Genomic DNA, 72089 nt, shown 5'->3' on the forward strand with positions numbered 1-72089 from the left:
AAGGCATGGACATCAGCACTTTTTCAGCACATTCCAGTGTTACAGGAGTTTTTTCATGGAAAGAAAAGCAGAGGGACGCGCCACGGAGCAGTTCATTATGCGGCACAAAACCACCTGCGTGTTGGTCTCACAGGATGGCTTTCAGGTGGATTTCAGATGGCTGTCGGTGGGTTTTCAGTCGTGTGACTAACCGAGAAATTGTGCATGAGCTGGACATGCCAGAACATGTCCTGTGAGGCTTCATCATGGCGTTGCTTTGCATCATGCGGCTCCACCGCGATGCGCGGAACTCCTCCGCACGTCTGTCTCAATGTGCCGAAAAAGTGCTGATGTCCACGTCTTTTCACAATTCCTGTGCTAGTCAGACGACATACCGGATCAAGACAGCGTCCAGTTTAGAAATGAACAGCACATTCCACTGTTACAGGAGTTTTTGTCATGGAAAGAGGAGTGGAAAGCCGCGCGGAGGCTTTGTGCGTCACGACCGATTCGCTGTTCGAGCGAGACAAAGAACGCCTCCGTTTCGGCGTGTCAGAGGACAAGTTCGGACATGCCCAGCTCTCCACAATTTCTCTTATAACTCACTCGACTGGTAAGCATTGAAAGCCGAGATAGGCATGTCCGAACTTGTCCTCTGACGCCGAAACAGAGGCGTTCTTTGTCTCGCTCGAACAGCGAATCGGTCGTGACGCACAAAGCCTCCGCGTGGCTTTCCACGACAAAATCTCTTGTTAAAAGTGAAATCTGCTGGAAAATGGTTAATGTCCAGCTCTTGTGATACCAGAGAAAGTGCACACGACGGTCCCAGCTCCACACAGCCATCCGTTTAGAAATAATCCGGTGGTTCGTGCCTGTCGTCGCGGCTCGGAGCACGGCACGCTGAGCGCCATTGTGGGCCATCCTTAAAGCTGTAGTAACAGTCCTTATTCTCTGTGAAGCCCGTAAAATTTTCACCGAAAGCCAGATACATTTTTCGAATGGTTTCCAGGTGCCAGTCTCTAACAGCTTCTGAAAAAATTCTGATGGAAAAAAAACCCCAAATCATTCCGCCATTTCCAGACAATGAAAATCCGACGACGGGGCAGGACCACTCCTTCCATAAGGTGTGCTCACAGGCGAATGACGTCACCGACAAGCGTGGAAAAACTCACGCATGCGCACGAGGGTTCAAGCTTGTCTGACGTGAAAACACATGAATCAAATCCATATAGTTAAAAAAAGGTACGATACTTTAGATACTTTATGGACAGACCTCGTATCTCGATATATATGTTACAGGCCTCAGGTTGAGTGACCTGATCACAGAAAATAAAAACGTCCTATATTGACAGGGAAGAAGAGACAGGAGTCACTTGTGTGTTTCTTCATGGCAGGCTCGTAGCTGTCTCTTTTATTAAACAGAATCTCACAATTCCCTTTACTCTATTCAGTTCTTCACAAAACTGTTTTACTTGTTAAACATACTTTATAAATTCTCAAACTCAAATTACTCTCATATTCTTAATATGGCTTGAAACAAAATACAAATAAAGAAAACATACTTGTGTACTCAATTACATTTCCACTGCTTTAACCAAAACAATCATGTTTTTCTTATGTTTTTAACATCTTGAATCATGTTTTTCTTATGTTTTTAACATCTTGAATAGACTTGACTACGCTGTAACTGCCCGGTCAAACACACACTCATACTGTACACATTAACCACAGTACTAGTATCGTGTTTATGTGTTCTTTTAACTGGACCCAAAACGGTAAGCTTACATTCACATAAGCAAATTAATTCACACTGCAACTTTAAAATACCGTCACTCACAAAAGCAAACGAAAATAAATGTACAGGAGCACTACAAGGCCTAATAAAACCATCGGCAGACCGCCATTTTGTGCCATTGTTCCTAATGGGGGAGAGCGGAGCTATTTCTCTTTAAGCTTATCACACTGTTTACATCACTATTTCTACATCTAAAACTTCATCTATACACTCCTCGGGTTTTTAATAATCATTTAACTCGAATTGTGGTTGTTTGACACACTATACTAACCTGTATTGACAGGGAAGAAGAGACAGGAGTCACTTGTGTGTTTCTTCATGGTGGGCTCGTAGCTGTCTGGGGAACGTCAGCCTGACAACCGCGCTTACGCAAGGGGATACTCCCTCTTGTGGTAGAATTAGAGACCTACACTCTGACACTCTCCTTAGGAAACACATTCAGTGGGCTAGTCTTTTCATACAAAAAAAAACAAATAAAATATAATAATTCAAAATTTGTGACCATACATATTTGTAGGCGTCACATATACAACAAAAACTGTCCTTGTGCTGATACCTTTATTCAAATCTGGTGACAAACATCTTTTTACTAACTACACGCCTGTGTCTTTATTGTCACAATTTTCTAAGATATTGGAAAAACTTTACAATAACAGATTGGATAAATTTATTGAAAGACACAACTTGCTTGATGACAGTCAATACAGGTTCACAGCAAAAAGGTCCACTGCACTAGCTTTGTTCGATGCAATAGAAGAGATCAATAAACATGTGGACCAAAGGGAGTTAGTAATTGGTTTATTTATTGATCTAAGGGCCCTGTCCCACTGCCGTTTAGGAGGATTTGCGCATGGAATGCGCATAAAAGTGGCCCACATCTGCCAAACAACCGCGATAACCGTGTAACATTTCTGTATGAGTCAGCCGCCATCTGAACACGTCCGGGATCATCCGCAGAGGCACACATATCCGCAGCCAGGATGTTTGAGCAGCTCAAAAATCCTGCCACGGATGAGATCTGCATCAGGGCCCTGTCCCACTGCCGTTTAGGAGGATTCGCGCATGACACGAGGAGACAAAAGCTGAGCGTCCGCAACAAAGGTGGGTGGAAATGACAGATGTCCCGGGGTCGATCAGCGAATACATGAGGAGGACAAGCGGATATAACAGGGAACAGAAGCGAAGGCGCCCCCATGAGGGGCACAGCGGCCGTGATGCACTCCCATTCACTCTCAGCTCCCGAGTCCCGTTCACGCGCGTGCATGTAAGCAATAATAATAATAAAAAAAAAAGAACCTCAGCTGCCCGCTGTGGTACTGCTCCTCGCTCTTCCCCCCAAAACTCTGTCATAATTGTGTTTATAAACCAGTCACCATTTGTTTTATTATACATCTGTGTAGTTAATTAATAAAATATTCTCCACAGACTCGCTCGCGCGCACACGTAGAAGGAAACCTCCTCTCCCCCTGCTGTGGTGCTGCTGCTCGCTCCAAAAACTCTCTCACAATTTTGAAATAAAGGACAAAAGAGACATACGTTTGCATGCGCGACATACCATTTGCGACCATGATGTGGCCGTGCTGGGCACGCGTCATATCTGTTTTGCACGCTGTCCTGGCCCGCCGCCAAGCCGCGCTAACCCGTCGGTTGCGGATATCAGCGGATGACAGGAGATATGCTGCGCGTTGGTTCTGTATGTCCTGCGTATGTCTTCAGTATGTGTTCAGGCACTGATGCGGATCTCATCCGCAGCAGGATTTTTGAGCTGCTCAAAAATCCTGCTGCGGACATGCGTGCCTCTGCGGATGATCACGGATGTGTTTAGATGGCGGCCGACTCATACAGGAATGTTACACGGTTATCGCAGTTGTTTGGCAGATGTGGGCCAATTTTGTGCGCATTCCATCCACAAATCCTCCTAAACGCCAGTGGGACAGGGCCCTATGTCTCTTTTGTCCTTTTTTTCACAATTATGAGAGAGTTTTGGAGCGAGTGGCAGCACCACAGCAGGGGGAGAGGAGTTTTTTTTTTACGTGCGCGCGAGAGCGAGTTTGTCCGTGGAGAATATTTTAGTAATTAACTACACAGATGTATAACAACACAAATGGTGACTGGTTTATAAACACAATTATGACAGAGTTTTGGGGGGAAGAGCGAGGAGCAGTACCACAGCAGGCAGCAGAGTTTCATTTTTTATTGTTATTATTGCTTACAATCGCGCGCGTGAACGGGACTCGGGAGCCGAGAGTGAATGGGAGTGCATCACGGCCGCTGTGCCCCTCATGTGGGCGCCTCCACGGTCGCCTTCCCTTCTGTTCCCTGTTATATCCGCTTTTCTTCCTCATGTAGTCGCTGACCCACCCCGGGACATCTGTCATTTCCGCCCACCTTTGTTGCGGACGCTCAGCTTTTGTCTCCTCATTTAATGCGCAAATCCTCCTACACGGCAGTGGGACAGGGCCCTAAGAAAGGCTTTCGACACAGTTGATCACAACATATTATTTCAACAGATGGAACTTTATGGGATCAGAGGAGTGGCTCTGAATTGGATTAAAAGCTATTTACAAAACGGGAAGCAGTTTGTTGAATTCGGGGACTGCTCTTCTTCGTATCTGGACATCATTTGTGGGGTTCCCCAGGGCTTTGTGTTGGGACCAAAATTATTTATTTTATATATCACCAATTTATGTAAAGTTTTGGATGTGTTTAAAGCAGTTCTCTTTGCTGTTGACACAAACTTGTTTTGTTCAGGAGAGAATTTGCAACAATTATTTTTGTATTTAAGAACTGAAATGATAAAGTTGAAGAGCTGGTTTGATATTAACAAACTGTCATTAAATCGGTCTAAAACTAAAATGATGTTATTTGGAAATTATAAAAAGGATGTACATATACAGTTAAATATACTTGGGAAAAACATAGCATGTGTCAAAGAGAATAAGTTGTTAGGTGTGATTATTGATGATAGAATTACTTGTAAAGCTCATGTTCAACATATTCAAAAGAAAGCATCCAAAAGTATTGCAGTATTAAATAAGACAAAGCACATTCTTGATGGCAAATCAGTACACACTCTGTATTGTGCATTGATTGCACCTTACTTGACGAACTGTGCTGAAGTCTGGGGCAATAACTATAAAACTACAGTGAAACCATTATTCATCCTTCAAAAAAGAGCATTAAGAGTAATTCACTATGCAGGGTATCGGGATCACACCAATCCACTGTTCATTAAATCATAGATATTAAAACTTGATAAGATTTCATTCAAGACTCTTCAAGTGATGTATAAAGTGAAAAATAAGCAATTACCATTTAGAATTCAACAATATTTTACGCAAAGAGAAGGAATGTATAATTTAAGGGGTTCGTATCATTTTAAAATTGCTGGCGCAAGGACAACCAGGAAATGCTTCTGTGTCTCCATTTGTGGTCCTAAAATGTTATAATCAACCAGAGAATCTGAAGCGATGTCCAGATATCAACCGGTTCAAATATTTATACAACCTCAATTCCAATAAAGTTGGGTCATTGTGTGAAATGTAAATAAAACCAGAATACGATTTGTAAATCCTCTTCAACCTATATTCAATTGAATACACCACAAAGACAAGATATTTAATGTTCAAACTGATAAACTTTATTGTTTATGATTATATTATGGACTGTAGATGATGGAATGAACAATGTGCACAATTACCACATCTGAAGAAACCTTTTGGTGGGCTGGAAAGCCAGACAGTTGAGATGGGAATAATCATATCTGAATGAAAAAGTCTATCACGAATATTTCGGGCATGTCTAAATATAAATTTAGGCGGTTCAGCACAGATGTCTTTAAGTGTGGGATCACTCTTAAGAATGTGCCAATGTTTATAAATTATGTTTTTTATTCTTCCCGCAAATGGAGTATAGCAGGTAGAAAAAAACAATTTAGATGTTGAAGAAGATTTAGATTTTTTTCTTAAGTAAAGAGGCACGATCAGTATTTAGAGCTCTGTCCCATGCTTTACCAATATCAATTTTTACTATAACCACATTGTTCAAACAGAGTTGCTAGATGAGCTGCTTTTGACATGAAGTCAGTGATAGAACTAAAATTTCTTCTGACTCGCAAAAACTGACCCACGGATATGTTACGAACTAAATGGGGCGGATGATTACTATCAGCTCTCAATAAAGTATTTCTACTAAGAGGTTTACGGTAAATAGTTGACTGCAAAAAATTATTAACATCCTTAGAAATAGTGAGCTCTAGGAAATCTATGGAATGAGGATTATAGTTCATAATAAAAGATAAATAATCTGTGGTGAAATTAATATAATTCAAAATTTGATATAACTCATCATATGTGCCCCTCGAAATTAAGTATGTATCTACGCCATAATGATATTTTGAGTGAAAAGGGTTGTTTTCAATACTAAAGATATGTTTCTCTTCCCAAAAGCCCATCACTAAACAGGCGTATGATGGAGCAAAAGCGCTCCCCATCACAGTCCCCTGTAGTTGTAGATAATATTTATCTGAGTATTTAAAAAAAATATTCGATAAGACAATCTCAACCAATTTAATCAAAAAGTCTGAAGGTGGCAGCACATCAGTAGGACGTTCAGCAAGATAGAAAGAAATGGCTTCTAAGCCTGTGTGGTGAGGTATGCATGCATATAGGCTTTGTACATCCAAAGATGCACAATTCACTTGCACAATACCAATTATTGATTAGATTTAGAACATCAGTGGTATCCTCAAGATACAAAGGTAATTTATGAACAAACTTTACCAGAAAAAAGTCAACAAATTGTGAAAGGGGCTCAGTAAGACTCCCTATTCCAGAAACGATAGGCCGTAACGAAGGGTCATCCAATTGTTTATGAATTTTGGGTAAACCATATAATACTGGACAACGAGGATATTCACTTAAAAGGAAGGCCGTCTCTTTTTCTGTTATCCAGCCCTTCTTATAAGATGAATCAATAAATTCATGAATCATACTATTAATATTAGAAGTGGGATTGGAAGGTAAGAGTTGATAGTGTTTAGCATTATTCAACACTTTCAATATACCATATTCATACTTCTCCAACCCCATGACAACAACAGCACCCCCCTTATCGGCGGGGTGAATGATGATATCCCATCTGGATTCCAAACATAGCAATACATCCAATTCACTCTTTGTCATATTCTTATCTTTAGATGGACATAAAGCTTCTAATTATCAAATTCCCGATCAACTATCTGGCTAACAGTCACTATAGTAGGATTTAAATTTGAAGACGGCAAAAAACTTTCTTGAAACATGATTAAATATCTTGTCTTTGTGGTGTATTCAATTGAATATAGGTTGAAGAGGATTTGCAAATCGTATTCTGATTTTATTTACATTTCACACAACATCCCAACTTCATTGGAATTGAGGTTGTACAAATAAATGGAATGCTCCAGAAATGTATTAGGTGAAAGTGGTTGACTTGTGTTGTATGAAGGTGTTGTTATACTTGAACCTTTTTTACTGAAATATGTAGGTGGTAACTAGCTTGTATTGGGAGCTGTTTGGGAAATATTTGTTTTCTTTTAATTATAATTATGAGCTGCTGTTGTTCAGATTTTGTTTAGAAATGAACATTTATGAACAGGCACATACTCGTATGCCTGGTTTAATTTGACTTCATGGAGGAGTGTAGGCGTTGATAAGCTTCGGTTCTGCCTACGCCTTTAGGCAGCATGTACATTGTTTATTTTTTTCTTATTGTCTTTTTTTTCTTTGACGACTATGTTTATGAGTTTTGTTGTTGTACAACCCCTGGCAAAAATGATGGAATCACCGGCCTTGGAGGATGTTCATTCAGTTGTTTAATTTTGTAGGAAAAAAAGCAGATCACAGACATGACACAAAACTAAAGTCATTTCAAATGGCAACTTTCTGGCTTTAAGAAACACTATAAGAAATCAGGAAAAAAAAATTGTGGCAGTCAGTAATGGTTACTTTTTTAGACCAAGCAGAGGGCCATTTTAAAGGACTTTAGTTTTGTGTCATGTCTGTGATCTGCTTTTTTCTACAATATTAAACAACTGAATGAACATCCTCTGAGGCTGGTGATTCCATCATTTTTGCCAGGGGTTGTATATGAGTGAAATTTTGTTGCATGGGTGTCTAATAAATTCAATTCAATTCAAGATTCAAACAACTTTATTGATCCCTAAAAGGGCAATTCATATCACACCCAATTACCTCAGACAAAAATACAGCAATTATTTCCCAATTATTACTAGTTGAACGTAATAATGGCACCCATCAGAATTAAAACACTGCACATATACATTTGATTGTTTATGTACACTAAACTTTAAGATAGTCCGTTATCCGAATTGAGGCAATATGAGTGAGTGCGTGCGTGTGTGTGTGTGTGTGTGTGTGTGTGTGTGGGGGGGGGGGGGGGGGGGGTAGGGAATGCAACAGTCTCCAGTTTTTGCACCATGTGTTCCTTGATTTTGACGTTTGACCAAACTACTCCAAGATCTAATCATCTGCTCTGTATCCAAGTAATATTCCCACCGTCTGAAGAAAATTTGCCAAGCCAATATTCATTTCTCTCTCTCTCTCTCTCTCTCTCTCTCTCTCTCTCTCTCTCTCTCTCTCTCTCTCTCTCTCTCTCTCTCACACACACACACACACACAAACACACACTGAAAACAATACCCTGCTTTCATTGTTTCAACAAAGCAGAGTTTAACTCTGTGGCTACTGCTGGAAAAGTCAAGCATTGATCCACAGCTAGCAAAAGAGCTGCCACTAGCGCGAAGCATTCTGCTGCACTACTGCAAGATGCACCGTGCACTGCACTGTGGGATTTGTAATTGTTAAGGTTTTAGCAGGTTTGAACTCAAAAATGCAGAGACCACCAGTAAAGAGTTTATTTACAAAATTTGAAGTTGAGGATGAGAGTCCAAAACCAAGGAACAGTGCAAATGAACAGTAACAAAGGAGGAGAGTAGAGCACCAGAACAAGGAGAGTTGAGCAAACACAGAATGAACTATTACCAGAAAGGAACAGAATGAACCAGAATAACCCAGCAAGATGAGGCCAGAACAGTGACAAACTTAAATAGTGACCTGTAATGAGAAGGCAAGAGACAGGTGTGGTGATTGTGATGAGACACACCTGTAAAGGAACACCAAGTGATAGGGCCGACCACACCTACAAACACACACAGCAACTGACAGGGGTAATGTGAAACATCAAACCACAAAGAACCGTGGGCAGAATAGCACCTAAACAAACTGTAAAGAATACCAAATTAAAGGGGAACTCCAGAAAGGCTAAAGTGTGACATACAGGAAAACAAAACAACTAGTGGACAAGACATAAGGCTAGGGCAGGGGACAGACCCCAACAGTAATGCTATTTTAGAAAATGGCAGTAAGCAACCTAAAAAGTATTGGCTCATGTATTATTTATTTCAGATTTGGATTCACTTTAATCCTTCATTAGTTTCTATATAACTGTGTGTGCGTGTGTCAGTGTGTGTGTGAAGTACACATAGAAAGAACCTGAGTTCTCACTGCTGGGGAGTTCGAAAGTTGGCAGTCAAAGTGAATGTAAACTTATGTCCATGATTGTATTTTGTATTTTCTTTGTATGTATTTGTATTTTCCAATTTGGATGTTGTAATTCATGCTTGTTATTTGTAATGAGCGAGACTCCACATCATGTTTATTGTGTAATATGTATGTAAATTCTGACTCCACCATTGACTGACAGTCATAACAGGAGTCTGCAATAATTTTGACATAACAACTGTATGGGAATCCTTACATCTTCATCAGCTGCCACTCACCTTCACATTTTTAAGTAGAAGTGTCACTTTTGTGGCATAATTCGTATGGATGAGTAGCCCTTTACGTTTGTCTCGTGGCTGGAACGAACGGATGAATCTTACACACGGATGCCACGCACAGTCTCACCTCTAATTTCACATTATCATCCTGAAACGTTGCTGAATTATTCATAGAACACCCACACTGTGGGCAGTCGACAAAGTAAAAAGAATGAAATGAAGTGGGAGGGTAAGATGAAGAGAGACAATAAGAATTAACAACTAAAGGATGGAAAAACATCAGAGGAAGAAGAAAGGCATTTTTTGAAGACACCAAAGAGATCAATAGGAAGAGGAGAAAACAAGAAAACTGGTTTCTGTACATAACACGGTGAACGGTTCCACTCCCCGGGAGTGTAGAGATAAAGCAGATGTGTGTGTAAGCTTGTAAATTGTTCCAAATTAACAGAGCCTTCATTTAGCATATGCCCACTTAAAGTGAAAGAGAAAGGATAGGGAGGTGGAGTGCTGAGGTATGAAGAACTGCCGCTTTTTTCCTCATTTTTTTCCGCTTTTTTTTTTCTTCATTCTCTCCACCAACTGCAAGAAAGCCTGAGGATTTGTGCATCTACGCCGGGTCCTGTCTGAATATTCATCGACTTCATTTGCATAACCCGCAGATGGTGAAAACAGATGCTCGTTACGGCAAGTGTCAATTTTCCAAAATTTGCTTTCATGACAAAACAAATAAAGCTATACAGGAGGATGGAGCGACTCAAAGCCTCCTGGCACAGTTGTGTGTGTGTGTTTTGGTAAAAGACAGTTTGTGCATCAAAATCTTTGAAGCATTTATGTGTGTTTATACCGTGTTCCTGGTTGCACCTTTTTTTTCCCCAACACTTGTGATATCTGACATGTTGGAGGTGTGTTGACAGACAGTCTGGATGTTCACAGATCAGGACAGATTCACACTGATTTCTGATCTGCCAAATCACTGAAGCTCAGACACAAGACGACTTCTCCAAACTCATCTGATGGAAAAACATTTAGCTGCAGAGGCACGAAAAAGTGTGTGAACCCTTGAGCTATTACATGTCTGAATGTTGAAATGACAAAATTCTAAAACAATTAATGAATAAATTAATTTAAAAAAGTCTCTGTGTAAAAAATGTAAAAAGTGATGTCCTTCAAACTCAGTGAAAACTAATTTCTACATGACATATATGAAATGATGATGGTTGCATAAGTAATTGCACCATTTATCATCACTTTTACAACTGTTATCATCAGACAGCCAGGACACATGAGCATGTCCAAGTTGTTGAATATGTCTTGGACTTCATTTATAACAATTACATACAGTACAGTGCTTTGTGGTAAATCTGTCTGGAGGAGGCACTTCTCAAAAACTGAATGCAAGAAGGAGACAAATGAGGAAAGCCAACCCAGGCAACCCTGAAGACATTATGATGGTTGAAGATGAGTGTGAGTGTATGCCCGAATGCCAGTGTATTTTCCCTGGTTTTGTTGTTGTTGTCCTTTTGGCTGCTCCTGTTTTTTTTATTTAGCACCAAATCACAACAAAGTTGCCTCAAGGTGCTTCACACAAGTAAGGTCTAACCTTACCAACCACTAGAGCAAGCACACAGGCGACAGTGGTCAAGAGAAACTCCCCATGATGACTTGAGGAAGAAACCCCAAGCAGATCAGACTCAAAGGGGTGACCATCTGCTTGGGCCATGCTACTGACACAAATGACAAAAACGAACATACAGGAAATTTTGGGCATCCGTGCCGTTGCACAGGACGGGAGGCTTGCTGAAAAACACACCACACCTCTGGATGGAGCTGCACCTCAAACAGAGAGAAAGACACAGAATCAGGCACCAGAAAGACAACAAATACAGTATAATCTGTCAGCATTAAGCAACAAGAAAAACAGAAGAAATACTAAGGTGATCACCGGCCACTAGCCCTAAACTTCACTAAAAGACCCAGAATTTAGATAAAGTTGAAGTCGCAGCACGCTCTGTTTCCTAATAAAATGAATTGAAAAGAGTAAAAAGCATAGTAACATACTATGCCAGTATGCTAGCCATATGAAAGGGAAAATAAGTGCATCTTAAGTCTGGACTTGAAAGTCTCTACAGAATCTGACTGTTTTATTGATGCAGAAAGATCATTCCACAGAACAGGGGCACGATAAGAGAAATCTCTGTGAATTAGGTCAGCTTAGTAAGGAGGGGCTAGTCTGTGAATAATATTATAGGTTCATAACAGAACCTTAAAATCTGATCTCACAGGGACAGTCTTGACAAATTGACCCAATCTAACTTCCATGCACATACCCTCTGAAAGTGAGTACTGTTGAAAAATGACAAAATGCTGCATATGGTGCTTAAAATATGACTTTTTTGTTCTTTTACAGATATTTCCAGCACAGGAGACAATTTAAAATGATGGTTATGTGTGCCATATGTCACTATGGACTCTCAGCAAAAAGTGACAGAATTGAATAAAGGGCATAAATAGTGAAAACTAACGGTATATCATTGCTATATTTCAGATGTTGCCCATTTGTATGCTTGTTGCAGGTGAAAATAGCTGTTAATAAATCCTTTACAAGATCACAGGCCAAAAAGACACTTTGTGGTGTAGACTGCAGGGTGTCCCAAAAAAAGGTGCCACAAAAATAAAACCACAGAAAATTGATACACTTTTGGATGCTGATATCTGTCATATGTCATATTGAAGCATATCTCTGGGAATTTTATCTCTGGTGTTCATTTGTAATTTCACCACAGTTTCTAAGAGTTTTGGCATTCACAAGATGTGCTGAATATGTGCACCGCTCCTCTGGTTCGGCCAGATCTCCCTTTGTTAACATTGTGACAGTTCTATCAGTTTGAAACGTCTTTACACTCCTCCATATTGTCTTGCTGTCTGGAGCTTTTCTAAAAATTATATTTTTAGAAAATGATATATTGATATGATATGAAAATGATATTGATATTGTCGTTAGGTTTGCAAGATGGACTCACTGGATCAGTGTCAAACTACATCAGAAGAAATTCTTCACATATGTCTTGATGTCTGGAAAAAACAAAAAAAGAAAAAAAAAAACAGAATTCAGATTAGCCATTGCAGAATTAGTCAAATGACTTTGTGGCACTTTTTTGGGACACCTTGTACATAGAGAAGGCTGAGTTTCCAAGTGGGAAATTTGTGCAGAAGCAGTAGATGGTCTCCAGCACAATTACCACCCATCTCTAGATGGAGCTGCACCTTAAACAGAGAGAAAAACAAAATCAGGCATCAGAAAGACAACTCAGCCACATGGGGTTTGCAGCCAGTACATTCTGAGTGCTGGTCCCAAGCCCGGATAAATGAGGAGGGTTGTGTCAGGAAGGGCATCCGGTGTAAAACAAGCCAACCCAACTATGCAGACTCAGAATCGAATTCCCATACTGGATCGGTCGCGGCCCGGGTTAACAACGTCCGCTACCGGTGCTATTGCCCAACAGGGTGCCAGTGGAAATTGGGCTACTGCTGGGTGAAGACGACGAAGAAGAGGACGAAAAACGTTGCCACAAACAGCGGGAGAAGAAGAAAACTAGAAGGGTGGAAATGAGATTGGGGACTTTGAATGTTGGTAGTATGACTGGTAAAGGGAGAGAGCTGGCTGATATGATGGAGAGGAGAAAGGTAGACCAAGTGGAAGGGAAGTAAGAGCAGGAGCATCGGCAGTGGGTACAAGTTGTTGTGCCATGGTGAGGACAGGAAGAGAAATGGTGTTGGGGTCATTTTAAAGGAAGAGTATGTTAAAAGTGTGTTGGAGGTTAAGCGAGTGTCTGACAGGGTGATGAGTGTGAAGTTGGAAATTGAAGGGGTGATGATGAATATCATCGGTGCATATGCCCCACAGGTAGGTTGTGAGATGAAGGAGAAAGAAGATTTCTGGAGTCTCTTAGATGAGGTGGTGGAGAGTGTGCCCAAGCATGAAAGAGTGGTGATAGGAGCGGACTTCAATGGGCATGTTGGTGAAGGGAACAGAGGTGGTGAGGAAGTAATGGGTAGATATGGTATCAAGGATAGGAATGGGGAAGGACAGATGGTAGTTGATTTTGCAAAAAGGATGGAAATGGCTGTGGTGAATACCTAATTTAAGAAAAGGGAGGAGCACAGGGTAACATATAAGAGTGGAGGAAGGTGCACACAGGTGGACTAAATTCTTTATAGGAGATGCAAGGTGATAGAAATCGGAGGCTGTAAGGTGGTGGCAGGAGAGAGTGTCATTAGACAGCATAGGATGGTTGTTTGTAGGATGACTTTAGAGGTAAAGAAGAAGAAGAGAGTGAGAGCAACAAAGGATCAGATGGTGGAAGCTGAAGGAGGAAGACTGTTGTGTGAAATTTAGCAAGCAGGTGAGAGAAGCACTGGCTGGAGAGGAAGCAATTTTGGACAACTGGAAAAGTACTGCAGATGTGGTGAGGAAGACAGCTAGGAAGGTACTAGGTATGACATCTGGACAGTGGAAGGAAGACAAGGAGACTTGGTGGTGGAATGAAGAGGTCCAGGAAAGCATAAGGAGAAAGAGGTTGGCAAAAACGTTTTGGGATAGTCGGAGAGATGAAGAAAGTAGGCAGGAATACAAGGAGATGCGGCGTAAGGCAAAAAGAGAAGTTGCAAAAGCAAAGGAAAAGGCATATTGCGAGCTGTACAAGAAGTTGAATAGTAAGGAAGGAGAAAAGGACTTGTACCGATTGGCCAGACAAAGGGACAGAGCTGGAAAGGATGTGCAGCAGGTTAGGGTGGTAAAAGATGCACATGGTAATGTGCTGACAAGTGAGGAGTGTGTGCTGAGAAGGTGGAGGGAATATTTTGAAGAGTTGATGAATAAAGAAAATGAGCGAGAGAAAAGGCTGGATGACGTGACGAGAGTAAATCAGGAAGTACAAGAGATTAGTAAGGAAGAAGTGAGGACTGCTATGAAGAGGATGAAGAGTGGAAAGGCAGTTGGTCCAGATGACATTCCAGTGGAGGCATGGAAATGTCTAGGAGAGATGGCAGTACAGTTTCTAACCAGATTGTTTAATAAAATCTTGGAAAGTGAGAGGATGCCTGAGGAGTGGAGACAAAGTGTGCTGGTTCCTATTTTCCAGAACAAAGGTGATGTGCAGAGCTGCAGTAACTACAGAGGCATGAAGTTGATCAGCCACAGCATGAAGTTATGGGAAAGAGTAGTAGAAGCTAGGCTTAGAAAACAGGTGAAGATCTGTGAGCAGCAATATGATTTCATGCCGAGAAAGAGCACTACAGATGCAATGTTTGCTCTGAGAATACTGTTGGAGAAGTACAGAGAAGGACAGAAAGAGTTACATTGTGTGTTTGTGGACTTAGAAAAAGCTTATGATAGGGTGCCAAGAGAAGAGCTGTGGTATTGTATGAGGAAGCCTGGAGTGGCAGAGAAGTATGTTAGGGTAGTGCAGGACATGTACACGAATAGTGTGACAGCGGTGAGCTGCGCAGTCAGAATGACAGACTCATTCAAGGTGGAGGTGGGATTACACCAAGGATCAGCTCTGAGTCCTTTCTTGTTTGCAGTGGTGATGGACAGGTTGACGGATGAGATCAGACAGGAGTCCCCATGGACTATGATTTTTGCAATGACATTGTGATCTGTAGTGAGAGTTGGGAGCAAGTTGAGTCTTGTCTGGAGAGGTGGAGATATGCTTTGGAGAGAAGGGGAATGAAAGTCAGCAGAAGCAAGACTGAGTACATGTGCGTGAATGGGAGGGAACCCAGTGGAATAGTGCAGTTACAAGGAGTAGAAGTGGTGAAAGTAGATGAGTTTAAATATTTGGGGTCAACTGTTCAAAGTAATGGAGAGTGTGGTAGAGAGGTGAAGAAGAGAGTGCAGGCAGGGTGGAGTGGATGGAGAAAGGTGGCAGGAGTGATTTGTGACTGAAGAATATCAGCAAGAGTGAAGGGGAAAGTTTAAGACAGTAGTGAGACCAGCTATGTTGTACGGCTTACAGACGGTGGCACTAACAAAAAGACAGGAGGCAGAGCTGGAGGTGGCAGAGCTGAAGATGTGAGATTCTCTTTGGGAGTGACGAGAATGGACAAGATTAGGAATGAACATATCAGAGGGACAGCTCAGGTGGGACAGTTTTGAGACAAAGTCAGATAGGCGAGATTGAGATGGTTTGGACATGTGCAGAGGAGGGACCCAGGGTATATAGGGAGAAGGATGCTGAGGATGGAGCCACCAGGCAGGAGGAGAAGAGGGAGGCCAAAGAGGAGGTTTATGGATGTGGTGAGGGAGGACATGCAGGTGGTTGGTGTGACTGAGAAAGATACAGAGGACAGGGTGAGATGGAAATGATTGATCTGCTGTGGCGACCCCTAACGGGAACAGCCGAAAGACAAAGAAGAAGAAGAAGTCAATATGCTGTTATACACAACTGGTGTACTTTGATTTCATTCATTAAGTCATTTGCTATAACTGCTTATTCCAATTAAGGGTCACGAGGGAGCTTGAGCCTATTTCAGCAGCCTGTATTTTAGATTCAAATGTCAAATTAGAGTACAGCACTTTTAAGAAACTCATTCAAAATGATGCTTTTAGTTGTATTTTCATTGACTCGTGTCGTCGAAAACAAAATCACCTTCCAGAGAAAAAGCTGAGTTTCTGCTTTTCGTGGGGAGAATCAGCAGATAACTGACTCCACTGTTGTTTTTAGAGAGGGTTGATGGATTTAAAATATTGGATTGTGCCTTCATCTCGAGTAGTGTGCAGCCACAATAGTCTCACACACACACACACACACACACACACACACACACACACACACACACACACACACACACACACACACACACACACACACACACACACACACACACACACACACACACACACACACACACACACACACACACATCCTGTCCTGGAGCTTTGTGCTGTGTGTGTAAATGAAAATACTTCCTGCAGAACAATTCATTTGCCACGCCACAATTTCCTCTCCTGCACTGCTGGCCATTTACACTCATTCACTTTTTCTCAATTTCTATATTATTCAGTTTCTCAGCTGCCTTGATTCCCTTTAAAGTTCTTGGTCTTCAGGTCTTTTTCCTGACTTTTAGGTTTTATGTCTGAGATTGCTGGAACACTGAAAAACCCCTACAATGAAAGGCATCAGAGAAGTGACACATACCCTGTGCACACAAGCCTGTGAGCCCTTCTTTATTCATTTATACCCAATGGTTGCAGATTTAGGTGGAAAATCTAAATCTCAAATAATACCTACTCACTTGGGGGTCTGAAATCCTAATCCTCTTTGAAGTTTTCTTCTTGGGACTGCACACACTTCACCCAGCAGTTCTGCCATTGTTGGAAACATTTCTGAAACATTTCTTTCAGAATAGTGTCCAGCTGGGCCATAATGTCCTCATGATGTCTTCTCACAACTCAAATTGAGTCCCTTTTAGTATTATTTTGATCTTGGGAACAGCCAAAAATCAGAGGGGGCCATGTTAGGATAGTAGAGAGCCTGACAAGTCACAGGAGTGTTGTGTTTGGCCAAAAAAAAAAAAAAAAGCACGAATCAGTTGAGCTTAATATGCAGGTGCATTGTCATGATGGAGCTGCCAACTTTATGTTGTTTGTGGTGTACAGCATCATGAATGCGACATAGGACCTCTCAGTTCTACTCTTTATTAATATTTTAGGCTTCTGGTGCGTACTTATGGTGCTCCACCTTATGGGAGTCAAAGAAAATGGTCAACGTGACCTTCACGTTGCTATGCTCCTGCTATGCTTTCTTTAGCCTCTGTGATATTTGATGTTTCCATTGCGATGACTGAAATTTGGTTTTAGGGTCGTACCTATAACTCCATGTTTCATCATCAGTGATGACGGTGTTCAGGAAGTCAGGTTGCTGTTTGCACATTCCAACATGTCCTCAGAGACTTCCCATCACAGTTGCATCTGCTACACCGTTCACAACTTCTGCACAAATTTTGCCGACACTCTCCACATGTCCAAATCCTTCATCAAAATTGCTTGTGGATGACCTACCAGAACGTGCTTCTCTCTACACTGATATGCGCCCATTTTTGAAGCGGTTATACCACTTTGCGTTATGCTCATGGCATCATCGCCAAAAGTCTGCTGAATAGTTTCATCTTGAGTATCACAAAACTTTTGGTAAAATTTGATGAAATGCCTTTGCTGAAGTTGTTCCGTCATGTTATAGTAAATGAGAATCCAACGGGTCGTCAGTACATGTGTTCACTTCAAGGCTGATTGCTAGTGACTGATGCACTATGTGGGTGGGAAAAAAATTACGTACATGCAAGATTGTTCCATACACCTCCCCACCAAACAACAACTCCCATGCATCTTTTATTTCCATGGGATTAAATAAGGTAGGATACTTTTTGAATGCACCTCGTGTATGTGTGTGCCCCCGTGTTAAACAAAACTCCTGCCAAAACATGTCTGCATGCATGTTTCTGCGTACGTGTGCATCTGTGTATGTGTGTGTAAACATCTCTGTGTGTGTGTCATTGTGTATGTCCACATGTGTTTTTGTTTGTATGTGTGCATCTGTGTGTGTGTGTGTGTGTGTGTGTGTGTGTGTGTGTGTGTGTGTGTGTGTGTGTGTGTGTGTGTGTGTGTGTGTGTGTGTGTACATCTGTGATTTTGTGCACGGGTGCATGTTTGCACCAGCTGAAGGAGGGTCTCCAAGAAAACAAAGTTGGGAACCACTGTTTTTGCTGATAATGTGTCCATACATCAGTTTGTTGAGTTGTCATAACCCCGTGATTCATTCATGTAGCTTTCAAGTTACTCTGTTCATCATAAAATTTTAAATATTTAATTTTAACATTGACGGTTATAACCTGCAATCATCATCATCTTCTTCTTTTTCTTCTTTTGGCTGCTTCCATTAGGTGTTGCCACAGCGGATCATTGGTTATAATTTGTAATAACTAACTAAATGTTGTTACACATCACATATTTCCAACACTGACCGCCGGAAAATTCTGTTTGTCTTTAATTGGACACAGCCCCAATTTCTCTCCTCCTTTTGTCTGTCGATTTGTCTCTTGAGTGCCTCTCCTTTACACTCCTCTTTCTCTGTCTTTCGTCTCACCGCCCTGTTTCTCAGGCAGCCCGCCCCATCCCGTAATGATGCAGCTACAGTGTGTAGCCGCTTTCAAATATTAATTAAACACCCTCATGTTCTATCAGCCTCTCTGGTGAGCAGCTCACTCTTTAATTAGACCTGATGAATGCCGGGGAGAACGATGCACATATCACGCTGCATTTTGTACAAATACACATGTGCGTGCGTACCTGAGAGAGACTGGGGAGGTGCACTTTGGGGAAAAAGTCAATGTCTCACTTTGTCTGGGCTTTGGCGTGCATTTTTAGGAATCATGTTTCATGTGCGTTGTTGGGATAGGAGGCACTCGGCTCAGAATATTTATAAATTACCCACTTCAGTAAAACAGCAGCTGTGAAACTTTAATTTTAGCGTTGATTGTTATTGTTCACTTCGCTAACTGAAAAACCTGTCGAGTTTCCTCAAGAAAATCTGGCTACAGGAGACAAGTACACTGGGGAGCAATGTTCCTGCAAGCAACACATCTGAAAGGAAGCTTCAGCTGTTTTATGTCGATCACCTGTCACATTAACATGGTTAAGTTTCATAACTGTGCAAAACTCAAAGTGTTAAAAAAAAGTTTGAGGCAATCCATTAATCCAGTTGGAGTTCTATTCTGTCAGTCATGTGTCCCATCTGTTCAGTTCAATCAGTGATATTGTGAAAAATGTTTCACATTCAGCAGTAATTTGGAACATGATAGGCCTGAGGGTGAAATCTCATGGTAAATACAGCCTCTTAAAATAGCAGCCAACAGAAACTTACTGCAAAGACTCGAGCTGATCAAAACATTTTGAAAGCTACTTTTGAACATCAGCGATAAATGGAATTATTTTTGACATTTGGGAAATTTTCAGTAACCTTAAGTATCCCTTCACACAGTGCAAATTTGGTCGATTTGCGCAGAAAGTGCGCATGAAGCAGGAATCGTGTGCTAAACGTGGAATTTCGTAGCTGCCTCTAACACCTCGTACACCTGTTGCTACAACTATTTGCACACAGCTGTGGCTGAAAGACAGAGTGTGCGCTGTGCGAGCCCATCACACCCTCTCGCAGCAGGTGTCAGCCAAATTCCAGCTGACACCCACGAACATCTAGCACCACTCGTTTGGTACTTAGAAAATGTGTGGTCATTCGCACTATCAGCACGAAAACAGTCTGCAGACAATCACTGTCGAGCTGGACATGAAATTTGTCTAAATGCCCCATGATTGTGAAATTGCAGAGTGTACATGTGACGTGCCAGAGTGTCAGCTCCCCCCACAACATGTGTGAGTGTGTTTTGCGTGCTCCCCCCCGCGGGAGAGGCATCTCTCATCTGATCACAGAGTGACATCTTGGTCTGAGCACTGACAGGACAGGGGGCGTGGCCGGCTGCCCACAGCTGTTGAGACATCTCCAGTTCTGGACATCACAACTGCAGCACATGTCCTGTGTTTTGACAGACACGCGCATGTGTGTGCTTGTGTGGAAATACTTAAAAACATATATCGCTTTTGCGATGGGAGGAGAAACAGGCTGTCAGTCCGTTTGGACACGCAGCAGGTGATCTGAATGTCATGTCTGACAGGACATGTGTGTCAGGCCGTGAGGGCTGTGAGCAGCATGCCACACGACCAGGACAAGCAAACAGTATGACAAATACACCACTTACAGTCACGTATTAGCAGAAATACACCGTACCAAACAATGTTTGGTCAGTTATCACAGCGTTTTTTGGTTTTTTTTTTTTAGAAAATATGTTTATCTGCTTGTTGATTTTACCCATTTCATGCTCCTATTACAAGACAGTGATTGTAGCGCAGTGGTAAAGTTTCTGTTTGGTAATCAGGCCTGTGGGTTTGAATCCCATGGCTTTTTTTTCTTTTTATTTAACCAGGGTTATTTAACGGCCCCTTCATGACTGTATGTCTGTGACCATGGGTCATCTACAGAGGAACAGACGCATCATATTTGTATTGCCCGCTTGATAAATGTGGTGTTTTTATATGGTGTGTGGGTTTATTTCATTTTAAATATGTCCATCTCCTTCCTCATATCAGGCAGGTTCCAGCTATGTCGTATGACTACAAAAGTTTAAGGTAAAGTTTCTGACTGGCAGTCAGAGCTTTTGGAAGGCACAGTTTTGAGTCATGTGGGTGGCATGTAATTTTTGTTTTTTTATTTTCAGCAGCTGCGCAATATGGTTACACATCCCGCGGCTGCTGTGCTGCTGTGAAAAGCCATTGTTTCCGCGTGCACAAAACTGTTGCAGCATGTATTTTTTATTTTTTCTTCACAGCAGCTGCACAATGTGTAACAACATCGTGCAGTTGCTGGCAGTGTCTTCCCGTGTGCACGAACCATCGCACCAGCATCGTGCACGCCTGCCCGTCAGCGCGAAGTTTCGTGCTTCAATCATATGTGCTGTTTCACCATGAGTTGTTCTGGAGTTGTACGTATTTGCACTATGTGTGAGGGGGCCTTAATCTATGTCTGTCTTTAATTCATGAAGTGAAGAAGTCTTTATGGATACAGTGGACATACAGGGCCCTCTGAAGGTACTGTAGCAACAATGATTATTCACTGAGTGTGAGACATTTGAGAACAAAAACGAATATAGAGAATGTGAAACTTACACTGTAAAAAAAAATACTGTTGTGTTTATGGTAAAAAACAAAACAAAAACAAAAACTGGGAGAATTCTCATAATTACAAGATCAGGATTAAAATTATGACATCAAGATCTCATAATAATAAGATAATAATAATTATAAGATCAGGAAAGGTGCCACATTGACCACTGTTTCTCTCAGAACCACATACTGCACATAGGATTTTTAGCAGGTGCTGCACGGTTCTAGGACTACCAAACCAGCTTGGATGCATTTCAAATCCATGAATTTGTATCCATGAAGCATCCCGTATTGGTTCAACTGCTACTGCAGAAAGACAGTGACATCCGACACGTCAGACTGGGCTTTCTGTTTGAACAAACACACGACTTGAGAAGCCTGTGCAGTGTTGACATACTAATATTAATCCCATCCTCATTTTTAAGAAACATCAGTATTTCCCAGTGTGTCAAACTGATAAGGTAGGAATAGCAGATTAACTGTGATAGTGACATCATTGCCCACTGATTAGCAAGGACTTACATGCGATAAGAACTTTTTCTTCATCTTCATTTTATCCCATAATTATGAAATCCTGATCTCGTAATTATGAGATCTTTTGTCATAATTACGAGATCTCTGCTGGCGAGATCTCTCGTAATTATGGGGAGGTGATGGTCAAGTGGTTAAGCGTTGAGCTTGAGACCAGAGGATCCTTGGTTGAAATCTCAGCCTGACTGGAAAATCACTAAGGGCCCTTGGGCAAGGTCCTTAATCCCCTAGTTGCTCCCGGTGTGCAGTGAGAGCCTTATATGACAGCACCCTGACACTGGGGTGAATGTGAGGCATTATTGTAAAGTATTGGTATGTTATAATGTATATATGCATATAATCATGGACGCTATGGTGACAAACGATGAATTTTCTACATTTAATAATTTGCTGGAAATATAGTTCAAAATGTTACTTAGTATTTATAAGCTACAATACAGAGGCTTTAGTGTCATCTTGTGGAGAGGTTGTAGATTGCATTATGCCATTGCCTAACAAGATTGTATTTCGCTCTTCCAGTACCAATGCAAAATGTGAAAAGCGGAGTAAGTATGTTCCTTTTTGGCTACTGTAACAACATGGCAGCCTCCATGAGGCTCACATGTAGATATGAAGAGCTCATTCTAAAACCATCAAAACACATTGATTCCTTGTTGCAGGGAATTTATACACAAATTAACAGATGGTGATGAATGCTACATTCTATTTCTGCTGGTAAACACCCCAAATAACCACATACTGTAGCTTTAAAGACAAGTGCCATATTTTCTAGTGTATAAGTTATTATTATTATTATTATTGAATTTGTTTCTAGTTTGGAAAGCCCTGCAAGTTATACTCTGGTGTGACTTATATATCTTTCAAAAAAATCACATGTTGGTTTTGAATAATAACAATTGGAATAACTATTTATATAAGACTTTCTCAAAGCAGTAAACAAAATAAATAATAACAAATAATAAAGCAATAAATGCCAATAATAAAAAGTAGACCACAGTAATGTTCAACAATCCCAAATTAAAGAACTGATAATATAGAAAAAAAATGGTGCTACTTATACTCTGGAAAATAAAGGCATTTAAAAGGTTGGTTTTGTTGTTGTTGCTGTTGGTTCCCAAAAAGGACTTGTACAGACTTCACCAAGAACATTCCTTTTTCTATTCTATCACCGACAGACTTATTGTAGAACTCGGCTGAGATCTATGGATATGTTATTTCATAAGTTTGTTGAGCCCTGTGATAGACTGGCATTCTGTCCAGGGTGTACTCTGCCTCACACCCTATGACTGCTGGGAAAGGCTCCAGCCCTCCCTGACCCTCAATTGGAGTAGGCGGGTATAGAAAATGGATGGATGGATAAGTTTGTTGAATTTGTTTTCTTTTGAAATCAATATTCCTCTGAAGTCTGATAAAATATTTAATTTCTTTATTTCATTCATATTGTCCTTTTTCATTTCTCATTCAGGTTTGAACAGAGTTAAAAAAGTGTTTGTGTGACATCTGGTGGAGCTGGAGACAGTGCGCCTCCTCCGCTCGCCCTGGCAGTCGGGGGCTAATGACCTGGAAGAATGTGCTGTCCCACTACATATGGACGTGTCTGCTTGCTTGCGTCTGTGATGAGTGTGTGTGCATGTAAGTGTGTGTTTTTGTATATTTACATTTGACCTTGTGTGTCTTATGTATGCTAGCGTGCCTGGATGTGTCTATACATGTGGAACTATGCTCAGGTTGTTGAGTGTTGGGGTTTGTGTATTTAATGAATGTAACCTGGGACCTTTTCTCCAGTGCGCGGGAGAGTCCCCGTGCAGCTGGGCCTGTGGTCCTACCTGCTAGCGAAATAATTAGGACAGTGACCACTAACCACCTCAGCTGGGACCACTGACAGAACAGGGGCGGTGGAAATTATGCACCTGGATGTTTCATTGGTATGGTATTTGTAATTTTGGACCTAATGACGGTGTCTGACCCATTTAAAAGGACACAATTAATGCCATAGAAAGTCAAAACTTCTGTGACATTTCCTTTTGTTTTACTTTCACTAAGAAAATCACTCTTCTTCAATTGTCAGAACAGCATTCAATGATTGAATATTATCATCCTATTAGGAACGCAGTAGACAAAAGTGACAGTGACGTGTGAAAGTACATTTATTTGGTAAAGCACTCTATGTACGAGTTGGTCTTCTATGCAGATGTGACTTGGAGGCTGGACAGCCCTGCTTTAAAGGACTTCAGGCTGGTGACTGCTGTCAGTTCTCAGGGTACGGCATTCCATAGTCGGATGGCATTCTTCCATATTAGAGTAAATTCTCAAAATTGACAACTAGTTTATGAACCCTGGTGGAAATATTTTTTTTTAAATTTTTGTCAACACTGTATAAAGTAATGTTTCTAGAGTGATTAAGAAATTTGTAGGTGCCGTTTGACTGTTGAAACATCTGGATTCAAAGCTCGTATTGCATGGTATCTTATAATTAATAGTCATGAATATGGATTCATGCTGAGTGACACATTTCAGAAAAAAAGGCTCCCCAGCTCAAACAACATGACTTCAAATTTTTTGCAAAGTTTACACAACCTGCTGTGTTACGATGCATGTGATTACTAAGAAATCAATGTGTTATCACTCTGGCGTTGCCCACAATACAGTTGTATGTAAATGTTTGGGCACCCCTGATGATTTCCATGATTTTCCTTTATAAATCATTGGTTGTTTGGGTCAGCAGTTTCAGTTAAATATATCATATAGCAGACAAACACAGTGATATTTGAGAAGTGAAATTAAGTTTATAGAATTTACAGAAAGTGTGCAATAATGCTTTAAACAAAATTAGGCAGCTGCATAAATTTGGGCACCCCAACAGAAAAAAATATTTAGTAGATTTAGTAGAGACACTGTCTGCAGCAAGATCATGTTGTAGGTCTTTGTTGCAGGTCTGCGGGTTGACTATGACTGTTTTCGCCATCCTTCGCTTCAGCTTATCTGAAAATTTTCTTGGCCTGCCTCTTCGAGCCTTAACTAGTACTGTGCCTGCGGTCTTCCATTTCCTCACTATGTTCCTAAGGAGGTCAAGGGTCAATGAGTTTACCAAACCAATTCTGTGTTCTAGTAATTAGTGCTACATGTATTCAAATCAATAAAATGACACGGGTGCCCAAATTTATGCACCTGCCTAATTTTGTTTAAATAATAATTGCACACTTTCTGTTAATACTAGAAACTTCATTTTACTTCTCAAATATCAGTGTGTACTTCTGCTATATGACATATTTAACTGAAATTTCTGATCCAGACAACCAATGATTTATAAAGGAAAATCATGAAAATGATCAGGGGTGCCCAAACTTTTGCATACAACTGTATGGCGCCTGAAATTGCCTACATCGCCACTTTCAGGATGTAGGCACTACTTTTTCCAGGCACTGTCTATAGTTTACCAAAGATACGGTATACATTTCTGTATGTCACACACCTGGAATTACTTGAAACCAGAAAAAAGTAAAGACACTTTTGTTTTTTATGGGGAAGTGATGACCAGTTTTTAGGGTTTCTGCCTGAGTGAGAGAAAAAAAAACAAAAAAAAAAACGGAATTTGGATCTCGCATTTTGTCATCGAGTCCATGAATAATCCTGCTCCTGTTAGACAGCAAACCCTGCCTCTTGATTTAAAGCCAATTACACGATGATTGTCTGGAGGAGGCTGTGGGTGTGGTGGGTAAGATTCACTATAATGGTGGGAAGAGAATAAATCATATGGTGTCACAGAAAGGACTGTATGCAGTTGATATATTCTCTGTTTTCCTTTCCGACATTACCGTCCTTTTGGCATTAACATTCTTCATGTTATGTTATGGCTCTTGAATTGTGCCATAATCTTTCTGCCAATGTTATCTTTTTATATTTTACAAAAACAGACTGAAAAAGGCCACTTTAACTTAAATTCAACAGCAACAACATCTTGCTTGAGGATCCATGCAACACCTACATAATCCACCATACTTGAGTCGCATGTCGTTGCAGCAAAATTTGAGTATTTTACACACACCCTGTGTAAAATACACCGTCTTGATTTATTATTCATGAGAATTTTGATTAATATAAAGCAGTTTTATTGCTGAACGGTCATACATGAAAATGAGTAATTGCACAACTCAGAATATCCCAACATGGAAAAAAAACCCAGACTTTGCTTTATTGAACAGGCATAATACACAATTTAGTGCCACTGGGTGTCACACTAGCATCATCTTATCAGACCCAAACATCAGCTACCATTTGGCTCCCCTACATTATTTACCTCTACCATTTGATTCCTCCACAACCCTCCCCCTTCTCTACTGAGCACAAAGAACAAGAGTTGGAGCCCGTTTTGCAGCTTGAAGGGATCTCTATTTGGAAAAACCCAGTCTGTGTTGATTCTCATCCTACCATTTTCTTGATCCGAGGCTTTTGTTGTTGTTGTTGTTTTTGCCTTTGAACGTGTTGTCTTCAGAGTGGGGCAGCAGGAGAACTGGAATGTTTCTGCTGTGCCCCATCTTGAATAGACAGTACTATATCAGTGGTCAGTCGTTGTGGGTCTTGACAAGCAGGACATGACTCGAATCCACCAAAAGTGCATTAACATGACTCACATTCCCTGAACGTGATTATATAAACAAAAAATACAAAAAGCTTAAATTACAATAAGGTGCTTCATTCTCTATGAGACATTACAACCACTGTTTTCACATAGAAAATAGTTGTTGGCGGCTACTGTGCATTAATGTTTAAAATTGCAGTTAAAACACCTTGAATTAAGGCTGATAGCATTGAAATTAGTATATTTTTTGGACACTATTTCACACCAGAGTATTAGTCTCATCAGTTGTAAAATGCATCCTGAAAAGGGGGGAACCCCATTGCATTGGTGTATAAGTTGCATCTCTTTTTGAAACATGGTGCTACTGCTTCATGCGACAAGAAGCAAAATGAATTTTATTGGAGGCTTATTTATCTGTAACTCAAACACAGATGGCCATTTTTTGCCGCGTCAGCCTGGTTCCTGTGCATTCTTACTATGTGTGATGGGGATCTTTGGGATCAGAAGCTAACATGCTAATTAATGTTACTGAAAAGCCTCAAAGAACTCACGGGTTAATTGCATCTTGTCACCACTCAACTGGTGAAGATGTAAAAGCGAAGCTATATATACATGTCTACTTCACAAAATGCAAATATCTTTTTATAAACAACTTTGTGTTGTAAAAACATTATAGCTAGCCTTACTTAAATGTAGCCCTTCAGCTGTTCCACAAAGTGCAAATAAGTCAAGTGGCAAGTATTATGAACATTATTCCCTCTCTTTATTCAAGAGCATGGTGTTTCAGTTTTAGAGCATGATTTATTAATTTAGACCCAGCACATCTTCCTTTTTTTTTTTCTTTTTTCTTTTTTTTTTACACTGGTTGACATCCAGTTTAACGGTGCATTATTCCCATCTTCTGCTCTGCAGTGTGAATCAGACAGTATCTCACTTATATCAGGATACAGGAGCAGCTTGTCATGTTTGTAGACCATGCCATCTTATTGGAGTAAACACTAATGTAGTCATTGTTAACATATAAGCCGCTTTAAAATATAAATCATAGGACCAGTCAAACAAGTTAATAAATTGCCTGACTTATAGTCTAGAACATACGATGCATCCGTATTTTATTCCAGCCTTATTACAAAATCTAGTAAATTCAGTTTTCCCTCAAAATTCTACTCACAACACCCCATAATGACAACACAAAATTTTTGCGAATTTATTAAAAACTAGAGCACCGCACTCATACAGCACTAGTTTCCAATTCCACAAATTTTTACCTTGGAAAAAAATTTCAAGGTCGAAGTCCTGTTAGAAGTGGCTTTTCATAAGTTAAAACATAAAACAAAATATAGAACAAAAGGGCTTTTCAATGTTAAAAAGAATCAAATATCCACTAAATCCACAATACGGATGAGATGCAGATCAATCTTAGGGCCCTGTCACACCTGTCAAATTCTGGTTTCATCTGAACCGACAGTAACAACATTAAGAGTCGTATCCAAAAACATTGAATTGTCAGGGATCTTCCACACAGACAGTGAGACAGTCTGCTGCAAGTCTGTACCATTTGACCACTCTGCTCCACTGTCTAGGTGGACAGCTGGACGCCCCGCTGTCCAAAGGTGATTATTCACTTAATTTACATTGTAATGCCTTGGTAAAACAGTTGCATCATCAGTCCTTCTAATGAGTTAGATGGTGTACCTATCATAATATGTTTATTACAGCTGTGACACCCCTAGCAGATGCTGTGCTGCGCTGATCCACTGCAAAGCATTGACTCGCTGTGGCGCAGCTGCGCATGGAGTTACATCTATGATGAACATAATATCACTGATACTTTGTCTAACCCATAAGAGGGAATGACAATGTATCTGTAATATTATGGTTATTATTTATGTGACACCCCGTTCAGATGTGTGCACTGCTCTGCGGCTCTGAGGTGCATTGACTCTCAGCAACACATGGTGTTGTCGGTTTGATTGCCCAATGTTCACATCTGATTCATAAAATGAATGTGTGCCACAGACCCTGCTCATTACAACATGTCCTTTGCACACCCCGAACGGGATGCACTGGGGGTGCAATCCAGCTCATCCATTGGCACATTCGAGACATGCCGACAGAAGTTGCAGTGCCTGACCATGGCAAATATCCCTCGAACACGATCAAACTGTTCCAAATGCTGTTATGACACCGTGAGATTATTTAGAATACAGTCAGACTGTTGTGTGTTGGGGGGGGGGGGGTTGGCTGGCCAAGATACTGTTTGTGTGTTTTGTGTATACTTCGGGTGGTTTGTGGGGGGCGTGTCTGAGGCTGTGTTGATGGATGAAGCATCTCTCACCCTCCACTGTCATCATGCCAACCCCATGCACCTGATGAGCAGTTCATGTGGAGATCTAGAGGACTACCAGCTGAAGAGGATGCACCTGATGAGCAGTTCACGTGTAGAGCTAAAGGACTACCAGCTGAAGTGGATGCACCTGATGAGCAGTTCACGTGCAGAGTTAAAGGACTACCAGCTGAAGTGGATATCCTGATCAGCAGTTCACGTGCAGTTCCAAAGGACTTCCAGCTGAAGTAGATATCCTAATGATGTACTACATTTAAGCCATGACTGCTCTGTGTAAGGTGCTGGGGACTCAACCTTGTTGCTGCTGTGTGACGATCGTTTGTCTAACATTATGACGCTGAGGATCGCTCCAGGTTTGACGCACCGTGCCTGTTAAGGAGATGGGTGAGGGACATGCTCCATCAGCACACTTCAGAGGTAACTAAAGCTGTGAATGACTTTGAGTAATTAACAATAGTAATTTGGCGTATTGTACGCAGCTATATTTGAGCTACTCTGATAATTGTGTAAATTCGCTCTTCACAGCCGTGGCATGCGGATTGATGGTCCTCCATGGGCTGTGAGAGCTGTTTCTGTAATTTCAGTCTGAATTAGAACCTGAATGTGTTTGCTGATGGTGTGAACCCTAAACAGTATTTGTGTGAACAGTGTTGACTTATCTCGCCTCTCATCCTTAACAGGCGCTGTCCGATTCATTAACCACCTGGGGGGTGCCGGCGGGAATTTCTGGGTCCAGAACTGTCGGGCTCCAATCCCTTGGGCGCTAGGAAGAGCGCGTCGTCCTCCACCCCGCCAGGCTGTTAATTCACTTTTTGTTTATATTTGCACTTGCAATAAATCTGTTATGTTCTTTGGAACCGCTCTCTGTTTCTTTAGCGCTGGGTCCTTGTCAGACGCTGGTTCGCTCCTCTAACCTGTGTCCCAACATAACAGAAGTCCCCAGCCAAACCAGCATGGACCCAGCGGCAGAGGAGCTGGTTTAGCCCGGGAAAGCGGCAGCGAATGTTGGAACCAATCCGGGATCTGTTGCGGGTGCTCTCCGCCCAGGTTGTGTGCGTGGGCGCGCACATGGCGGAGTCACGGCGTCGTTTTGCAGCACAGGTCACTTTGCGTCCCGCTATTGAAGCTGTAGCCCCGTCTCCTCTGGTGGTAATTGGTTCCAACATCTGTTGTGTCAGCTCCGGACCACTTTAGTAAGGTGTCACGTTTGCTGCACTCAGCTGCTCACAGAAAAGCAGTATGTTGATTTTTCTCTTTGGCCACAGGGCTTTTTATTTGTTGCACTTTGGCTCCCCCTGCTGGCACCAGAGTCACATTGCCGTCAAGAGCTCAGAGTGGGAAAAGACATATTTCCTGCTCTCTGACCTTGACGGAGCAAAACACTTATCGGTTAGTTAGTGGTTAACATTTGTGTGGTTTTATTAAGGGATTTTCACAAAATGTATTTGTGATTATTATAGCACATTTTAACATTCCTGGTGGAGTGGACAGACCGGCTGATTGGAGCTCTTCTTGACCCAGGTAACGGTATTTTTTACTTATTTGTAGTTTTTTATTTTTTGTTAGTGGGTTGGGTCGTTTTTTCTTTGTTGTTTTTTATTTCCCTGTCCCCTAGCCCTGACCTCACACACTTCTGTACCGTTCGTCTTTAGTGTGTGGGACTGGGCGTCTCCTAGGAAACCTCTGCACCTGGGGGGGGGGGGGGGGGTTTCAGGGCCGTTATTTCTATTTAGTTGATTCCCGGTTCCACTCCAGCCTCAGCGAGCCTTTGACCGTTAGTCATCGGCGTCGCTGGTGTGTAGTGCAGTGGGAATGTGCTTCGGTCGGAGCGGTGGCGCCGATTCGTGCCGTTTGCCTTTTCCGCTGTCCACCCCTCCCGGTAGGCTGAAGCACAGTCTGAGTTATGACACCGGACGTACTTCCGGTTTTCCTCAGCGCTTGGGGTGGGACTGGGTTAGTTTTTTCCTGTTTTCTCCCCCGGCTCAGTAGTCCTGTGCCGTTCGCCATGATGTATCTGTCGATTGGCTCTGGGGATGTTCCGGGGTCTTTCGGGGTGCTGGTGGGGGCAACGGGATTTCCCATTTGTTTTGTTTGCCCCTGGGGTTGTTATTGGTGTCCGCTGGGGGTGTGGGGTGTTTGTGTTATTTGTGTTTCCTCCCGGGTTCCACCTCCAGGGTTGATGGGACGGTCCTCTGGGGGGGGAAGGACCGTGGGGCCGACTAGCCGGATGTGGCCGGGCCTGGGGTTTCTGGGTCATGGGGGTGTCTCCTGGGGTTTGATGGAACGGTCCTCTGGGGGGCGCTGTAGCTCCCGTGTATACCTGGGGATCTCAGGTGGACCCGGTCTCGGTTATTACTCCTAGAGCTGGCGGCAATGTCCTCTAGGGGGTGTTGTGCTCCACTTGTCGTCTGGGGGGGGTGTTTGTTATTTTCTTTGTGCATGTTGTGTTATATTGTGTTATATGGGGCTCTGTTGGGTTTTTTGGGTTGGGATTTGGTCCCTGGGGTTTGATGGGACGGTCCCCTGGGGGGGGGTTTTGGGGTGGTCATGTGTTTTTATTTTGTGTTATTCCCCAGCTTGCTTCCCTGGGGTTGTAGTTGTGCTGCACTCTGGGGGGGTATGTTGGGGTTTTACTGTGTGCTTTGTGTTTTATGTCGTACTGTGTTGTGGGACTTTTTTGGGGTGTTTGGGATTGTTTTTGTTTTCTTGCCAGCTGGCCTCCCTGCCACATTGTCTTGCCCTCGCTGCCATATCCTGTTCCTGCTGTGGACCCTGGGGTTTCGCACCGCCTGTTCCTGCCATGGACCCCGGGGGGGGGGAGCTGTTTTCTGGCCAGGTGTATGTGGTCGCCGGGAGGCTTCCCGTTGAGGGGGGGGGGGGGTACTGTTGTGTGTTGGGGGGGGGGGTTGGCTGGCCAAGATACTGTTTGTGTGTTTTGTGTATACTTCGGGTGGTTTGTGGGGGCCGTGTCTGGGGCTGTGTTGATGGATGAAGCATCTCTCACCCTCCACTGTCATCATGCCAACCCCATGCACCTGATGAGCAGTTCATGTGCAGATCTAGAGGACTACCAGCTGAAGAGGATGCACCTGATGAGCAGTTCACGTGTAGAGCTAAAGGACTACCAGCTGAAGTGGATGCACCTGATGAGCAGTTCACGTGCAGAGTTAAAGGACTACCAGCTGAAGTGGATATCCTGATCAGCAGTTCACGTGCAGTTCCAAAGGACTTCCAGCTGAAGTAGATATCCTAATGATGTACTACATTTAAGCCATGACTGCTCTGTGTAAGGTGCTGGGGACTCAACCTTGTTGCTGCTGTGTGATGATCGTTTGTCTAACATTGTGACGCTGAGGATCGCTCCAGGTTTGACGCACCGTGCCTGTTAAGGAGATGGGTGAGGGACATGCTCCATCAGCACACTTCAGAGGTAACTAAAGCTGTGAATGACTTTGAGTAATTAACAATAGTAATTTGGCGTTTTGTACGCAGCTATATTTGAGCTACTCTGATAATTGTGTAAATTCGCTCTTCACAGCCGTGGCGTGCGGATTGATGGTCCTCCATGGGCTGTGAGAGCTGTTTCTGTAATTTCAGTCTGAATTAGAACCTGAATGTGTTTGCTGATGGTGTGAACCCTAAACAGTATTTGTGTGAACAGTGTTGACTTATCTCGCCTCTCATCCTTAACAGGCGCTGTCCGATTCATTAACCACCTGGGGGGTGCCGGCGGGAATTTCTGGGTCCAGAACTGTCGGGCTCCAATCCCTTGGGCGCTAGGAAGAACGCGTCGTCCTCCACCCCGCCAGGCTGTTAATTCACTTTTTGTTTATATTTGCACTTGCAATAAATCTGTTATGTTCTTTGGAACCGCTCTCTGTTTCTTTAGCGCTGGGTCCTTGTCAGACACTGGTTCGCTCCTCTAACCTGCGTCCCAACATAACACAGATATCGAACTGCCGTTTGATATTTTTCCACCTCGAACACACTTCAGCAGTAGAGGGCATGTGCTCTACATTTGGGGTGACCACCTGTGCCCGACTGTTTGGAATGCACTCCAACAGCTGTCGGAGGTTTTTGAATGTGCCTCGATGTTATTGGTGTGTAGCTCGAATTTTCATTTGGATGGCATTTGGGCTCATTCGGCCTTTAGTGTGACGGGGCATTAAGGATGCACAAGTTGAATTCCGTACACGTACTTTTCTGCTTTATTTTGCAGTTTGTGAAGGGCAGCACATGACACAGGTCCTCTTCTGCATGATGGCTGAATTTATGCCAAGATTGCTTTGAGCACAAGCAGAGTTTTTCTTGTTCTGTGAGACTTGCCACTCAGTCAAAAAAAAAAAAAAAAAATCTGTGCATGAATAATTGTGCAACTCTAAAAATATTGGATTAAGGATTAGGCGTACCATTTCCTTCAGTGGGGATCGATGTTTTTCCTCTAAGGATTAACTTTAATCTACATCCAAATCCATCATAGCGCTCGCTGAACCTACAGACCTGTTTCATGCTCACTTTAATATGTTCAAAATTATACCACTTTGGGTTCCTGCCTGAACTTCAAATTCTTGATTGTAATTCCCACAGGAGTCAACTGGTAGCATTAAAAAAATGAATATGTGACAGCAGGATGAAATATATTCAGACTTGTGACTTACATGACTCAAGAGTCAACACCAATCTGCATGCCACGGAACAGAATGGATGTTTCCTGAGATTCAACACACGACCAAACCCTTGCTAATTTGAGTTTTAAAAATGAAACCGCAAAGATGAATAATTTATCATTATAAATGAAATTAAATGGAACTTAATTTTATTTTATTGCTAAACCCAAGGAGAACTGAAAAACACTTCAATTCACTGAGTAAGTGTTTAATAGACTAACCATCTAAATCATACATGTGGCTAAATGGCACATTGCTGTTATTTATATTTGATGGGGACACTTTAAATCCCCAAAGTCAATGCCCAGTCCAATGTGGCATTTAAATGAAGGACTCTCTACTCTCTGTGCAATTTCAGGGGAATTATTAAATTGTAATCACTGATGCTGCAAAGTGTTCTTTTTCATCTGATAGCAAAAATAGTCCAAGATAGCTGGCATAGCTTGTCAGTTTGATGAGGAAAACAGAGTGGTGGTTGTGTGTGTGTGTTTCTGTGTGGGTGTGGCAGTTTTCATGTGGGTTGTTGCCAAGTTATTTTCCTTGTATCTCTTCTAATAGACTCATATTTAAAATGTGCTGTGTTTTAATGCCAGCATTGGCAAGAAACATCCTGTCAATGTGCACTGGAGCCAGGCAACTGCTTTGCTGAATGGTTCAGATCTATAGATACTATATGCAAGCTTTAGTTGCTGAGGGTTGATTGAACAAGACTCTCTGGATTTAAGTTGGACACTCCGATGAGTGTCTGTATTTAAAGAATTTAGGATGTGGGGTAAACCCATGGGTATCTCATGTACAAGTAGATGTGAACTACTTAGTTCACATCTAGTTAGTTCCCCCCTGGCAGATCCCGAGCAGCCGGGAAAGCAGGCCGACTGGGTGACTGTGAGGAGGAAGCGTAGCCCTAAACAGAAGCCCCGTGTACACCGCCAACCCGTTCACATCTCTAACCGTTTTTCCCCACTCGACGACACACCCGCCGAGGATCAAACTCTGGTTATTGGCGACTCTGTTTTGAGAAATGTGAAGTTAGCGACACCAGCAACCATAGTCAGTTGTCTTCCGGGGGCCAGAGCAGGCGACATTGAAGGAAATTTGAAACTGCTGGCTAAGGCTAAGCGTAAATTTGGTAAGATTGTAATTCACGTCGGCAGTAATGACACCCGGTTACGCCAATCGGAGGTCACTAAAATTAACATTAAATCGGTGTGTAACTTTGCAAAAACAATGTCGGACTCTGTAGTTTTCTCTGGGCCCCTCCCCAATCGGACCGGGAGTGACATGTTTAGCCGCATGTTCTCCTTGAATTGCTGGCTGTCTGAGTGGTGTCCAAAAAATGAGGTGGGCTTCATAGATAATTGGCAAAGCTTCTGGGGAAAACCTGGTCTTGTTAGGAGAGACGGCATCCATCCCACTTTGGATGGAGCAGCTCTCATTTCTAGAAATCTGGCCAATTTTCTTAAATCCTCCAAACCGTGACTATCCAGGGTTGGGACCAGGAAGCAGAGTTGTAGTCTTACACACCTCTCTGCAGCTTCTCTCCCCCTGCCATCCCCTCATTACCCCATCCCCGTAGAGACGGTGCCTGCTCCCAGACTACCAATAACCAGCAAAAATCTATTTAAGCATAAAAATTCAAAAAGAAAAAATAATATAGCACCTTAAACTGCACCACAGACTAAAACAGTTAAATGTGGTCTATTAAACATTAGGTCTCTCTCTTCTAAGTCCCTGTTGGTAAATGATATAATAATTGATCAACATATTGATTTATTCTGCCTAACAGAAACCTGGTTACAGCAGGATGAATATGTTAGTTTAAATGAGTCAACACCCCCGAGTCACACTAACTGTCAGAATGCTCGTAGCACGGGCCGGGGTGGAGGATTAGCAGCAATCTTCCATTCCAGCTTATTAATTAATCAAAAACCCAGACAGAGCTTTAATTCATTTGAAAGCTTGTCTCTTAGTCTTGTCCATCCAAATTGGAAGTCCCAAAAACCAGTTTTATTTGTTATTATCTATCGTCCACCTGGTCGTTACTGTGAGTTTCTCTGTGAATTTTCAGACCTTTTGTCTGACTTAGTGCTTAGCTCAGATAAGATAATTATAGTGGGCGATTTTAACATCCACACAGATGCTGAGAATGACAGCCTCAACACTGCATTTAATCTATTATTAGACTCTATTGGCTTTGCTCAAAAAGTAAATGAGTCCACCCACCACTTTAATCATATCTTAGATCTTGTTTTGACTTATGGTATGGAAATAGAAGACTTAACAGTATTCCCTGAAAACTCCCTTCTGTCTGATCATTTCTTAATAACATTTACATTTACTCTGATGGACTACCCAGCTGTGGGGAATAAGTTTCATTACACTAGAAGTCTTTCAGAAAGCGCTGTAACTAGGTTTAAGGATATGATTCCTTCTTTATGTTCTCTAATGCCATATACCAACACAGTGCAGAGTAGCTACCTAAACTCTGTAAGGGAGATAGAGTATCTCGTCAATAGTTTTACATCCTCATTGAAGACAACTTTGGATGCTGTAGCTCCTCTGAAAAAGAGAGCTTTAAATCAGAAGTGTCTGACTCCGTGGTATAACTCACAAACTCGTAGCTTAAAGCAGATAACCCGTAAGTTGGAGAGGAAATGGCGTCTCACTAATTTAGAAGATCTTCACTTAGCCTGGAAAAAGAGTCTGTTGCTCTATAAAAAAGCCCTCCGTAAAGCTAGGACATCTTTCTACTCATCACTAATTGAACAAAATAAGAACAACTCCAGGTTTCTTTTCAGCACTGTAGCCAGGCTGACAAAGAGTCAGAGCTCTATTGAGCTGAGTATTCCATTAACTTTAACTAGTAATGACTTCATGACTTTCTTGGCTAACAAAATTTTAACTATTAGAGAAAAAATTACTCATAACCATCCCAAAGACGTATCGTTATCTTTGGCTGCTTTCAGTGATGCCGGTATTTGGTTAGACTCTTTCTCTCCGATTGTTCTGTCTGAGTTATTTTCATTAGTTACTTCATCCAAACCATCAACATGTTTATTAGACCCCATTCCTACCAGGCTGCTCAAGGAAGCCCTACCATTATTTAATGCTTCGATCTTAAATATGATCAATCTATCTTTGTTAGTTGGCTATGTACCACAGGCTTTTAAGGTGGCAGTAATTAAACCATTACTTAAAAAGCCATCACTTGACCCAGCTATCTTAGCTAATTATAGGCCAATCTCCAACCTTCCTTTTCTCTCAAAAATTCTTGAAAGGGTAGTTGTAAAACAGCTAACTGATCATCTGCAGAGGAATGGTCTATTTGAAGAGTTTCAGTCAGGTTTTAGAATTCATCATAGTACAGAAACAGCATTAGTGAAGGTTACAAATGATCTTCTTATGGCCTCGGACAGTGGACTCATCTCTGTGCTTGTTCTGTTAGACCTCAGTGCTGCTTTTGATACTGTTGACCATAAAATTTTATTACAGAGATTAGAGCATGCCATAGGTATTAAAGGCACTGCGCTGCGGTGGTTTGAATCATATTTGTCTAATAGATTACAATTTGTTCATGTAAATGGGGAATCTTCTTCACAGACTAAAGTTAATTATGGAGTTCCACAAGGTTCTGTGCTAGGACCAATTTTATTCACTTTATACATGCTTCCCCTAGGCAGTATTATTAGACGGTATTGCTTAAATTTTCATTGTTACGCAGATGATACCCAGCTTTATCTATCCATGAAGCCAGAGGACACACACCAATTAGCTAAACTGCAGGATTGTCTTACAGACATAAAGACATGGATGACCTCTAATTTCCTGCTTTTAAACTCATAAAACTGAAGTTATTGTACTTGGCCCCACAAATCTTAGAAACATGGTGTCTAACCAGATCCTTACTCTGGATTGCATTACCCTGACCTCTAGTAATACTGTGAGAAATCTTGGAGTCATTTTTGATCAGGATATGTCATTCAAAGCGCATATTAAACAAATATGTAGGACTGCTTTTTTGCATTTACGCAATATCTCTAAAATCAGAAAGGTCTTGTCTCAGAGTGATGCTGAAAAACTAATTCATGCATTTATTTCCTCTAGGCTGGACTATTGTAATTCATTATTATCAGGTTGTCCTAAAAGTTCCCTAAAAAGCCTTCAGTTAATTCAAAATGCTGCAGCTAGAGTACTGACGGGGACTAGAAGGAGAGAGCATATCTCACCCATATTGGCCTCTCTTCATTGGCTTCCTGTTAATTCTGGAATAGAATTTAAAATTCTTCTTCTTACTTATAAGGTTTTGAATAATCAGGTCCCATCTTATCTTAGGGACCTCGTAGTACCATATCACCCCAATAGAGCGCTTCGCTCTCAGACTGCAGGCTTACTTGTAGTTCCTAGGGTTTGTAAGAGTAGAATGGGAGGCAGAGCCTTCAGCTTTCAGGCTCCTCTCCTGTGGAACCAGCTCCCAATTCAGATAAGGGAGACAGACACCCTCTCTACTTTTAAGATTAGGCTTAAAACTTTCCTTTTTGCTAAAGCTTATAGTTAGGGCTGGATCAGGTGACCCTGAACCATCCCTTAGTTATGCTGCTATAGACGTAGACTGCTGGGGGGTTCCCATGATGCACTGTTTCTTTCTCTTTTTGCTCTGTATGCACCACTCTGCATTTAATCATTAGTGATCGATCTCTGCTCCCCTCCACAGCATGTCTTTTTCCTGGTTCTCTCCCTCAGCCCCAAGCAGTCCCAGCAGAAGACTGCCCCTCCCTGAGCCTGGTTCTGCTGGAGGTTTCTTCCTGTTAAAAGGGAGTTTTTCCTTCCCACTGTAGCCAAGTGCTTGCTCACAGGGGGTCGTTTTGACTATTGGGGTTTTACATAATTATTGTATGGCCTTGCCTTACAATATAAAGCGCTTTGGGGCAACTGTTTGTTGTGATTTGGCGCTATATAAAAAAATTGATTGATTGATTGATTGAACTTGCACTGATATTCTGACAACTGTATTGGAACTTTTGAACTCTGGAACTCACCGTGCTGGATGGTGGGCATCATGGGAGACCTCTGGGTTAAGATGAGCTATGGGAATCTCTTGCCTCAGTGGCTGGTCAGCCATCAATACAGTGACTGACGTAGTAAAGCAGTGTTTTTGTCTTTAATCTTCGCCCGATGGAGCATGATGGTCATTTTGCTGAAACAGTTCTGTCGTTGCATGTTCAGTCTTTGAAATAGGTTTCAAAACGTTAATGAACATTGCTTCAAGTTATCTTTCATGGATTTGCAGTACTGGTGAAAAGTTCTGGCACCATCCCCAGCCAAACGTTCCATCCCTTATTGAATTCCTGTTTTATTTTCCCATTATGTTGTATATTTCATCCCTTATTTGCTTATGTTGTGGGTAATAATGTTTCTTTCTCCAAATGGAAGCATAGCATATTATGTGACATTCACATGAAGATGGATTTTCAGGGTTGTATCTTAAGCCTGGGTCACACAGTAATAACACAGATACTGCCAGTGAGTCTCCTAATTCGCTGACAGTCTCTGATGATGGTGCCAACACTGATGTGGGACGACTGTATGTCACACAAATTTATAAAACTGTCTTCCTTTTGACCATTACTCCCTCAGGAGCTGTCTCTGGTCCTGAACCATGGTGGGTTTTTTTTTTGGGTTTTTTTTCAAAGAAGGAGGAGCATGTGTCTGCCACAAAACATGCATGTCTGTAGCAGCACGTGTGTTACAGCTGTGCATATAAGAGGTCACAACATGCAATACACAAACACACCTTGACATAGTTTGACCATAATGCACCCTGACATATTTGCCTCATAGAGACATGTCACAGTCTGAACCATGCCGAGCATATTACGTGTGTCTGGTTTGTTCGACTAGGATGAGCACTCTGAGTCATGGCCTGACTTGCAGAGGGGTTCTAACCAGATGAAGCCAGCTTCCTGTGGCGTGAAGGCTCATTCACTGCTGATAAAAAGGAGGTCTTATATTAAGTTTCCTAATTGACAGATTTCCAAAAGACATGTTACACAGAGGTGCATAGACATGTGCGGCCACATTAAATCTGAACACAAACAACACAGGACCACCAATCAAATGTGTCAATGACGTTTGGTCAGTGGACACATGTATGTATGTAATATCATTATTACTAGTTAGATAATACAGTCTTCATTTCATTCAACATTTGGGTTAAAAAAGGCCCTGGTTTCTCACCTTATTGTTGAACATGAATCGTGGTGACCATCGCACCAAAGCTGCAAAATATTTCCTCCTCTTGTCATCCATGCAGAATGATAGATTAATAAATCCTTTATTTCATGAATTATTTGGGTGGGACAGACATTACATGGCTTTACATGGGATGCAGTAATTACCTCATTATTTTTGGCTGCTTTGGAATGTGTGATGCACGTAATGTGCGCACCCATTTAGTTTGCGCATTTTACCTTCTGTTAAATGATGAGAAATGACCTTGGGTTATATCTGTGTTGTTTGAACACAACTGTCTGTGCAGGAGGAGTTTTCCAATAGCATAAAAGTGCATAAAATGACACATTTGATCAACACAATTGTGGCTTTGTTGCACTCAAATTAGTCCACAGCTCTGAATGCAGATTACAAAAAAAAAATAAAAAAAAATGGATGATACTCTTCACAAGCAACGCTTTTCAAATTCCATGGTACCACCGGGTCTTCTTCAGACTGCTCTCATCTGGATGAAGACCTGGAATCTGTTGGTACCATTCTCCCTTTCTGTGAGTCACAGCCCTGAGAACTCCTGTCTGACATTTATTATACATAGCCGATTACCCACCTCAAGGTGGGTTTGATTCAAACACTGAAATGAAAGCTTCATTTTTACCAACAAAGCTATCACCTCCCACTTGTCCTGGATTCCAAAGAACTATGAGGGAGCAACTACAGTGACCTCAAGAAGAGACAGGTGCTATTACTACTACTACTACTACTACTACTACCACCACCACCAAAGTGTTCAATAGCCTATGTCACTCCTAATATGTCAAAGTATATGTGTGCCAAGTTTGGCTCAGTTCTGCAAGAAAAAAGTGTCTTGCAACTTATACTGTTACTACTACTAGGACTACTAAATTTCTCAGCCTATGTCACTTCCAGTATGTCAAAGTATATGAGTGCCAGGTTTGGCTCAATTCCAAGGAGCCATTTGGAAAGGGCTGGGACATACACACAGTTGTCTCTTATTACATACTGTAGATTGTGGATTCAATGCAAAATAAGTGAAAATTTCATTTAAATTTGACATAAATAATTAGTTTAAAAGCAGCACAATCGTGTTAATTCAATAGACAATGCCTGTTGGATTTACTGATTTTAATTTTTTTTTTTTCGGGGGGGGGGGGGGGGGATTATGACAGTTTTGCATTGTAAAAATTTACAGGTTGTTCGGTAAAGGTATTTACATTTTAAATGCAGAATGATTCTAGCAATCCCAGCTGCCAGTTGTGTTTTATTTATTTACAGTTTGGGACCACTGTGGGCTTTACCTACCACATATTTTCTAATTCTGCCAAAAGCTGAGTACTTCATTCAGGAGTGCCCAGCAGGTTTTGGGAGCACAAGGAAAGATGGAAAGTAACCCTACGGTGGTCCCTGAGGACCAGAGTTGAGAATAGCTACTTGATGTGATTCCAGCTACTTGTTGGTGCCTTGTCCCAGCTTGCATCTTAAAACAGGACAGAATAAAGAGGACTGTTATTAACACTGGCATTGGCCTTATTTAGTGGATTTGGATTAAAAAAAAATCCAAATCCATCGGGAGGAGGCCCCAGGGAAGACCCAGGACACGCTGGAGGGACTACGTGTCTCAGCTGGCTTGGGAACACCTCGAGGTTCCCCCGGAGTTGCTGGGGGAGGTGTGTGTGGATCGGGCGGTCTTGGCGGCTTTGCTTGAGCTGCTGCCCCCGCGACCCGACCCCAGATGGAGCGGAAGAAAATGGATGGATGGATGGTTGGATTTTAACAAACAGTTTGTCTTAAAATGTCTTAATGAAATTTTGTGTTTTCTCTCCTAATCTAATTTTCAACACCATATCAATCCCCTCTGCAAACTATTATCTACCAGTACAGTTTGCTGCACAAATATTTCCTTGAGATTAACCAAAAATCTGACCTCTTGTATTTTCACTCAATCATTTCTCAATCAGAAGAATGCATGCATACTTTTGTGTGACATTCACACACTCTCACCACATTTTCCTTTACGTCTCAGCTTCTTTGTGGAAAATTGCACGTGGATGTTTTTATTTGTACACATTGCTTATATTTTCGACTCCTGATCTTTATTATCTTTGTGTCTCTTGTTGTTTGAAGTGCACAGCTGGCTCAGGATGGCGACGTTTGGAAAATCCCTGGAAGGACATTCAAAGATGAAACAGAGGAATGGAGGGAGGAATGGAATTTGTCTTAGGGAAGAAGTTACTCTATTAATAGGATAGGTGACCGCACTGGTCAAAGCCAATCAGTGGCTGTAAATCCTAGTCACACCTCAGGTGCACAGTCTCCACCCGTCTCTTCATGTCACAGACAGATGGTCAACAAAACCAATTAACCTTTCTTCTCCTCTCATTCTCTTACCTGCACCGCACCATTCCCGACTTCATTCAGTCCTGCATCTGGGAAACAGGTTTGCCACAGAAGCACAATCTGTGCTTCTTTTTTTTCCCCTCAACAATCAACTGGACATGATGCATGATCCACAGAGACATAAAAGTTTGAAAGCGACAAGTTACAGTGTGTCCATGACTTACAGGCAACCTTGAATACTGTGATTCGTCCCATAAACATCATAAAGAAAAAGTGAAACATGCATTAAACTGTGCTTTGTAATTGAGGTGAGCACAAGAGCAAGTTCAAAGTGAGATGAAACAACGCCTCCTGCATCCGCAGAGTTATTAATGTACAGCAGACGGAGAGGTATGTGGATTAAACACGTAGGAGGGAAACAAAACCCGCACAACAGCAATGAGAGGTGAGAGCTGTAATATTCTGTACTAATGAACAACATTTCCAATAGCATGTGGGAAAATGATCAAACTGTAGGTTTATCTACAATACCAGGATATCTGCAAAGCTGTTATGAATTACTCAAATAAACTGTGCAGAATAAACAACACAAGTAATGAGAAAGCAGTTTTCTCTGCTGGATAATATTTGTTCATGCAAATGCTAATAATGCAGTTTCTGTAAATTCTTAATAATGTGGTTGACTGCACAATTAATTTACTTTGTTTCCGTTTTTGTTTAGTTTCATTTTTTGTTTTGGTTTTTTTTGCACAATTAAAAAACTTGAGAAAATGTAAAAACTGAATCAGGATGTATCGTGTATTCAACTTATCAACAACCTCAAATGGATCTTTTTAAGTTAAGACCCCCATTACACTGGAGGTCGAATGAGCCCTAATCATGTCCGATGAAAATTCACCCCACATTCAGGAGCAACCTCACAACATCTCTGTTGTGGGGTTGGTCATCAGACTATGGGGTTGATTGTCTCTATGTAGTTTTAATGTACGAAAAAAAAAAACAATCTAACACATCTCCTTTCGTGAGAGAAAATAAGAGGTAAATATATGACAACATAAGGAAAATTTAAAAGCACTTGTTTTCAGCTGCCCCTGTTTTGTTCAGGGCCAGCAGACCTGATCCAGTACAAACCCACAATGAGATTTGGCACAGGGTTTACACTGGATGCCCTTTGCATGCGCAAAGTGATGAAGAAAATTGCAGTAACAATGGCTGCATTAGCATTGTTAGGGGACCTTGCAACATCTCTGTTGTGGGGTTGGTCATCAGACTATGGGGTTGATTGTCTCTATGTAGTTTTAATGTACAAAAAAAAAAAAAAAAAATACAATCTAACACATCTCCTTTTGTGAGAGAAAATAAGAGGTAAATATATGACAATATAAGGAAAATTTAAAAGCACTTGTTTTCAGCTGCACCTGTTTTGTTCATGGCCAGCAGACCTGATCCAGTACAAACCCACAATGAGATTTGGCACAGGTTTTACACTGGATGCTCTTTGCATGCGCAAAGTGATGAAGAAAATGGCAGTAACAATGCCTGCATTAGCGTTGTTAGGGGACCTTGCAAATTGTGCAATCTGAAGTGAGCGTGTATTCAGTGAACACAAGGATTTACTTGCACATGATGATGATTGGCTTATAAGCTGATTTTGTGTACCAAGGCCACTGTTACTGGAGTTGCACACAGAACTGTGGCCAGCCCTAGAGTGCAATATGGTGAGGAGCCAGGGGTTGTCTGTGCCCAGACAGGTGCTGACCACGTTGGGCTTCCTGGCAACAGGGGCATTCCAGCAGGAGTTGGCTGATTGGTCAGGAGTGTGCCAGTCAACCTTGAGCCGAGCCATGCCAGCTGTGTGGAATGCAATCATCCGAATGTCATCCAGGTACATCACATTCCAACATTAAGTGTGAGAACTTCATCATATGATGAATTTGTTTTTGTTAACATTTTCATTCCATCAATGTTCAACTCGTATGTGATGTGCAAATGCACTGGGTTGAGTTTGGAACAGGCTACAGGCTGGCAGGGTGTGCGATGGAAGGCTGTGTGGGTAAATAGTTTATTCATGTAACTGTTCCAAATGAAAACCAGCGCGAGCACATTTTGGCATGTGCACATTCAAATACATTTTTTGTTATTATTATTAATGTCTTTTCTTTTTCTTGATGGTGAAACTAGAGCTGCAGATTCTTAACAGGCCCCCGATTGTCTCCCTGTGTTCAGTATTTGTCAATAAACACGTTTGTAAAGTTGTGAATGTCAGATGCGGCGCACCTACGTTTTTTTAACTTCAGTGTGGACGCTGCTCTGAGCTCACAGCATTTGCGGCCTCACACACACGCTCCCACTAACATTTTTCCCGTTTCATGTTTATTCTGTGCTGCTTTTGATACTGTTGACCATAAAATTTTATTACAGAGATTAGAGCATGTCATAGGTATTAAAGGCACTGCGCTGCGGTGGTTTGAATCATATTTGTCTAATAGATTACAGTTTGTTCATGTAAATGGAGAATCTTCTTCACAGACTAAAGTTAATTATGGAGTTCCACAAGGTTCTGTGCTAGGACCAATTTTATTCACTTTATACATGCTTCCCTTAGGCAGTATTATTAGACGGTATTGCTTAAATTTTCATTGTTACGCAGATGATACCCAGCTTTATCTATCCATGAAGCCAGAGGATACACACCAATTAGCTAAACTGCAGGATTGTCTTACAGACATAAAGACATGGATGACCTCTAATTTCCTGCTTTTAAACTCAGATAAAACTGAAGTTATTGTACTTGGCCCCACAAATCTTAGAAGCATGGTGTCTAACCAGATCTTTACTCTGGATGGCATTTCCCTGACCTCTAGTAATACTGTGAGAAATCTTGGAGTCATTTTTGATCAGGATATGTCATTCAAAGCGCATATTAAACAAATATGTAGGACTGCCTTTTTGCATTTACGCAATATCTCTAAAATCAGAAAGGTCTTGTCTCAGAGTGATGCTGAAAAACTAATTCATGCATTTATTTCCTCTAGGCTGGACTATTGTAATTCATTATTATCAGGTTGTCCTAAAAGTTCCCTAAAAAGCCTTCAGTTAATTCAAAATGCTGCAGCTAGAGTACTGACGGGGACTAGCAGGAGAGAGCATATCTCACCCGTGTTGGCCTCTCTTCATTGGCTTCCTGTTAATTCTAGAATAGAATTTAAAATTCTTCTTCTTACTTATAAGGTTTTGAATAATCAGGTCCCATCTTATCTTAGGGACCTCGTAGTACCATATTACCCCATTAGAGTGCTTCGCTCTCAGACTGCAGGCTTACTTGTAGTTCCTAGGGTTTGTAAGAGTAGAATGGGAGGCAGAGCCTTCAGCTTTCAGGCTCCTCTCCTGTGGAACCAGCTCCCAATTCAGATCAGGGAGACAGATACCCTCTCTACTTTTAAGATTAGGCTTAAAACTTTCCTTTTCGCTAAGGCTTATAGTTAGGGCTGGATCAGGCGACCCTGGACCATCCCTTGGTTATGCTGCTTTAGACGTAGACTGTGGGGGGGTTCCCATGATGCACTGTTTCTTTCTCTTTTTGCTCCGTATGCATCACTCTGCATTTAATCATTAGTGATCGATCTCTGCCCCCCTCCACAGCATGTCTTTTTCCTGGTTCTTTCCCTCAGCCCCAACCAGTCTCAGCAGAAGACTGCCCCTCCCTGAGCCTGGTTCTGCTGGAGGTTTCTTCCTGTTAATAGGGAGTTTTTCCTTCCCACTGTAGCCAAGTGCTTGCTCATAGGGGGTCGTTTTGACCGTTGGGGTTTTTCATAATTATTGTATGGCCTTGCCTTACAATATAGAGCGCCTTGGGGCAACTGTTTGTTGTGATTTGGCGCTATATAAAAAAAAAAGTTGATTGATTGATTGATTCTGTTTGATAGCGTACCAAATAAACTTTCCCTGTGTGTCTCCACATCATTTCCATCATCTGTAGCTCACACTCAGTATAATTTCTTTTCTGTGTTCATGTTGACTGATCTAATGGAGGGAGATTCCCAGCTCCCAGGGCCTATTTACATGCATTTGCATATTTAAAAGGGGGAGCTTATACATCTGCATGTGCGCTCAATTCCACGTTCAGTGGGATATACAAACAGAAGGTGCTTGGATCCATGCGTACGCACATACATCTGGATATTTTTGTGTTTACGCCAGTTTCTCTGTTTTAGTGTACACAGTGTTTTGGTAGGAAATCCATGCAAGTCTTTATACATGAGGCCCCAGGCCTTTGTGCACCTATTTGTTGCCCAGGATGCACTGCTGCCATATCTCCCTGGGGTGGCTGTTTGAGACGGGCACCTCACTTAATTCAGAGGCCAGCTTGGTGCAGTAACACTGCACTGATTACAATAATTTTTGTTCTGAGTGCAAATATGAACCCAGAAACAACTACAAACAGAGTGCAGGTTGAAAAATACTGGAGTTCCATTTTAACTTCATGTTTATTTTCATCCATCCATCCATCCATTTTCTTCCGCTTTATCTGGACTCGGGTCACGGGGGCAGCAGCTCAAGCAAAGCCACCCAGACCTCCCAATCCACATACACCTCCCCCAGCTCCTCCGGGGGAACCCCAAGGCGTTCCCAAGCCAGCCGAGAGATATAGTCCCTCCAGCGTGTCCTGGGTCTTCCCCGGGGCCTCCTCCCAATGGGACGTGCCTGGAACACCTCTCCAGCGAGGCGTCCAGGGGGCTCGAGCCACCTCAACTGACTCCTTTCGATGTGGAGGAGCAGCGGCTCGACTCAGAGTGTTTATTTTCATTTTCACAGAAATAAGGGAATCGTGACCTCAGAGTGTGATAGGATTCCTCATCCAGACATGTTTGGCCTGATATGTACATGTACCTCCTATTACCTGTATTCTTTTTTGTTGTTTTTCTGTGTTTTATTCTTCACACACACACACACAAAAAAAAAAATCTGCCAAACCTCTGCAGACAGCCAGCAGAAGGCAGAAAAGTGCTTCAAAAATTTTTTTTTCGGCATTTTTTGTTACAAGCAGGCATCTATGCTAGATCAAGTCCTTATATAGTAAGGTTTCACATCAGGGGCGATGCCAAAAATAAAAAATCATTTTTTGGCCATTTTTGGGCCAAAAACCCCCATTTTTGGGTCAAAATTCAAAAATGGTCCAATCCTTTTGATATGCATATCAAATTACTCGTCTTGACAAGTAGAGTTCACAAATATATAGTTTGACCTATTTTTGACCTTGCGTTACGTCACAATGACTGAAAATGTGGAAAGGTCAACTCACTTTTCGTGAAGGGTCAAATTCATAAAATCTGTTATGATGGTCCGATTATGACAATTTTGATGTCTAATTATATGTTTTCTTGCACAAGAAACCCAATAAGACAACTTACATAGACCACTGTGCCAGTCTTAGCTATGAAAATACAATTATGTCAGATAAGATGGGTCTATTGATTAACTCTATCCAACTTCAAAATGGTTATGACATCAAAATTGATCATAATTGGCCTCTTTTACATCAAGCACATTAATTAAATATAAAACTTGCATAAGTATGTTTTTTGTGAATATAAAGAAAATCAGAATACAAAAGCAAAGAAGACAGAGACATTTTAGAGTACACTATGGCTAATTTATTAAAATAATTTTTTATGATTCATTGTTTCCATTACACAACATACACTTGATACCTCAAGTATCAGAACCATTCAAAATAAGTTCAATACACCCACTGACATTATTTTTTTTGTTATTAGTACCAAATTGACAAATTTTAGTTACCTTAAAGGGGCATTCCATAAAAAATTAAACTGATTACCACCCATGTTATGGAAAAACATATATTAATATGATTTTGGTAAAACTATGATTTGATGTGATTTGACATCATTTGAAGTAAGTTGTGTTGGAAAACATAATAGAGTGCAACCTTTGAGGTCTTTGTGTGTTCTCTAGTGGACATCTTTTTCTTTGTTTTGACAGTAAGTGATGTTGACTGGCACAGGTGGGTATTGTCTGCAGAGGAAGAGTGTGTGAGGGGTGATGAAAGCATCAACTTAATGTGTTTACTTCGGGCTCAGAAACCTGTGAGGTCGACACCACTGCAGTCACACAGAAACAAGGTGTCACCGACGTCACACCTCGACAACAATGAAACACACACAGGCACGGAGGCAGAAGTGGGAATGAGGCGGAGGTGACAGGACACTAATTGTGTAACACCTATCAGCAGCTGATAAGTTGGATCAACAGATTGTCAATTGTCTTTGACAAAGATAATTCAACAGTTAGAGATTATGTGACCTGAGAAGAACGTATGGAGAATCTTTGAGTTGTTTGTGTTAAGGACAGTCTCCCATTAACAATTTTTGTTCCCAATACAGGGATCCGGTGTTTCAAGCACTTCCCAACTTTTTTGAAAGAATTGGTTTGGGACCATAGTGGATTCTGGGAAAATGGTTGACAGCCAAGGATGTGATAGTGTCACTTGACAGTTTTGTTTATCTGGTATATGTTTAAAGTAATTTACTGCTGTTAATGGTTCATAGACAGCATGGTAATAACTCTGTCTTGTTTTTGTTGCATGCATGTAGTTCTTTCCTAGATAGAATTTCTTGACGTTGGTTCCTGGTTAACTTTGATAGCAGCATTTTGGAAGCTGTGCTTGATTCTGACAAGCGGAGGAGGCGGCGGGGAGCAGCAAGGGTTGGTTGCGGTGTGTCAACTATAGTTGCCCAGATGAAACGTATTTTTACGCACGAAGTGAAAGTACGTAAAAACTCTGGCAGCCTCTATTTCCGTCCCAATTTCAAAATTGAGGATATCAGGCCAGGTTTTTTAAAATTATTTATTTATTTATTTATTTTTTTTACAAATTTTAAGCAAAACAAATGTAATTAAAACCAAACCAACAAGAACTGAATAAAAAGGTGATACCTATAGTAGCCACCAGAGAGAGAAAGAATGTTGCTGGAGCCCTGCTTTTATAATGAGCCCCATGTGAGTCCAGTTAGACATGGCCCGCCTCTGCCTGCAGGAGAAACCGCCCCTGCAGGGCAGAGGAGAGGCCATGACAGAATACAATTTGTTCACCATCTGGGTCATCTAAAATTTACATCATATTATAATGATAACTCTCAGGACAAGTTGATTCAAAATAGTTTCATTTCAATCTTCAAGTGACCAAATTTGTCTGCAGATACCGGAAATTTGTTGATCTACTTCTCGTAGACCTTTTCATACTTTTTTTTAACAGGCATTGGCCCAAAGGTGCAGCAAGGATAAAGGAAAGTTGTGTGGGGTCATATATAACCCTGGACAGATATGTGTTATCCATATGTAACATGATAGGCTGTGATTTGATTTTAATCTTCCACTTGCAATCATTCATTCACTTTCTGCTGCTTATCTTCATCCTGGTTGTGGTAGCAGCAGACTAAACAGCTCCAATCACACTTCCTTGTCCTCAGTCAAACCTTCTATCTCTTCCTGGGGAATTGAGAGGTGTCCCAAGCGTTCTCTGAGATATAATCCTTCCAGTGCATCCTCATCCATCCATCGGGATTCCTCCCAGTTGGATATGTCTGTAAGACCTTCCTCGGGTGACAACCAGGGCGAACCCTCACCAGATGCCTGTACCACCTCAGTTGGCTACTCAGACTTCCTCCCAGATATTAGAGCTTCTGGCCCTGTCCCTGAATGCAAAGCCCAGATAAACTATCCCACTTGCAACTTGGTCCTTTGGTCATTTACTCAAAGCTCATGACCATAGTGAGATAGATCCTTCTGTTGATCTTAGGCTTCATCTTACTACCACTCATGAACAAGATCTCAAGATTCATGAACTCCTCCAATTGGGGTAGCAACTGTTCCCTGTCGCAGAGGGGATAGTCCACCCTTTTCCAACAGAGGACCATGGTCTTAGATTTAGAGGTGCTGTTCCTCATCCTACTTGCTTCATACTTGGCATCAAACATGCCTACTGAACATCAGAGGTCACTGTCTGAGGAAGCTAACACAACCACATCATCCACAAAACCTGGACCAGTGTGTTGCAAAAGTTAGTCATCTGGAGAGACAAACCCAAGTAATATTCTCACCATGGTTAATGAAAATCTATATAGCTGGGTTTTTTCCACGCACACACACACACACACACACACACACACACACACACACACACACACACACACACACACACACACACACACACACACACACACACACACACACACACACACACACACAGGAGCAGTTACTGCAGTATTATAGCAATATCCACAGGGTGATAACATCTTCATGACTTGGATTTTAATGTTTCTGTCATGGTTCATATGTATGTCTGATGTCATTTTTTTATTCTTGGAAATTTTGATAACTCTGAAAATGTGTTTTACTGTCTCCTCATGCTCTCACATTTCTCTTTCATGATGCTTGATCTTTTCTGTGCAAGCTTTCCCTTGTGCCTTTATCTTGACATCTGTTCTGTGATTTTTTTCAGTGACTTTTCTTCCTTTTACCTGGTCTTCTGTGTTCACATGCGTGCTGACATTTTGGTTGATTGTCTCACACACTACATAATCATCCACAGCCCATCATTCCAGTGCCAGATTGTCTTGCTCTCAGCCCTGCTTTCCTGCATTCTTTCAACCTGTTTCTTCCATAGTTGTAGACCTACGCTGCCTCTATGTGTTTCATTAGTTCTGCCTGCCATTTATTTATCTGTTGCACTGGTATGTTTTTCAGCTAGATTCTGAACCTCTGCTTGTTAACCTGGATTGCTCACTTGGTGCTTCCCTCAAGGATACTGTTTGCTGTTGGACTGTCTTCATGTGTGCCAACCCATCGCCTGTGACCTTGACAATCCTCTCCACCCAAGCAACTTTGGGTAAATCATACATACATACATGGATATTTAATGCCTTCAGGTTTGAAAAAATAAAAATCCTACCCACAAAAGCACTGTTTAAAAAATGCCTCCATCCGAATGAAAGCGCAAAACACATTGCTGTTAAGAGGATACCAAAGCACCAGGTAGCAATATAACCCCAGCCGTATAGCCATGCTAACCCATCAGAAGACTGGAACAAACATATAAAAACTAATTCCTTGTCTACACATAAACATCAAACCAGAGTTTCTGAAAGTCTTCACCTTGTAAGGACTTTTGAAAAGTTCTGTTTTCAACGATCTAAAATACAGTTTGCATGTGGAAGAAAGGCAAAATCCATGATCAGTCTTGTTCTCTGCTCAGGGGTCTCAGGCACAGCCATTCCAGATTCCTTCAGTTCGCCCTTCCTGTTGGACCTGAATGGAGTGCGATGAGTCTTCCAGCTTTTTTTGTTGTTTTTTGCCAAGCACCCTTTGTGGGAGACATTTCCTGCTGTTTCTTCAACACTGCAAACAGAAAACTGATTAAACCTGTCAGCCTTCTGCTGTGTAAGTCTCAACCCGGGCAGAGCATTAAAAAAAACATTGTATTGCATGGTGTTTAACAGTGCATGCTCCAATAAATGAAAAAAAAAAAAAATCTCACTTAAACATTCCCTGCAATGCACAATAAATTTGTACCACTTTTCACATCTCTTACACTATTTCCATTTTCTATCAGCAAAACATTTCTGAATTGATATCTGGACGTAAACCCATTCACACCGATTATTAGCAGTGATGAGAAGGTAATTTTGTGTGAAATGTTGCAGTGCACGGTTCATTTCAGTCTGTGACAAATATTTGTGTCTGGAGGATGAGGTGTGTGTTTGTGTGTGGAGCTGTGGGTAAATGGATGCTGCACAGGAACCAATAGCGTTTGTAAGCTGCATGTACATTTCGGAAAAGGACGTGTTTCTTCATTGATCTGTGGCTGTTACGACAACTATTTGTCATCACACCATTCATACACACGCAAATCCTCTCAGACGTGTGCCAAACGAGTCAACACATCCACTGCTTCATGCAAGGTGGCAAAATGTTAAAGCTGGCCATTATCACACACTGTGTCACGGTGGCTGTGCAGACACACAAAGGAATAATTTGATAAAGTTTCAAACAATGCGCTCGGTTTACTTCTCTATTCTTTTTCCATTACCAGGCAATATGCTTGCTCAACCTTGGCATGACCCAACAGCTTTTCCTTGGCAGATGCGTGTCTGAGCAGAGCGCTACCTGCTTCCTCTCTCTCATTTTTGCCTTGCTGGAATAACGTGATTGATGTGACTGTCTGTGTGTTACGCCGATGGAGGAGAGAAAGAGCGAACAAAACTATTGTGTGGAACATCTGCCAAAAGTGCTGTTTTATTTTTGGCACCACGTATTTGTTTGTTTACCTGTTACTGAGCAGGATCTCCTAGTGAAATCTTGTCCATGAACATCATGGACAGTATTGGTGACAAGGGGCAGCCGTGGCAGAGTGCAACACCCACCGGGAACAGGTCTGATGTAATGCCGAGAATGTGGACAAAGTTCCAACTTTGGTCGTATAGAGACTGGATCATGCGTTGCAGGAGTTTAATTTTAATTTAATTTAACCTTTATTTAACCAGGTTCGTCCCATTGAGATCTTGATCTCTTTTGCAAGGGAGACCTGGGTAATAAAAAGTTTCCAATCTACCCTTAAATGAGTCTTTAAATGTGGTAGGAAACTGGAACACCCTGGGGAAACCCATGCAAACATGGGGAGAACATGCAAACTCCACACAGAAATGCCACAGGTGGGAATTGAGCCCATAACCTTCTTGCTGTGAGGCAACAATGCTAACCACGAACCCACCGTGTTGCCCAGTGCTACAAAACACACGTGGACTAGTTGAGCATACTCCCAATGCCCTTCCAACATCCTTATGAGGGTAAAGAGTGTGTCCACTGATCCATGACCAGGATGGAACCCGCATTCCTCCTCGTGAATCTCAGGTTCAGCGTCTCCTCTCTAGTACCCTGATGTAAGATTTTCCAAGGACCAGCAACAGCATTCAGAGAATTCAGCATCTAATTTTCATCTCATCTAATTTCATCAAATAAAACTGAGTGTTTGTCTGCAACCATTTTCTAAGATTAAAATGGGGAAAAAAGATAATAAAATAAAATGTTCTTAACAAACCAAAAACAAAATTTGTAACAATTTCTGTCACAGAATATAAACTAAATTAAGATGGGAATTGTGGACAAATGGGCAATGGATTTTATCCCTTCTGCAAGTATTAATATTTCATAGGAGCGCATTTCATCCCATGGTACAGGTGGATATTTTTTTTTTTTTTTTTTTTTTGCTGGATTTCCCCAGATGTAATTCAAATGTGCCTTTCACTCCAACCTGAAACTGTGTTATTATTTTCCTTTGTGCAATATGATGTGTGATGTATTCCTAAGTGTGGTTATTCTCAAAATAGAACTGAGCTAATATTCCCTGCGCTTACATAGTGGAATGTAACATTAGCACCCCCCCCCCCCCCAAAAAAAAAACCTTTTAAAATATCTCTCAACATTGCAAGTCAAAATAAGTATCTCTGAAAACAAAAAATAATAAAAACTGGGATGATGAGCTGGAAAAGCCAAGGCAAGAACAAAAAGTCATTCAGGTCAGTGTCACTTCTACTTTTACTCATACCAACCCATTGTTCATTAAATCGCAAATATTAAAACTCTATGATCTGATAACGTTCAAGACTGTTCAGTTGATGTACAAAGTGAAAAATAAGCAATTGCCATTTAGAATTTAGATTTTTTTTACACAAAGAGAAGGAATGTATACTTTAAGGGGTTTGTATCATTTTAAAATTGTGGGTGCTCGGACGACCAGGAAATGCTTCTGTGTCTCCATTTGTGGCCCCAAAAATGGAATAATCTACCTCAGGAACTCAAATGATGTCCAAACATTAACCGGTTCAAATATTTATATAAAGATATGGTGTTCTCTGGATATGTATCTGATGAAACAGGAGAATTTTTAGTGTTGTATGAAGGAACTGCTACACTTGAATCCTTACTACTGAAAATGTGTGGTGGTAAGTAGCACGTAATAGGAGATGTTTGGGAAATATGTGACATCACTTCAGATTTTGTTTGGAAATGATCGTTCAGCCTGATTTAATTTGACTGGAGGGGTGTAGACATAGATACGCGTTGCTTCTGCCTATGCCTTTTGTTTTCTTTTTTCTTTTTTTTTTCTTTTAACTACTTTGTTTATGAGTTTTGTTTGTTGTGTACGAGGTATTTTTGTTAAGCATATATGTGCCTAATAAATTCATTTCAAACTTATCAGTCTGAATACCATAAAGATTGTGATAGTGTTTCTTTGGTCACATGACAGTGACCTGCTTTCTCTAAATGATGTGATATGACTCAGCAAAAATACAGTAGTGTTCAGAATAATAGTAGTGCTATGTGACTAAAAAGATTAATCCATGTTTTGAGTATATTTCTTATTGTTACATGGGAAACAAGGTACCAGTGGATTCAGTAGATTCTCACAAATCCAACAAGACCAAGCATTCATGATATGCCCACTCTTAAGGCTATGAAATTGGGCTATTAGTAAAAAAAAGTAGAAAAGGGGGTGTTCATAATAATAGTAGCATCTGCTGTTGATGCTACAAACTCAAAAGTATTATGTTCAAACTGCTTTTTTAGCAATCTTGTGAATCACTAAACTAGTATTTAGTTGTATAACCACAGTTTTTCATGATTTCTTCACATTTGCGAGGCATTAATTTTGTTGGTTTGGAACCAAGATTTTGCTCATTTACTAGTGTGCTTGTGGTCACTGTCTTGTTGAAACACCCATTTCAAGGGCATGTCCTCTTCAGCATAAGGCAACATGACCTCTTAAAGTATTTGGACATATCCTAACTGATCCATGATACCTGGTATGTGATATATAGGCCCAACACCATAGTAGGAGAAACATGCCCATATCATGACGCTTGCACCACCATGCTTCACTGTCTTCACTGTGAACTGTGGCTTGAATTCAGAGTTTGGGGGTCGTCACACAAACTGTCTGTGGCCCTTGGACCCAAAAAGAACAGTTTTACTCTCATCAGTCCACAAAATATTCCTGTTATGTGTCGACGCGGGTTGAGGAGCGGACCTGCGTCTGACGGAACCCAGTGCCAAAACAACCAGAAAGCGGTTCCAATAACAAAACAATTTATTTTCCCCCTTTGGTGTATAACAAAGTGTACAAACGAAACATGCGTCTGTCTGGCGGAGTGAAGGACGGCGCGCTCTCCAGCGCCCAAAAGGATCGAAGCCCGGCGCTTCTGGACCCACGTTCACCACCAAACACCCCCCAGGTGGACACGACAAACCGACTCTGCGAAGGATAAAAAAGGTGAGGTAAGTCAGCAGCTACAACTAATATCCTTCAAAGGCACACACTATCAGCAACACATTCAGGTCTGAATGTAAGCTTTATGTAAATGAGCAGCTTCTCACAACAGGTGGAGGATCATCTGTCCGCACGCCACGGCAGTGAGAAGCGAGCTGCACAACTCTCATCAATATTCACATATACTGCGTAACAAAATACCAAATTACTGTTAACAATTATTCAGACAATCAAATCACCTCTGATGTGTGCTGACAGCATGTGTCCCTCACCCGTCCTCCTTCACAGGCATGATGTGTCAAACCCAGGCGCGGTCCTCAGCGTCTCACAAACGAACATCACAAGGTCGAGTTCCCGGCAATTCTGCTTGAATCACACATGGTTTAAATGCAGAACGCCATCTCATTATCTGCTTCAGCTGAAAGTCTTTAAGGTTGCACGTGAGCACCATCCACAGGTGCTGCACATTACGTTGATGAGGGTGAAGGACTCCTCTGCCAGCACCTTCTCCACAGACAATAAATCAGTTTGCATACCACCTGGAGAGCAAAGAAAAAAACACCAAAATGTTCAGCCACACCCCCCCAACACACAACAATTCCTCCATTTCTGTTTAGGCCAGTTGATATGTTCTTTGGCAAACTGTAACCTCTTCTGCACATGTCTTTTATTTAACAGAGGGACTTTGCGGGGGATTCTTGCAAATAAATTAGCTTCACACAGGCATCTTCTAACTGTCACAGCACTTACAGGTAACTCCAGACTGTCTTTGATCATCCTGGAGCTGATCAATGGGTGAGCCTTTGCCATTCTGGTTATTCTTCTGTCCATTTCGATGGTTGTTTTCCATTTTCTTCCATGCATCTCTGGTTTTTTTTGTCCATTTTAAAGCATTGGAGATCATTGTAGATGAACAGCCTATAATTTTTTTGCACCTGCGTATAAGTTTTCCCCTCTCCAATCAACTTTTTAATCAAACTACGCTGTTCTTCTGAACAATGTCTTGAACGTCGCATTTTCCTCAGGCTTTCAAAGAGAAAAGCATGTTCAACAGGTGCTGGCTTCATCCTTAAATAGGGGACACCTGATTCATGCCTGTTTGTTCCACAAAATTGACGAGCTCACTGACTGAATGCCGCGCTACTATTATTGTGAACACCCCCTTTTCTACTTTTTTTTACTAGTAGCCCAATTTCATAGCCTTAAGAGTGTGCATATCATGAATGCTTGGTCTTGTTGGATTTGTGAGAATCTACTGAATCTACTGGTACCTTGTTTCCCATGTAACAATAAGAAGTATACTCAAAACCTGGATTAATCTTTTTAGTCAAATAGCACTACTATTATTCTGAACACTACTGTATAAAGTAGATGTGTACATAGGAAAACAACAGAAGTTAAAATTTTGCAATACAAGTCCATTACAAATAAACCGCCTCCGGGGAATCTGGTGATCAAAATCAAATCAAATCAATTTTATTTATATAGCGCCAAATCACAACAAACAGTTGCCCCAAGGCGCTTTATATTGTAAGGCAAAGCCATACAATAACTACGGAAAAACCCCAACGGTCAAAACAACCCCCTGTGAGCAAGCACTTGGTGACAGTGGGAAGGAAAAACTCCCTTTTAACAGGAAGAAACCTCCAGCAGAACCAGGCTCAGGGAGGGGCAGTCTTCTGCTGGGACTGGTTGGGGCTGAGGGAGAGAATCAGGAAAAAGACATGCTGTGGAGGGGAGCAGAGATCAATCACTAATGATTAAATGCAGAGTGGTGCATACAGAACAAAAAGAGAAAGAAACACACAGTGCATCATGGGAACCCCCCAGCAGTCTAAGTCTATAGCAGCATAACTAAGGGATGGTTCAGGGTCACCTGATCCAGCCCTAACTATAAGCTTTAGCAAAAAGGAAAGTTTTAAGCCTAATCTTAAAAGTAGAGAGGGTGTCTGTCTCCCTGATCCGAATTGGGAGCTGGTTCCAGAGGAGAGGAGCCTGAAAGCTGAAGGCTCTGCCTCCCATTCTACTCTTAAAAACCCTAGGAACTACAAGTAAGCCTGCAGTCTGAGAGCGAAGCGCTCTATTGGGGTGATATGGTACTATAAGGTCCCTAAGATAAGATGGGACCTGATTATTCAAAACCTTATTAAGTAAGAAGAAGAATTTTAAATTCTATTCTAGAATTAACAGGAAGCCAATGAAGAGAAGCCAATATGGGTGAAATATGCTCTCTCCTTCTAGTCCCTGTCAGTACTCTAGCTGCAGCATTTTGAATTAACTGAAGGCTTTTCAGGGAACTTTTAGGACAACCTGATAATAATGAATTACAATAGTCCAGCCTAGAGGAAATAAATGCATGAATTAGTTTTTCAGCATCACTCTGAGACAAGACCTTTCTAATTTTAGAGATATTGCGTAAATGCAAAAAAGCAGTCCTACATATTTGTTTAATATGCGCATTGAACGACATATCCTGATCAAAAATGACTCCAAGATTTCTCACAGTATTACTAGAGGTCAGGGTAATGCCATCCAGAGTAAGGATCTGGTTAGACACCATGTTTCTAAGATTTGTGGGGCCAAGTACAATAACTTCAGTTTTATCTGAGTTTAAAAGCAGGAAATTAGAGGTCATCCATGTCTTTATGTCTGTAAGACAATCCTGCAGTTTAGCTAATTGGTATGTGTCCTCTGGCTTCATGGATAGATAAAGCTGGGTATCATCTGCGTAACAATGAAAATTTAAGCAATGCTGTCTAATAATACTGCCTAAGGGAAGCATGTATAAAGTGAATAAAATTGGTCCTAGCACAGAACCTTGTGGAACTCCATAATTAACCTTAGTCTGTGAAGAAGATTCCCCATTTACATGAACAAATTGTAATCTATTAGATAAATATGATTCAAACCACTGCAGCGCAATGCCTTTAATACCTATCATGCTCTAATCTCTGTAATAAAATTTTATGGTCAACAGTATCAACAGCACTGAGGTCTAACAGAACAAGCACAGAGATGAGTCCACTGTCTGAGGCCATAAGAAGATCATTTGTAACCTTCACTAATGCTGTTTCTGTACTATGATGAATTCTAAAACCTGACTCAAACTCTTCAAATAGACCATTCCTCTGCAGATGATCAGTTAGCTGTTTTACAACTACCCTTTCAAGAATTTTTGAGAGAAAAGGAAGGTTGGAGATTGGCCTATAATTAGCTAAGATAGCTGGGTCAAGTGATGGCTTTTTAAGTAAAAGTAAGCTGCAATGAATGTGAGATACAGCTCTGCTTGCTCAGATCCGGGGATCAGATCAGCAGTGGCATCAACAGCGGGCGACATTATTCCCCGACGCCTCACTCTCACTGCCCCCGATACTCTTACCAAGTGCATGCGCTCGTTAAATTCCGCCGCGGCACTCACAGCCCCGTGTCTGCTGTGCAGCCAGCATCACCTCTCTGTCTACTGAATGGAGTTGCAGCCAACTTGGCACAGAGACTACACTCGCTGTTTTAATGCAGTGCGCGCGGTGACACCTGTTGCTCGCAAGGACAGACTTCTTGCTGCAAAATCCGCAGCGCCGCACCTCTCGGTAATCTGAGCCGCAGAGCTCTGTGGCCGCTGAGAGAGGTTTATTTTTAATGACTTGAATTCTTTGTGGGTCTCGCCTCCGTAGCCCGCGATGGTACACCGGAGGTGAAAGACAGTAGATTTTCAATGCGACACCACTCAATCAAACGGGCGTATGAAAAACTCCACAAAAATAATTTTCAAGCACAAATAAAAGAAATGTGTACTCACCAAGCGTACCGCAAGACAATATGAAGTTTTAGAAAGTAGATCCTTCCGTATAAGACAAGAAAAAGGTGCAGATGCAAACTGACGTAAATCCACAAATTACAGTTGGCGCAATGCATGCTGGGAGAAGGTCTTGTCCCTGACGTCTCGGCAGCGTCCATGATGAGAGGGACAATTTGCGGAGGGCTAAATGTTAGCTGTAAATTTGTCATTTTCAAATGAAGATTTCTCCGTTGAATGACAGATCTGGGCTTGCAGATTTTACTTTACTACATTCAGAAGGATCTTATGTGTAAATATAAGTCATTTTTTGGTCCAAAGATCTGACTGCATTTATTTCAATGCAGGTCTACTTTAAGAATGTGTATCATATGATTTTCACCAATGAACTCTAGAAAAATACTTTTCTTTGACTAAAACTAATGCAAAAAGAGATGAAAATAAGATTAAAATATCAATACCAGCAACAAAAATCACAGAAAACTACAAGTGATTAACACTAGCATTCATCTTTTGCAAAAAAAAAATAAAAAAAAATAAAATAAAATAATAATAATAATAAAATTTCAAGAACACAATTTAATATAAAATAACTTAAATAAAAAATAACTGCAGTGGTCTGACAGAAGGCTGCTTTGCAACTGTTATAAATTCATCCTTGCTAGTGTCAAGGTGTCAAGGTCAGCGGTGTTAATGTTAAGAACTCATTTCCTTCTTTACCTGGGTCAGCTGCTATATGTAATAACAGCTTCTTTGACACAACATTCTTTCACCAAATTTCATTAGTTTTTGAGTATTTTTGCTCACAAACCAACAAACACTGCAGCCTTTGTTGAGATAAAACCTCAAAGCTTTTCTCTTGATCAAAGTATTTTGCCGTTAGTACAATATGACATTATTGCACTAACACTGAACACTTTGGAAGAAGTGAGGTTTCCCATGTGACTATGAGCCTGGTGTGCAGGTGGAGAAACTGTGCAATTATCAACAACAACCCTGTCGACAAGATTTATAGCATACAGCCTGTGGTTAACGCTAAAGATTTAAACTGGAACAAAAATGTGTACACAAACATACAAACATGGGTTGTATTGTGGCTGGTGTCACTTGTATGTGTGGAGGGGGTCAGGGTGCAACAACGGATGGAATTAAAGCCTGACTTTCAGCGCACACAGTACTGCTCTCAGAAGACTGTCCACAGACACACGGTAGGTTGGGGTGGTGTTCCGACACGTCTTCAGGTCATTATCATCACAACCGAGACTGTGGTTGAGTTTACAGGATATTTTCTGTCTTTTATGCCTTCTTTGAAGAGTGGGGCCATGAAACTGAACTTTGAACTCCAAGGAGGGTATACAGTCTAGTTTTTGACTGGCAAAAGCAGTTTGGCATACACTGGGCCCCCCTGTCCACCACGAAAGGTGTTATTGTTAGTCTCCATCGAATGCAGTTGCCCATATTTCCTAATTCCTCCCCAACATCGACTTATGGGGTTGGGGGTGTTGGTCTAGAAATGAGGTGTGGTTGGGCGTAGACAGAATTTGGCAAATGAACAAAATTCTCATATGTAGAAGTGGATGCAGATAGTGGTGTAAAGGATCATAGTTGATCCATGGTCCATATGCAGAGCAAGCAGCTCAACCCACACTTCCCTGTCCTCGGCCAAGTCTTGTAACTCTTCCTGGGGATCCCAAGGTGTTCCCAAACCATCTGGGAAATATTATCTCTTCAGCATGTCCTGGGTCTTCCCTGGGGCTTCCTCCTGGTTGGATGTGCCTGGAAGATGTCCTCAGGGAGATGAACAGGGAGCATCCTCACCAGATGCCCAAACCACCTCAAATCCCTCCTTTTTGATGCAAAGAAGTAGCGGCTCTACTCCAAGTCCCTCCCGGATAATCAACCTTGTCACCCTTTCACACTGGGCTTGCATACAGTTATGTTGTGATACGTATGGAGTATGCTGAAAAAATGTGCAGATTTGGCATGGTCTCTGTGTAGGCTGGTGTATGATGGTGTATGGTTACATTCCTAGTTGGGTATGGTTGCTTACTGTATGCTTACCGCCACGTATGTAGCCCTCGTTGCCTTTTTTCTGTCTCTCACAGTCCATTCCTGTCTACTTTTGTTTTTTTTTTTTTTTTTTTGGCATTGTAGAAATGTGTTCCATTCTCTAAACAGTATGTAAAGCAAACTGCACTCAAGTTTCCAGATGTACAGCAGGAAAAGCTGTTGCCTCTTCAGGGCTCTTAACATCAGATCACAAAGTTCAGAGTCCATTGTGTGTCCCCCAAAAAAGTAGAAAGTATTGCCATTTAAACTCATAAGTGTACTCAAACATCTTGTTTCTTGTGCGCTGTCACTCTCTGATGATAACTGGAACACACTCTCTGGTCCTCTCCCTGGATCACCACCTTATCGTGGTGGAGGGGTTTGCGTGTTCCAGTGATCCTGCGAGCTGTGTTGTCTGGAGCATTAGCTCTTGTTAAGACCACCCTTGGCGAATTGGCCCCAGGTGAGGAGACAGACAAAAGATGATCTTTGACAGACACAAATAGGAATGGACTCAACTCACCTGGATCATGGAAATCGGGGCTTCCTCATGATGCTAGGCCTATGGAGGGGAGCAGCTCACAGTTGAGTGCCTCGGTCCGCTCAGCCCAAATAAAAACACAGTGTCTTCTCTATGTGGGCTCACCACCTGCAGGGAGTCTGTAGAGCAGGGTGTCCTCGAGGGCCACCTGCAGGGAGTCCTCGAGGGCCAGTGTCCTGCAACTTTTAGGTGTGTCACCACTTCAACACACTTGTGTCAATTATTGAGGTCATTAGCAGCACTCTGGAGAACTTGACTGCACACTGAGGAGGTATTTCAGACATTTGATTCAGGTGTGTTGGACCAGGGACTCATCTGCTTCTTCCCTGCTTGATATCGAATGTCATCCAACCCATGACGTGATTACATGTCAACCACGGTACCCTGACAAACGCATAACTGTTGTGCGTGTGTTACCATGTCAATCAATACATGATTGACACGTGACACACCCACCTTCCCATTGCAGCAACGCATTCACATAGATGGGCTCACGGCTCCATGGGCTCACACACCTGCATTCCATTTGTGTTGCGGGTGGGGGACGGCACACTAACGTGCCATTTGTGTTTCCCGGTAACACACTCATGGGGGACTTAGAAAATGTGGGGCCATTCCTACAGTGAGCTAGAAAGTCGTCACCTGCTCTCTATTTTTGTGCTGGCAGTACAAAGGGCCCCGCCTTTTCTAAGTGCCTCCTGAGTGGTGTTGGATGTTTGTGGGTGGCACCTGGACTCCGACTGAGAGTGGATTGAATGGGCACTTGCACGGCATTCTATTATACATTTTAATATTAGAAGTCTCCTTACAAATTTCTCTAAAATTCAGGACTGTTTAAGAATATCTAATAAGCAATTTTCAGTTATAGCTATCACTGAGACTTGGTTGAGAGAGGAGCTAGAGGATGATGTTCAGCTTGAGGGATATGACTTTTTTGCAGTAAACAGGAAGAATAAACGCGGTGGTGGTGTGGCACTTCATGTAAGTTCTAATCACCATTGTGAAATTATACACATAGTATGTCATTTTCCTTGGAAAATATCATGGAATGTGTTACAGTTGAAATTAAATGTAAAAAAGTAAAAAAAATATAATTATAGGCTGTGTTTATAGAGCTCCAGGATCAGATATCAATACTTTTGTGGATAGACTGACTGACATGTACAACACAATTAATAATAACAAGCTTTTGTTTGTCTGTGGAGACTTTAATATTGATTTTTAAACCCTTATGGTCAATTACAAATAACAAAATTTCTAAACTCTATGTTTTGTATGGGTCCACACCCGTCGCTGTGGGCCGTGCCCTAAGGGGCAGTGCCCGCCCACTGATATGCTTGGGCCCACCCACCCAAGCCAGATCACAGTCACAGATCTCAAATAAATAAATAGATAAATAAAATCCTAATTTCATTTTATTTTACTTGCTTTGGGTTAAAATGGCCAGTGTTGCATAATCACTAACACATTAAATATATTAAAACCGTGTGAGTTTGTTGGAAAGTTTGTCTACGTATGTAATCACGTCAGTGTTGCCCAGCAACAATCAGTTACCGCGTTTATGGGGGGAAATGAAGTGTGAGTTTTTGCCAGCAGACAGCAGCTAGTTTTTGTGCTTTCCTAAATACGTAACTGGTTTAAAACCCCAACATCGGTAACTTCGGATAAACCAACACATGATGTCGTTGGCAAAGAAAACCCTGGACCCATTTCTACCTCCGTGGATCCTGTACTTAGTGATGGCAATTTCGAGGCCTCATGAACCAATGAGCCACTTCAACACAACTGGCTGAAAATCGACACACTGCTTCGAGGCGTTTGATACAGTTTGAAGGGTGACATCTGCTGGATTGTTTTGAGAATTACCCTGAGCGAGTGCTGTGACAAATGTTTGCAGTAATTCATGACTGATGTGGTTTGTCCTTGAAAAATACTAATAAAAAATGTCATCTTCATTATTGTGTCTTTCTTAATGTAATAAATAGTCCTTACAGATGTACACATACTGGTTATGAAAACCTTTATTGTAGACTATATGTAGATTAATCAGTCCTCAATATTTGGATGGAATGTGACGGGAAAAGTGAGAAAGACGTGCTTATGATACTGTAATTTGTAAATTAGAATAGAGGGGATAGGAGACGGTGATTGTGCAACTATCAACAATTTTTATTCAAAAAAAGAATAATTTCAACAGTGCTGGGCTTTAATCGGCTCCTCTTCTGCCTCACCACCTCTCCAGCTTTGGAGAAGACCCGCTCGCCAAAATCACAGCTCTTCAGTCACTCAGCTCAGTCTCTGATCTACCTATGAATATATAGTCTAACCTATAACCTATGTTGATGTACTGTGTGGATAAATGTTGTATATGAATAAATGCCTGTTGTGTGTGGTGTGTGTCTGTCTATGTTAGGTCCTATGTGTATGTAGCTAACTATACTAAATGAACTCTAAACTAGACCTAAATATAAACTAATGCTGTCCCTGTCACGTAGTAATTGGCAATAACACTGTCGCTAGCAGTCTCCTCCTCTCACAAACCCACAGTTTGTGCCGCGATTCAGATCTCATTTAAATACTTGGCGGGTCGTATTGACACGCCCAGATTATTCGACTTTCCCGCGAAGCTCGACACGTGGTGTGACATAACGAGGCCTCGCTCGCAGTGGTCACGTGATGGGGGCGTGCTCAAAACGCTGCTCACCGACACTTCTGGTTCACAAAGCTCGATGCTGTGTCAAGCAGATTGACTCGAGCTTAACATCACTACCTGTACTGACACAGGGTGGACGAAAGAGAGGCACTCTACTCAAAGTAGGTCCAAATTTTTATTGTGTGTGTGTGTGTCAGAGGCGATTGCCAAGACTGCAAGGGAAGCTCAGCTTCCCCTAAAATGTCAAAAAATAAGTGATAAAATATATACTGTTGTGTGTACATGTCATTGACTAAATATGCACTACAACGCGCTCAACTTTTGTTCAGAATCAGCTTCTTATCACTGGTAACGGCGCGGCTTTCCTCTCACTCAAACCCGCAGCTTCACAGTGCTTTATACATAGTGAAGCAAAGAGTGCGGCGAAACGAGACGAGTCATTGGATAAATGATGGGCTTTGTCCCGCCCATCGGACACTCAGCGTGTCTGGGGGTCTATGGGGCAGTGGGCTGGCCTCGGCTGGCCCGGACGCTCAGCTTCTCCATGATGATTGGATGATCTGTCTGAGGCTGAATCCCTTTTTGATTGACAGCGAAATGAGCGAATCAGCGATCTTTTGGTGTAAACATCCGTGGGAGCATTTTTAAATTTTCATTCTGTTCTGAGTGGAACCGGAGACTTTCCTAATCCTCTTAGCGGAATTTTCTTTGTTAAAAACGACTAACGACAAATCGAGCTTCTATTTCTGGTGTTTGTTTGTTTTTTGTAGCTGCTGGTGTTTGGAGACTGACTTCTATCACTCTTTCTGACTTCTATCGCAGTTTCTGTCCCTACCGAGCAGCGGGTGCTGCTGAGCTCCTCCACTGTCACAAAGCACTCACAGGTGGACAAACTTCACACGAGCCTCGCGCCAGTCCCAGCTAGCGAGCTAGCTAGGTAGCAAGCTGCACATAATGGCAGACAATTTGAATGTTGTGGACCGGATTTTGGCAAAGCCATTTGATAGTCTTCCTTAACGAAGAAAAACTTAGAGTTAAACAGCAGGGCAGATCAACTCCTCAGATTAATTTTGTGCAAAAGGTGGGGAAAAGTAAGGTCTTTTCAGCTGTCCTGGTATGACAAAGTGAGCTGGCTGACTGGAAGTGCTGTAACAAATAAAATGTACTGTTTCTTGAAAAGGAACGGAGGGTAGAATTTACGTATAAATAAACCGACACATTTTATGATGTAGGCCGAAATTGAGCTTCCCCTCCTTGAAAGACCAGCATCCGCCACTGGTGTGTGTGTGATGGTAATTGGTACTATTGCTACTGCGACCCCTCTGTTGGTTGCTTTGAAATGCACCCGCCGTGGTGTTTTTTTTTCTGTTGTTTGTTTGTTTAGTTTGAGATGCTGGTTGTCATCTAATACGTCATGTGCACACTCAGTTGGTGGTGGTGGTGGCGGTGTGTGTGTGATGGCAATTGGTACTATTGCTACTGCTACCCCTCTGTTGGTTGCTTTGAAATGCACCCGCCGTGGTGTTTTTTGTTTGTTTAGTTCGAGATGCTGCGTGTGATCTAATACGTTATTTGTACTTGTGTGTGTGTGTGCGTGCAAACATGCGCGTGCATGTTTGTGTGTGTGTGTGTGTGTGTGAGTGAGAGAGAGAGAGCGCGCTGGTCCGGTCATGGTTAATGTGATGATTATTGTGAGGGATTAGGGCTGCGTGAATAGAAAAATAAGCAAAAATAAGCTGTTAATAGTGGTGCCCACCTGGTGGATTTCATAAGCCCCCCTTAAGACTGAGATCTGGCGACGGGACTGTATGGGTCTACTACGTATATCCTGTGACACATCAACACTCACTGACAACATATTAACAAGTGCCATTGTAGGGAATATAACAGGTGGAATACTTATTTCCGATGTCAGTGATCACTTGCCAGTTTTTGCAGCTTTTCAATCAGTGGACAGCGTGCACCAAACAAAAACTGTACATTAAAATACATTACATTAAAATAACTAATGTTAATATTGAGAACCTCAGAAGGGATTAATTGCGCTAGAATTTGTGTGAACCGGAGATACACAAAGGACTGATAAACCTTGGGTAACAAAGGGACTCCTGAATGCATGTAAAAAGAAAAATTTATTGTATAAGCAGTTTTTAAAATTTAGAACTAATGAAGGTGATAGGAAATATAAGGCATAGAAAAATAAATCAACAAACATTATGCGATTGTGTAAGAAGCAGTATTACTGCGATTTGTTGGAGAAAAATAAAACTAACATTAGGGGTACCTGGAAGCTTCTGGGTGAAATCATTAAAAAGAAAAAAAGTTGTTAAAGATTATCCATCTTACTTTTATATAGACTCTGATAAAATTGTAAAAGGAAATAAAATTATTGCTGATTATTTTAATGGTTATTTTGTTGTGTTAATGTTGGTAAAAATTTATCAAACTCAATTGTAACTACAGCAAAGTGTTCTATGGACAACTGTGAATTAATTAATACATTTCAGGATTCAATGTTTATTAGAGAAACAGATGAAAAAGAAATTTTTAACATCCATCCATCCATCCATCCATCCATCCATCCATCCATCCATCCATCCATCCATTTTCTTCTGCTTTATCGGGAGTCGGGTCACGGGGGCAGCAGCTCAAGCAAAGCCGCCCAGACCTCCCGATCCACACACACCTCCCCCAGCTCCTCCGGGGGAACCCCAAGGCGTTCCCAAGCCAGCCGAGAGATGTAGTCCCTCCAGCGTGTCCTGGGTCTTCCCCGGGGCCTCCTCCCAATGGGACGTGCCCGGAACAAATCTCCAGCGAGGCGCCCCCCACCTCAACTGACTCCTTTTGACGTGGAGGAGCAGCGGCTCGACTCCGAGCTCCTCCCGAGTGACCGATCTCCTCACCCTATCTCTAAGGGAGCGCCCAGCTACCCTGCGGAGGAACCTCATCTCGACCGCTTATACTTGCGATCTCGTTCTTTCGGTCATGAGCCAAATCTCATGACCATAGGTGAGGATCGGAACGTAGATCGATCGGTAAATCGAGAGCTTTGCCCCCCTACTCAGCTCTCTCTTCACCACGACTGTCCGATACAGCGACCGCATCACTGCAGATGCTGCACCGATCCATCTATCGATCTCACGCTCCATCCGTCCCTCACTCGTGAACAAGACCCCGAGATACTTAAACTCCTCCACTTGAGTCAAGGACACTCCACCGACCTGAAGAGGGCAAAGCACCTTTTTCCGGTCGAGAACCATGGCCTCGGATTTGGAGGTGCTGATTTTCATCCCGGACGCTTCACACTCGGCTGCAAACCGCCCAAGTGCACGCTAAAGGTCCTGATTTGATGAAGCCAACAGAACCACATCGTCCGCAAACAGCAGAGATGAGATTCTGTGGTTCCCAAACCAGACCCCCTCTACACCCTGGCTGCGCCTAGAAATTCTGTCCATAAAAATAATAAACAAAACTGGTGACAAAGGGCAGCCCTGGTGGAGGCCAACGTGCACTGGAAACAGGTTTGACTTACTACCGGCAATGCGAACCAAGCTCCTGCTGCGGTCGTACAGGGACCGGATAGCCCTTAGCAAAGAACCCCAGACCCCGTACTCCCGGAGCACTCCCCAGGGTGCCCCGAGGGACACGGTCGAACGCCTTCTCCAGATCCACAAAACACATGTGGACTGGTTGGGCGAACTCTCATGAACCCTCGAGCACCCGATGAAGCGTGAAGAGCTGGTCCAGTGTGCCGCGACCAAGACGAAAACCACACTGCTCCTCCTGAATCCGAGGTTCGACCATCGGTCGAATTCTCCTCTCCAGTACTCTGGAATAGACCTTACCGGGGAGGCTGAGGAGTGTGATCCCCTATAGTTGGAACACACCCTCCGGTTCCCCTTCTTAAACAGAGGGACCACCACCCCCGTCTGCCAGTCCAGAGGCACTGTCCCCAATCGCCACGCGATGTTGCAGAGGCGTGTCAGCCAAGACAGCCCCCCCAAGTAGTTGCCGTACTCAAAAAACCAAGATTCCTTGTGGCTAGGACATGCACAGAACACAATATAATGTTCCTTTCTATGGGGATATCCCAATGCACGTTTATATGACCTGATATTCAGGTTAGAAAAGGAGTAACCCAGAGGTCATATTCGGGTTTTTAAAAACCGGAATATGAGCATATTCAGGTTTTTGTGGGTGTTTACATGGCCGTGCGCAACCGGGTTATTGCTAATATTCCGGTTATGAAAGGGTTATAAAAGGGTTATTGGCTGCATGTAAATGTAGTCAAAGACAGCTTAATAGAAGAGCTGTTGGACCTTGTTGAACTGCGATCTGGATCTGTGCCAAAATTTAAGGGGAGCTTTGTTTGGCTGTCACCCCCCAGTTTTAATGAAAGTCAGTCATTATGTTTTGGAGTGATCATGGTGACAAAGTAATAAACAAACCAAAGTGAAAGGATCTTTGTTGGTGCGAACAAAGAGAAATCAGTGAATTAGGGACCTTCAGCATATTGTGTGACTGTTAATAAAGTGTCCACCTTTCATTCCTGGCAACTGGCACCTGGCAACTTCATAGCCAGTCTGTCCTTGTATGGTTACATATTATTATCATAAAGAGAGGAATGGGGTTTATGGACATTTGGTTGAAGGCCAAATCAGCTGAGATGGAAAACTAAGACTTCAGCTGTAATTCAGAACACGCAAAATCATTGCCTGTTTTGAAATCTATTGCAAAATTAAAAGCAAGGTTTTATTCAAATATTGTTTCATTTTGCTTCTTGTCACTACCAATATACTAAATTTAAAGGCATGACTGGGGTTTCTTGGTTATTCTTTGAACAGTACACCTCACTTTGGGATGAGTTGTCGCTAATTTTTCTAATATTTGTTGAGGTCACATTCATATTAACTGCGAGCAGCTGCTCTGCACTGTGTACGCCTGTTCCCGGCAGATCTCAGAACCTAAGCAGGGTAGGGCCTCATGGGTACTTGGAGGGGAGACCGGGAAGACCAGTGGCTGTCTGTGTTTATGCAGGAAACCTGGAGTTACATCAGGAAGGGCATCTGTTGTAAAACTTGTGCCAAATCACAATGTGGCTCAGTACTTGCTCTGCTGTAGTGACCATGAATGAAATGACGCCAGCTGAAAGACAAACACATACTGTATATTAACTGTAAGGGAAATACTGCACACTGTTGCTGTAACTTAACAAGTTACAAGTTTTATCCCAATACTATACATGCGCAAGTGTGCACACACAGATACACACACACACTACAGGTTTGCAGTTGGTGGCACAAACCTGCATACTCACCCACTGCCAAATACCACAGTTTATAAGTACTCCTTAGAGAGAATATGCGGAAAGTAAAATCACAATTCCATAACACATAGATAAATGATATACAGTGCATCCAGAAAGTATTCGCAGTGCGGCAGTATTTCCACATTGCACATTTTATGTTACAGTCGCATTCCAAATTGGATGAAGTTCATTTCATCCCCCAAATTCTACAGACAATACCCCATAATGACAATGTGAAAAAGGTTTTATTTATTTATTTTTTTAGGTTTCTGCAAATTTATTAAAAATGAAAAAAAAAAAACCCCTAAGGAAACACATGTACATAAGTATTCACAGCATTTGCCATGAAGCTCAAAATTGAGCTCAGGTGCATCCTGTTTCCACTGATCATCCTTGAGATGTTTCTACACCTTAATTGAAGTCCTCCTGGTGTAAACTCATTTAATTGGACATGATTTGAACAGGCATACACCTGTCTACATATAAGGTCCCACAGTTGACAGTCAGAGCACAAACCAAGCATGAAGTCAAAGGAATTGTCTGTAGACCTCTGAGACAAGATTGTCTCAAACCACAGATCTGGGGAAGGGTACAGAAACATTTCTGCTGCTTTGAAGGTCCCATTGAGCACACTGGCCTCCATCATCTCAAAATGGAAGACGTTCAATCCACCTGTCCAAACTGAGCGATCGGGGGAGAAGGGCCTCAGTCAGGAAGGTGACCAAGCACCTGATGGTCACTCTGTCAGAGCTCCAGCATTCCTCTGTGGAGAAAGGAGAACCTTTCAGAAGTACAACCACCTCTGCAGCAATCCACCAATCAGGCCTGTATGGTAGAGTGGCCAGATGGAAGCCACTCCTTAGTAAAAGGCACATGGCAGCCCACCTGGACACCTAAAACACTCACAGACCATGAGAAACAAAATTCTCTGGTCTGATGAGACAAAGATTGAACTCTCAGCTGTGTGTCTGTTACTCCCCCCGCCAGCTGCACGGGACTCTGCTGAGGCCTATACTCACTTTGCCGCACATAAACAGTATCAAATGTATATGTGTGGTTGTTTTAATTCTGATGTGTGCCATTATTATGTTCAACTAGTAATAATTGTGGATTATTTGTTGTATTTTGCCTGAGGTAATTGGGTGTGAAGATAATTTCGTTGCATTTCTAAGTGTAATGACAATAAATGATCATCTCATCATCTCTCATCTCTTTGGTGTGAATGCCAGGCGTTATGTTTTGAAGAAACCAGGCACAATCTCTACAGTGAATCATGGTGGTGGCAGCATCATGCTGTGGGGATGTTTTTCAGGGACAGGAACTGGGAGACTAATCAGGATTGAGGGTAAGATGAATGCAGCAATGTACAGAGACATCATGGATGAAAACCTGCTCCAGAGCGCTCTTGACCTCAGACTGGGGTGACAGTTCATCTTTCAGCAGGACAATGACCCTAAACACACAGCCAAGATATCAAAGGACTGGCTTCAGGACAACTCTGTGAATGTCCTTGAGTGGCCCAGACCTGAATCTGATCGAACATCTCTGGAGAGATCTGAAAATGGCTGTGCACCAACGCTCCCCATCCAACCTGATGGAGCTTGAGAGGTGCTGCAAAGAGGAATTGGCAGAACTGCCCAAAGATAGGTGCACCAAGCTTGAGGCATCATATTCAAGAAGACTTGAGGCTGTAATTACTCCCAAAGGTGCATCAACAGTGGCGGTCCTAGAGTGATTTACTCCCCGGGCGAAACCCCTGTGTGTGCCCCCCCGCGCACACTAACGTGGCCACCACCTCCGCCTCACCACCCATGAAAACACTAACTTTGTCCAGAACACCCACAATCCGACAAATTAACTCACAACAGCTATTTTCAAGAACAAATTTCCGGTTTTAATGTCTACTGCAATAACAAACACAAAGATAAACAATAATTACTTCAATAAAGTTTTTGAACATAAAAAACAAAAGACTCAGTGACTTCACATTACAACTATGTACAGTACAGGTATTTAAGAAAGCACAACTGCACTACAGCACCACCCGATGGTCAGAATATTGCACGTTATTCAGTTTTACCAACAGAGTGCACTTTGCATTATCATAGAGTACCCTTCACCATAATGAACAAGACTTAAACTGCCATTAAAGTCGCACCATATAAATAACAAAAGAAGTTAATCTGTATATTACAGAATACCATGAAGTGACAAAAAAAAATGTACAAAAACACCCTATACATTAAAGTGGCAAAATGGTAAAGCGCAATCATGTATCATAAATAAATGAACTAACGACAGAGGTAAAT

At 41.9% G+C, this 72089-nt stretch overlaps 1 long non-coding RNA gene across 1 annotated transcript; it reads right to left on the reverse strand.

Moving 5' to 3' along the window:
- Positions 1-21619: 21619 nt before the first annotated feature.
- Positions 21620-38092, reverse strand: LOC117516519. Its single transcript, XR_004562443.1, has 3 exons — positions 38080-38092; positions 37974-37976; positions 21620-21732 (listed from the first exon to the last, which is right to left on the reverse strand). It is a non-coding gene; the product is annotated as an uncharacterized LOC117516519 (long non-coding RNA).
- Positions 38093-72089: the final 33997 nt, after the last annotated feature.

Source organism: Thalassophryne amazonica, chromosome 9 (genome assembly GCF_902500255.1).
Source record: "Thalassophryne amazonica chromosome 9, fThaAma1.1, whole genome shotgun sequence".
In the NCBI taxonomy this organism is placed as follows: Eukaryota; Metazoa; Chordata; class Actinopteri; order Batrachoidiformes; family Batrachoididae; genus Thalassophryne; species Thalassophryne amazonica.